At 46.6% G+C, this 72,089-nt stretch overlaps 2 protein-coding genes across 3 annotated transcripts; one reads left to right on the plus strand and one right to left on the minus strand.

Annotated features, from left to right (window-relative positions):
- The first annotated feature begins 13,504 nt into the window (after positions 1-13,504).
- On the plus strand, positions 13,505-19,091 carry CDKN2AIPNL (CDKN2A interacting protein N-terminal like). Its single transcript, XM_077266050.1, has 3 exons — positions 13,505-13,754; positions 18,643-18,742; positions 18,826-19,091. Exons 1-3 carry the CDS (start codon positions 13,582-13,584, stop codon positions 18,832-18,834), a joined length of 282 nt encoding a protein of 93 aa, XP_077122165.1. The 5' UTR covers positions 13,505-13,581; the 3' UTR covers positions 18,835-19,091.
- Positions 19,092-28,022: 8,931 nt separating this feature from the next.
- Positions 28,023-60,010, minus strand: UBE2B (ubiquitin conjugating enzyme E2 B). Of its 2 annotated transcripts, XM_077266052.1 has the most exons (7): positions 53,518-53,543; positions 53,344-53,376; positions 44,738-44,818; positions 42,491-42,516; positions 30,386-30,475; positions 29,565-29,653; positions 28,023-28,606 (listed from the first exon to the last, which is right to left on the minus strand). In XM_077266052.1, the coding sequence occupies exons 1-7, from the start codon at positions 53,526-53,528 to the stop codon at positions 28,478-28,480; spliced, it is 459 nt and encodes a 152-aa protein (XP_077122167.1). In that variant the 5' UTR covers positions 53,529-53,543; the 3' UTR covers positions 28,023-28,477. The 2 variants fall into 2 exon arrangements, with proteins under 2 accessions (XP_077122167.1, XP_077122166.1); XM_077266051.1 differs by lacking the exons at positions 53,344-53,376; positions 53,518-53,543 and adding an exon at positions 59,844-60,010.
- Positions 60,011-72,089: the final 12,079 nt, after the last annotated feature.

Raw genomic sequence — 72,089 nt, forward strand, 5'->3', positions numbered from 1 at the left:
AGAAGTTCCGATTGCTCTGTGATGAGACCATGTGCGTTCTTTTCTCGAAAATTTTCGCCCGCTGAGCGAAATTATGATGTTGGTAATCGGGAGCTCTTGGCTATGAAATGGGCCTTTGAGGAGTGGCGTCATTGGCTTGAGGGTGCTAGGCATCAGGTGGTGGTCTTGACTGATCACAAGAATCTGATTTACCTTGAGTCTGCCAGGCGTCTGAATCCTAGACAGGCGCGCTGGTCGTTGTTTTTCTCCCGGTTTAATTTCGTGGTCTCATATCTACCAGGTTCAAAAAATGTGAAGGCGGATGCCCTTTCTAGGAGTTTTGAGCCTGACTCCCCTGGTGATTCTGAGCCTACGGGTATCCTTAAGGATGGGGTGATATTGTCTGCTGTCTCTCCAGACTTGCGACGTGCTTTGCAGGAGTTTCAAGCGGATAGGCCTGATCGTTGTCCGCCTGGGAAACTGTTTGTTCCAGATGAGTGGACCACTAGAGTCATCTTGGAAGTTCATTCTTCTGTGTTGGCAGGTCACCCTGGAATCTTTGGTACCAGAGATTTGGTGGCCAGGTCCTTCTGGTGGCCTTCCCTGTCTCGGGATGTGCGTACTTTTGTACAGTCTTGTGATGTTTGTGCTCGGGCCAAGCCTTGTTGTTCTCGGGCTAGTGGATTGTTGTTGCCCTTGCCTATTCCGAAGAGGCCTTGGACGCACATCTCTATGGACTTTATTTCGGATCTTCCGGTTTCTCAGAAAATGACCGTCATCTGGGTGGTGTGTGACCGTTTTTCTAAGATGGTTCATTTGGTACCCTTGCCCAAGTTGCCTTCTTCATCTGAGTTGGTTCCTCTATTTTTTCAGAATGTGGTTCGTTTACATGGTATCCCGGAAAACATCGTTTCTGACAGAGGATCCCAATTTGTGTCTAGATTTTGGCGGGCGTTCTGTGCCAGGATGGGCATTGATTTGTCTTTTTCGTCTGCATTCCACCCTCAGACGAATGGCCAGACAGAGCGAACTAATCAGACCTTGGAGACTTATTTGAGGTGTTTTGTGTCTGCTGATCAGGATGATTGGGTCGCCTTTTTGCCGTTGGCAGAATTTGCCCTTAATAATCGGGCTAGTTCTGCCACTCTGGTTTCTCCTTTCTTTTGCAATTCGGGGTTTCACCCTCGTTTTTCATCTGGCCAGGTGGAATCTTCGGATTGCCCTGGAGTGGACACGATGGTGGATAGACTGCACCGGATTTGGAGTCATGTGGTGGACAACTTGAAGTTGTCCCAGGAGAAGACTCAGCGGTTTGCTAATCGTCATCGTCGTGCTGGTAATTGTCTTCGCGTTGGGGACTTGGTGTGGTTGTCTTCTCGTTTTGTCCCTATGAAGGTCTCTTCTCCTAAGTTTAAACCTCGGTTCATAGGTCCTTATAAGATTTTGGAGATTCTTAATCCTGTATCGTTTCGTTTGGACCTACCAGCATCTTTCACTATTCATAATGTCTTCCATCGGTCTTTGTTGCGGAGGTACGAGGTACCGGTTGTTCCTTCTGTTGAGCCTCCTGCTCCTGTGCTGGTGCAGGGTGAATTGGAGTATGTTGTGGAGAAGATTTTGGACTCTCGCGTTTCCAGACGGAGACTTCAATATTTGGTTAAATGGAAGGGATACGGTCAGGAGGATAATTCTTGGGTGACTGCCTCTGATGTTCATGCCTCTGATTTGGTTCGCGCCTTTCATCGGGCTCATCCAGATCACCCTGGTGGTTCTCATGTGGGTTCGGTGCCCCCTCCTCAAGGGGGGGGTACTGTTGTGAATTCTGTTTGTGGGCTCCCTCTGGTGGCTACTGGTGGTACTGGTTGACTTCTGTCTTTTATCTCCAGTGCACCTGTTCCCATCAGGAAATGGGAGTCTCCTATATAGTCTGGCTTCTCAGTCATTTACTTGCCGGCTATCAATGTTACCAGAGCTCTTCTGATACTTGCTACCTGCTCCAAAGTCTGCTGATTCAGAAAAGTTGGATCATTTGTACCTTTTGTGAATTTCTGTCCAGCGTTCATTTGGATCATTTGTATTTTTGTCCAGCATGCTTTTGTTTGAATCTTGCTGCTGGAAGCTCTAGTGAACTGAAATGACCACTCCGGTGTCATGAGTTGGCACCGGAGTTTAAAGTTATTTCAGGATGGTATTTTGTAGGGTTTTGAGTTGACCGCGTAGTCCACTTTGGTATTTTCTGCTATCTAGTCAGTGGGCCTCTCTTTGCTGAACCTGTATTCATACTACGTATGTGTTTTCTTCTTAACTAACCGTCATTATATGTTGGGGGCTACTATCACTTTGGGGTTTTCTCTGGAGGCAAGCCAGGTCTGTGTTTCCTCTATTAGGGGTAGCTAGATCTCCGGCTGGTGCGAGACGTCTAGGGATAAAACGCAGGCACGTTCCCCGGCTACTGGTAGTTGTGCGTGAGGTTCAGCATCGCGGTCAGCTTAGATTCCATCTTCCTAGAGCTAGTCCTGTTTTTGCCTATGTCCCTGCCATTGGGAACTATCACACAAAGCAAAAGTCACACCATACCACCAGTGACCACAAGAGGGAGCCTGAAAACAGAGTTCACAACAGAGAGGGTGCAACTGAGCAGACCGGCCACCTCCTTATAGATCACTGAACCAATTAGCCTCAGCTAAACATATCTCCCTTCCAGCACCTTGCCAGTGACTTTGTCACACAGTAGTGACTTATAGAGCAAAATCATTGCGCCATTTTTAAAGGAAAGTGAACTGCAGAAAAACAACAACAACAACAAAATCATTGCTTTTTCTTTTTTTACACCACATTGAATTTCTTTTCATGTTTTCCAGTTCAATTGGGGGTGATTTATCAAACCAAATGTGACAAAATTTTGCTTTGTACAGTTTTGTGCTAATTCCTCAAAAAAATGTTGCAACTTGCCAGAGATGTCAAAAAACTGTCACAAAAAAATTGTACAGATTGTAGTTGCACAAAAATTGTGCAACTTTTGGAGATTTTACGTCAGACCCAAGCAGCTCTGCCCATGTTTTGTGAAGTGGGCAGCGCTCAATCAAGATGGTGAGTGACATAGCATGTCTTACAAATTCATCATAATTTATGCAAAATAGTGCAGTAAATTTTGATAATAATCCAAGTGTTTTACTCCAGCAGTCTTCACCAAGAGTGGCATATGTGTCTCCCACCAGGGCAATGGGGATACTCGGTACCGGGTCTGGTCGCTCTTAAAGGGGATGTCACGGTGGCTGCGACCCGGTCCGTGGCCCTGGGTGTGCACTTAAAATGGGGAAAGGTCTTTAAAGAGAATTTAAAGTCTATTCATGACGCCACCTGTGGTTTTCGGTCAGTGGGGACCGACGCTGCTTAACCCCTTTCTGACATTAGACATACTATCCCATCGAGGTGGGGTGGGCCCGTATGACCACCGACGGGATAGTACGTCATATGCGATCGGCCACGCTCACGGACCGCCCCCGGCACATTAACCCCTGGCACACTGCAATCAAACACGATCGCAGTGTTCCGGCGGTATAGGGAAGCATCGCGCAGGGAGGGGGCTCTCTGCGTGCTTCCCTGAGACCCCTGGAGCAACGAGATGTGATCGCGTTGCTCCGAGGGTCTCTTACCTCCTCCTCGCTGCAGCAGGCCCGGATCCAAAATGGCCGTGGCATCCGGGTCCTGCAGGGAGGTGGCTTCACAGCGCCTGCTCAGAGCAGGCGCCGGGAAACCTCCAGGAGCTGTGCACGTCAGATCGCCCATCTGACACAGTGCACAGCAAAGTGTCAGATCGGAGATCTTTCACTATAACATCATGCCCCCCCCCCCCCCGGGGCAATGTTACAGTGTAAAAAAAAAAATTCACATGTGTAAAAAAAAATTTTTTAAAATCCCCCCAAAAATAAAAAAAATATATATATATTGTTCCTATAAATAAATTTCTTTATCTAAATAATAAAAAAACAGTAAAAGTACACATATTTAGTATTGCCGTAATGACCCGACCTATAAAACTGTCCCACTAGTTAACCCCTTCAGTGAACACCGTAAAAGAAAATTAAAAAAAACTAGGCAAAAAACGCTTTATTATCATACTGCCAAACAAAAAGTGGAATAACACGCGATCAAAAAGATGGATATAAATAACCATTGTACCGCTGAAAACGTCATCTTGTCCCACAAAAAACGAGCCACCATACAGCGTAATCAAAGAAAAAATAAAAAAGTTATAGTCCTCAGAATAAAGCGATGCAAAAATAATTATTTTTTTTATAAAATAGTTTTTATCGTATAAAAGCGCCAAAACATAAAAAAAATATAAATGAGGTATCGCTGTAATCGTACTGACCTGAAGAATAAAACTGCTTTATCCATTTTACCAAACGTGGAACAGCATAAACGCCTCCCCCCCAAAAAAAAGAAACTCTTGAATAGCTGGTTTTTGGTCATTCTGCCTCACAAAAATCTGAATAAAAAGCGATCAAAAAATGTCACGTGCCTGAAAATGTCACCAATAAAAATGTCAACTCGTCCCGCAAAAAACAAGACCTCACATGACTCTGTGGACCAAAATATGGAAAAATTATAGCTCTCAAAATGTGGTAACGCAAAAAATTTTTGCAAAAAAAAGCGTCTTTCAGTGTGTGACGGCTGCCAATCATAAAAATCCGCTAAAAAACCCGCTATAAAAGTAAATCAAACCCCCTTCATCACCCCCTTAGTTAGCGAAAAATTAAAAAATTAAAAAAATGTATTTATTTCCATTTTCCCATTAGGGTTAGGGTTAGGGCTAGGGTTAGGGCTACGATTAGGGTTAGGGCAAGGGTTAGGGCTGGGTTAGGGTTAGGGCAAGGGTTAGGGCTAGGGTTAGGGTTGGGGCGTCCAATCTCAATTCCAGCCAATTCTGCGTTGAAAAAGTAAAACAGTGCTCCTTCCCTTCCGAGCTCTCCCGTGCGCCCAAACAGGGGTTTACCCCAACATATGGGGTATCAGCGTACTCAGGACACACTGGACAACAACTTTTGGGGTCCAATTTCTTCTCTCACCCTTGGGAAAATACAAAACTGGGGGCTAAAAAATAATTTTTGTGGAAAAAAAAAGGATTTTTTTATTTTCACGGCTCTGCGTTATAAACTGTAGTGAAACACTTGGGGGTTCAAATTTCTCATAACACATCTAGATAAGTTCCTTGGGGGGTCTAGTTTCCAATATGGGGTCACTTGTGGGGGGTTTCTACTGATTAGGGGCTCTACAAATGCAATGTGACGCCTGCAGACCAATCCATCTAAGTCTGCATTCCAAATGACGCTCCTTCCCTTCCGAGCTCTGCCATGTGCTCAAACAGTGGTTCCCCCCCACATATGGGGTATCAGCATACTCAGGACAAACTGGACAACAACTTTTGGGGTATAATTTCAACTGTTACCCTTGAAAAAATACAAAACTGGGGGCTAAAAAATAATTTGTGTGGAAAAAAAAAGTTTTTATATTTTCACGGCTCTGCGTTATAAACTGTAGTTAAACACTTGGGGGTTCAAAGCTCTCACAACACATCTAGATGAGTTCCTTAGGGGGTCTACTTTCCAAAATGGTGTCACTTGTGGGGGATTTCAATGTTTAGGCACATCAGTGGCTCTCCAAACGCAACATGGCGTCCCATCTCAATTCCTGTCAATTTTGCATTGAAAAGTCAAACGGCGCTCCTTCCCTTCCGAGCTCTACCATGCTCCCAAACAGTGGTTTACCCCCACATATGGGGTATCAGCGTACTCAGGACAAATTGAACAACAACTTTTGGGGTCCAATTTCTTCTCTTACCCTTAGGAAAATAAAAAATTGGGGGTGAAAAGATCATTTTTGTGAAAAAATATGATTTTTTCTTTTTACGGCTCTGCATTATAAACTTCTGTGAATCACTTAATGGGTCAAAGTGCTCAGCACACATCTAGATAAGTTCCTTAGGGGGTCTACTTTCCAAAATGGTGTCACTTGTGGGGGGGTTTCAATGTTTAGGCACATCAGGGGCTCTCCAAACCCAACATGGCGTCCCATCTCAATTCCAGTCAATTTTTCATTGAAAAGTCAAATGGCGCTCCTTCGCTTCCGAGCTCTGCCATGCGCCCAAACAGTGGTTTACCCCCACATATGGGGTTTCGGCGTACTCGGGACAAATTGTACAACAACTTTTGGGGTCCATTTTCTCCTTTTACCCTTGGTAAAATAAAACAAATTGGAGCTGAAGTAAATTTTTTGTGAAAAAAGTTAAATGTTCATTTTTATTTAAACATTCCAAAAATTCCTGTGAAACACCTGAAGGGTTAATAAACTTCTTGAATGTGGTTTTGAGCACCTTGAGGGGTGCAGTTTTTAGAATGCTGTCACACTTGGTTATTTTCTATCATATAGACCCCTCAAAATGACTTCAAATGAGATGTGGTCCCTAAAAAAAAAATGGTGTTGTAAAAATGAGAAATTGCTGGTCAAATTTTAACCCTTATAACTCCTTAACAAAAAAAAAATTTGGTTCCAAAATTGTGGTGATGTAAATTAGACATGTGGGAAATGTTACTTATTAAGTATTTTGTGTGACATATCTCTGTGATTTAATTGCATAAAAATTCAAAGTTGGAAAATTGCGAAATTTTCTAAATTTTCGCCAAATTTCCATTTTTTTTCACAAATAAACGCAGGTAATATCAAAGAAATTTTACCACTATCATGAAGTACAATATATCACGAGAAAACATTGTCAGAATCACCGGGATCCGTTGAAGCGTTCCAGAGTTATAACCTCATAAAGGGACAGTGGTCAGAATTGTAAAAATTGGCCTGGTCATTAACGTGCAAACCACCCTTGGGGGTAAAGGGGTTAAAGGGGTCCTCTGGGGTGATGTTGTTGCAGCAGAATGGTGACGCTTCCCACAGGTGAAGCGGGGTCCTCAGGGCTCCCAAGGTGTGTGGGCAAGGATGTGTATACCAACAAATAAGTAGATGACACAGAGTTGTAAAATCTTTACCTGGTTTACTGGTGGTAGCAGTCCACAGTCCAGGGTAGCAGGCACAGGTAGTGACGTGGTCCGGCCAGCCAGGAGGCAATAGTGGATCCCTCTCATAGGTGAGGTCCATAAGCCTTCCTACTCGTGCTAGTATGTGAGGTCCCTGCTGCCTGTAGCTTGCTGGCAAAGTCCTCTCCCTCCTGTCCTGAGACAGGTATCTGTATGGTGGGCAGCTTGAGCCATTTTATAGGGTCTCTATCATGACCCGGGCTCTTCAGGTGCTGCTTCGCCTACAGGCGTGGTGTGGGCAAATAACATACAGTCCTATGCCCTCCGGTTCTGCTATGTGTCCTAGAGTACAACACAGCCTCGGGCTCCCGGTGCCCCGTTCCTGTGCTTCGGCTCTGAGGGTACCCGGTCACAGTTCCCCTCTGAGCCCCTTGCTTTCTGCACTGTGCTCCTTTCCTCAATGCTTCACTACATCCAGCCCCTTGGGTCCACTTCCTTTCCTGGAGCTGCAGCTCAGTCCTGGCTGCACGGCTCTGTTGTCTGCTCTGTTACAGACCCTTCTCTCTCCTCTCCCTCCAACAGACTGTTTAACTCCTCCTCCAGACCAGTATATATTCATCTGAGGGAAGCTCCCCTGAATCCGGGTCCTGAGCTCCCCATTCTGGCCTGGATTCAGAATGTGTTGTCTGTAGGTGCGTTACCTGGTAAAGGGAATCCTCATTGCCTCCAAGCATGATATCACCCTCCCCGAAAGGAAGGCAACATCACTGTAACAACCGGTTACCTGGGGTGTTACACATATATAACACCTGTCTTTATGAATTGGGGCCTTTCTGTGCATTGTGCAACAAGGGTGCATGGCCTTGCTGAAAGAGGATGTGACTTATTGGAAAAAAGGTTCTTTGGGAGAATCATGCTGTTTGGACAGGCTGTGGGGGCATCAACTTGAGTTTGTGTGTGTGACACTGGGGGTATCATACTGTGTGGGTGTGATGTTGTGGTCCTCATAATATGTGTGGGGGTACATTCCCGCACATAGTATGATGTCCCACAGTAGCTTGATTACAGTATAATGGCTCTGTACATGGACCCTGTATGGCAGCACTTAAATTCCCTAAGGGTGAACAGTAAAGACATGTAGGTAGTCTATATGCAATAATGAACAAGATTGTATGGGGCATTATACTGTAGGGCATTGTACTTTCTGGGGGGGGGGCTTTATATTGTTTGTGGTGGATACTGTGAGGGGGATTTGTGTGGCGCTTTATACTGTGTGCTGAGGGTACTGTAGTTGGGGTTACTATGGGGCAACATACGGTATGGGGAATGTACTGAAGGGGCATCATACTGTGTGTGGGGATGGGAGAATGGCCATGCTGCTGCATAGGTTGGCGGGCTGAAGCGCTTCCTGTTGTGTGTGGCGGTCAGGTGGCATCATACACTGTGGGGCACCACTGTGGTCAACATACTGTATGTGGGGGGCTCTGTGGGGTAATTATACTGTGCGTGGGGATACTGAGAGCATCATACCTTACTTGAGAGGTATTATGGGGCAATATTTTTTTTGTAAATGTCTTACTGTAGCATCATGAAGTGTGGAGGAATGTACTGCAGGGGCATCAAACTTTGGAGGGGCTGAGGGGGCATCATACTATGTGTGGGGGAAGGACTGAGGGAGCATCATACTGTGTGTGTGGGGAAAGACTGAGGGGGCATCATACTGTCAACTTCCCACTTCTGATTGCTGTCTGATCTGCTGCAATAGACTCTAATGGTACAAATTGCCTCTGCTTGCTGTCTCCTGCAATATATTCAAATGGTACAACTTCCCACCTCTGATTGCTGTCTGATCTGCTGCAATACACTGTAATGGTACAAATTCCCTTGCTGTCTGCTGTCTGTAATCTACCGCTTTACCATCTACAAACATATTTTAATTTGCCTGCTAATTCATTAGTATAATTCATTTGGTGCATTGTACTTAATACTCACTGTTGCATATCCATAACTGGGATCGGTGTAGATCTTATCTGGTGGAAGGTGTTAAAATAGATGTAGCCAGGCTGAATGTCTTTGATCATCTAAAAAAAAACTTGGTGTGCTGGCCCCAGCTTCCAAATTATCCCCAACCAGTTCCCACAATCCATCTCTTCTGACCCAGCATTCTGGACTATAAATTTAGAAACATCCTTAGGGGTGTAAGCATGTGGGGGTGTACACGAGCATCCCAGAAGCAAAGCATACCGAAGATAAGCATCGAGATACAGCAGTTATTCCATGGCAGATAGTCAGGGCAGGAGTCAGGTAACCCACACTCTTCTCTCCCTTCTATCCATGTGCTTTATTCCTATGCTCCTATGTTCCCTAGCCATCCACATTTACGGTCCCATCCCTCCTCCATCATGACTCATATGCATCAGTTCCTCTCTCCTTCCCTCTCCCATGTACAGCTCCCATGCACTTCTCACGTTCCTGAAAAACCTCAGCCCATCTTGCCCAAACACACTGCACAAAAAAACTTCATACAATTCCAAAAACTACTTGCTCTTTATCTTCCTACTCCTACTGATTTCAGGGGACATCTCCCCCAACCCTGGTCCACCATCCACCAACCTCAACCCCTACCCTACCTCACATCTAAACCTTAATAATCTTACTAATATTAGTTGCACTCCTTCATCTCCTTCTTTTAATTGTGCCCTTTGGAATCCATGGTCTGTGTGTAACAAGCTTCCTTTCCTACACAATTACTTTCTGAAAAACTCTCTTAATCTGTTGGCCCTCATTGAAACCTGGATTCAGGATTCTGATACTGTCTCTCCTGCTGCCATTTTTCATGGTGGCTTACAATTCACACATTCCCCGAGACCTACAAACAGACGTGGTGGAGTCGGCATACTCCTGTCCCCACAATGCACCTTCCAGCTCCATTGCTCTCATTTTCTTCTTTTGAGGTCCACACCATCAGGCTCTTTTGTCCTCTCTCCCTCAGAGTAGCAGTCATATACCGGACCCAAGGCTCATCCACCCACTTCCTGGACCATTTCTCTGCCTGGCTGCCACACTTCATGTCCTCAGAACTACCAACCCTTATCCTGGGAGACTTCAATATCCCCATTAAAAGCCTCATTTCCACATCTGCATCCCAGCTCCTATCACTATCCACTTCTCTAGGCCTCTTACAGCTCTCAACCTCTGAAACACACAAAGACGGTAACACCCTTGACCTGGTCTTTGTCCGGCTCTGTTCAATCTCCTACCTAGATAACTCACTGCTTCCCCTCTCTGACCACAACATTCTATCCTTCACACTCACCCACCCCAGCACCCCCCTACCTACCACACATTCAGAACTCTACATGCTATCAACACTCACACACTTTCAGACTCCCTACACTCATCATTGTCCCCAATCTCCTCTTTTTCCTGTCCTGATCTGGCTGTACATCACTTCAATGACACTCTTAGAAGTACCCTGGACGAAGTAGCTCCCCTCACCCTCAGAACTTCCAAACACAGAGTAAAACAGCCCTGGCTCACATCGCAAACCCGATTTCTCCATCGATGCTCTCGGTGTGCTGAACGCTTATGGAGGAAAACACGCACATCAGAAGACTCCATACACTTCAAATTTATGTTAAGGACCTATAACTCTGCCCTTCACCTCGCCAAACAGACCTACTTCACCACTCTGATCTCCTCACTATCCAACAACCCCAAGAAACTTTTTGACACCTTTCACTCCCTCCTCAGGCCAAAAGCACAGGCCCCTATCACAGACATTTGTGCTGATGACCTGGCCTCCAACTTTATAGAGAAAATAGATAATATCCGTCAGGAAATCCGCTCCCAGACACCAAGTGCAGTTACTCCCATCCCTCCCTGCATCTCCACATTCGATCCCATCATAGAAGAAGAAGTCTCCAAGCTCCTCTCTTCTTCTCGTCTGACTACATGCACCACCGATCCCATTCCCTCAAATTTTCTCCAGTCTCTCTCTCCAGTCGTCACAACTCACTTAACTACAATCTTTAATCTCTCCCTCTCCTCTGGCATTTTCCCCTCCTCCTTCAAACACTCTATCATTACTCTATTACTAAAGAAACCCACCCTCGACCCATCATGCGCAAACAACTACAGACCAGTTTCCAATCTCCCCTTCATCTCTAAACTCTTGGAGCGCCTGATATACTCCCGCCTTACCGTTACCTCTCCACTCACTCCCTCCTAGACCCTTCACAGTCCGGTTTCCACCCCCTACATTTGACAGAAACTGCACTCATTAAGGTGACCAATTACCTTCTGACAGCAAAATGTAACGGTGACCACGCTCTGCTCATTCTTATTGATCCTTTCTGCAGCTTTCGACACTGTTGACCACCCTCTCCTACTCTCTAGGCTCCAGTCACGAGGCATTAAGGACACTGCTCTCTCCTGGTTCTCTTCCTATCTTTCTGACCGCTCCTTCAGTGTTCTGTTCGCTGGCTCCACTTCATCTCCTCTTCCTCTCACTGTCGGGGTACCTAAGGGCTCAGTCTTTGGCCCCCTTCTCTTCTCCCTCTACACAGCCCCAACTGGACAGACAATCAGCAGATTTGGCTTTCAGTACCATCTTTATGCCGATGACACACAACTATATACGTCATCCCCTGACCTTACCCCCGCTGTACTACAGAGCGCCAGTGACTGTCTGTCTGCAGTCTCCAACATCATGTCCGCTCTCTATCTGAAACTCAACCTCTCCAAAACTGAACTTCTTCTGCTCCCGCCATCTAGTAACCTCTGTAAATCTGACATTTCCCTCTCCGTGGGTGGCACCATAATAACTAGTGATGAGGGAATATACTCGTTACTCGAGATTTCTCGCGCATGCTCGGGTGACCTCCGAGTATTTTTTAGTGCTCGGAGATTTAGTTTTCCTCACCTCAGCTGAATGATTTACATCTGTTAGCCATCTTGATTACATGTGGGGATTCCCTAGCAACCAGGCAACCCACACATGTACTTATGCTGGCTAACAGATGTAAATCATTCAGCTGCAGTGCTGAAAACTAAATCTCCGATGTGCCAGTACTCTGGAATGCTCTACCCCAAGTATTAGGACCATCCACAATTTGCATAGTTTTAGGCGCTCGCTCAAAACACATTTGTTCAGAGCGGCCTATCACGTTCAGTAATCAAAGTCATTTTATGTTTGTGTGTGTGTGTAGCCCATTCACTATCTCCATCTACCCCCCACTCCCTGAAGATGGCTGGACCATCATTGTAAATACATCATTGTAAATACACACCTATACTTTGTATCTCCCCCACCTCATTGTAGATTGTAATCTCTCACGAGCAGGGTCGTCTTATTTTATTTTAATAATTGTATTGTTAACGTTGTTACTTATGACTGTTGTGTTTCAAACTGTTAAACCGTAAAGCGCTGCGGAATATGTTGGCGCTATATAAATAAAGATTATTATTATTATTATAGTGTGTGGGGGAAGGACTGTGGGGGCATCATACTGTGTGTGAGGGAAGGACTCAGGGAGTATCATACAGTGTGTGATGGACTGGAGGCACCATATTGTGTAGAGAGACAACTATGGCCATCATACTCTGTGTGGGGGGGGGGGAGGACTGAGAGGGCATTATATTTTGTAGAGGGACAACTTTGGCCATCACACTGTGTGTGAGGGAAGACTGAGGGGTTGTCACATTGTGTGTGATGGACTGGGGGCACTATATTGTGTGGAGAGACAACTTTGGCCATCATACTGTGTGTGTGGGGAGGACTGAGGGGGTATCATATTTTGTGGAGGAACAACTATGGCCATCATACTGTGTGTCAGTGGCTCAGTGATGGCCATAATTGGTGTATTGCACTGTGTGGGAACACTATTGGGCTTCGCTTGGAGCAATACTTGGGGGCACATACAAAAGAGTTTAGGGAAGAGGTAAATTGCAGCAGAATGTGTCCCTCTTCCTTATCTTTAAATGTTGATGGGTAAAGTAATGCAATGAATAGGTGGTGTGAACTTAGACTAGACAGTTCCATCACATTTATCAAACAGCATAAAACCTCTGTGATAATTGTGCCCCATTATTTGGTCAAATGAACGGTGTAGTTCTCAATTACAGCTCGACTGGCAAAGAATAAGCCCTCAGACCACTATGTGTACAGCGAAGGAAGAAAGTTGTGGGAGCGAAAGTGCAAAAATGAAAAATTGCCAGATCCTTCAGGTGACAAAGTAAGAACAGCCTTCTACAAGCTGCATGCAAATACTGTGTGACTATGTATTTGTGGGGAGATATGAGACCACTAGATGGATATTACACGGCAGCCTGGGATCACAGGCGCCTTTGCCGTGAAGGCTTCTTAACTGCAGGTCACAGCAAGTGGACGTTCTTAACTCTGACCACGAGATGGCGCCAACACAGCAAACGCGTCTCCCAGCTGTTCCCTTGACGAGGATATACGTCATCGTACCATAGAGATGTGGCCGAGCACTGATCAGACTGTCGCCACCAGAGAAGAAACCGGAATTGGATTCAGAGTGTTGTTTCCGTGGTCACACCACAGAAGATGGCGGCGGAGTTCGTGAGGGGGTTCCAGAGCTTCAGCGAGAGTGACAAGCAATGGCGAGCTAGGAAGGAGTTCTTGTTACAGAACCTCGGACGTTTCCAGGGAGAAAATGAGATGGACAAGCTGCTCGCCCTGTCTATGGTGTGGGCCAATCATGTCTTCATGGGCTGCAGGTAGACGCGACCTCTATGGGGCAGCTGCGGTGGTACCAGAGGCGGCTCCTCTTAAAGGGCCAGTCACTCGTGTGCGGGAGAATGTCGTTTGCTCTCTGTTATCAGCCATTTCTGATCGGGGAGAGGCTGAATGTGATGTTGGTGAGAAGCGCCCGGTCTGTGTGATGGATGGCTCACTTGTGGGAAAACTTTATTTTTTTCGCTTTTGTTTTTCCTCCCATTATTCCAAGAGACATCACTGAATTTTTCCTATTGATATAAACATGAGGGCTTGTTCACACGTAGCGTTGTGGTAGTGATTCCACCATCAGTATTTGTAAGGGACATCTGGGAATGGGTGACAAATGCCGGCGTGGCGCTGGTGGGCGTCACACGTGGCGCTGGTGGGCGTGACACGCGTGGCGCTGGTAACTCCCCTTCATGTAAAATGATCTCTGGGGGCAGAGTTATCTCCAGGCAGCGTCCTCCCCGGAGCCTGGAAGAGGTCACTTGTACAGTGATAAATGATTTCTCGGCACAGCTGATATCACACACGGGTGTCGCTCTCCTCCGCAGTCTATAACCTGTGTGCCCATATTCATAGTTTACGTAGATAAAATGTTGTGGCAGATTTGTTTCTAAGGGCGCTTTCACATTGCATTGTGTGTCCCCACCAGGGTATACGTCCCCCGCAAAACGGGGTCTGGACGCATGCACCGACGGGGCCAATAGACTGCAGTGGTGACAGCAGAGTGAACGTGCGCTCCACAGTGCATCCTTACCGGGAGGGTACGGCTGCAGGGGGTGGACACTGACACAGTCTACTATATCTGTCTGCTTCCTGCAGGCGTACCCTCCCCGAAAATGATGCACTGCAGAGCGCACATTCACTCTGCCGTCACCATAGCAGTCTATTGGTCCCCCGCATGTGTCCGGACCCCTTTTTGTGGGGGATTTCAAATGTATGCACTGACGGGGACACAGAACGGATGTGAAAGCGCCCTAAGTTGGTGTAACAACCATAAAAAAAAAATTCATTTAAGGTTTTTTTTTTTATTTATTTTTTTTAATCTGTTTACAGTGTTTATCATGAGGGTTTAATATTTTCATAGAATAGCACTGTTATTGTTGCAGCATTGCCAAATACTGTACCTTTTTTTATTAATAATAATATTAATAATATTATTTTCAAAACTTCATTTTTAATCCCCCCAAAAATGGGAGTGGGAAATGCAGCAACTACTGGTAAATTTCAAAAATATAAAAATAGGTACCAATAAAAGGTAAATTGATTGAGACATCAGTAGGTTAAGTGTTAAAATGTGCCACATATAATGCCCCATAAGATGCTCCATATAACAATGTGCCACATGTAATGCTGCTGCAATAAAGAAAAAATGACACTCGCCTCTGGTAACTGCCCGCTGTTCTCAGCGTCCCGTCTCTCCGCACTGACTGTTCAGGCAGAGGGTGACGCGCACACTAATACGTCATCGCGCCCTCTGACCTGAACAGTCACTGCAGAGGATGCGGAAGACGGAGCGGCGGTGGAACACGGAAAGGTGAGTCCCTGGCAGCTTCTTCCTCTGTCAGTGGTCACGTGATACCACTCATTACAGTAATGAATATGCGGCCCCACCCCTATGGGAGTGGAGTCCATATTAATTACTTTAATGAGCAGTACTACGTGACCGCTGAACAGAGGAAGAGCTGCGGGCGCCGAAGACCATGGGACATGCAGGGACCGCGTCAGGAGCAGGTAAGTATGTGACAGTCATTGCTACCCCTCACCCGCTGACCCCCCCCCCCCCCCGCCGACCATAACTCGAGTATAAGCCGAGAGGGGCATGTTCAGCCCCAAAAAATGGGCTGGAAATCTCGGCTTATACTCGAGTATATACGGTATATTGAAGATGACAGTTATATAAAGCCAGTGGCTTTATCACAGGGGGATTAAGATGGCAGCCATGGGGCTTTCAACAAGCCCCCGCCTTCTATGATAAGCTGCAGTATATCGGTGTATTAGATTTAGATGCAGCCTAGTGATGCGTGAACGTGTTCAGATAAAGTCTTTTCCGAGGTCGCTCGGGTTTTATCCGAGCATCTGAGCGTGCTTGTGTATTATGTTGATTCTCTGCGGCTGCATTATTCCCGGATGTTAGCCAGCCACAACACGTGGGCATTGCTTGTTTGTTAAGGAATCCTCATGTGTTGTGGCTGTCCAACAGCCGGGAATAATGCAGCCGCAGAGACTCTAACATAATACAGGAGCACGCCCAAGATATCTATGCTTGTCACTAATGCAGTCCATGTTTTGTTTTGTTTTTTTCCTTTTCTACAGTTGTAGCAACTGTAATGACACCCCATTATAACCCCTTGATTTAGGGGGTGGGGGGTGCTGATGGGCACAGCGAGGGAACCTGTCAGCAGGATTCTGCACAGTAACCTACAGACAGTGTCAGGTCGGCGCTGTTATACTGATTACAGTGATGAAATCTGTCTTGTTGTTGTTTAATCTTTATTTTCAGTTTTTAGTTAATGATAATGTGGCTCAGAGCAACTGGTATTGACTACATTGACAGAGCCCGCTCAGCACAGTTATTGTATGCAGTGCTGTCAGCGTGATATTAATGCTGCACATAGACATCAGGAGCAGTAACATAGACTCACGGCTGGATCTGGGGAAGATGAGTAAAGCAGTTAGGGGTTTGGTTGTTTTTTTTTTTTATAAAAAAAAAGAAAAGCAAACTCAGCTTAGTGGGGAAAAAAACAAGCCTTTTTTTAATATATTTGGTTATGGCTGGCTCTGTAACACAGCTGGCATCTGCTGTTTATGGCGCGGGCTCGACTCCTGAGCATGCTTTCACACACCCCCGACATCCACTGTACATATGTGGCAAATGTTTGCAAGGGGTTAATAGTGAGTACATCAGATATGTTAAACACTAATTTAGGAATCTACAAATATTGGTGACTGCTCAGGAGGGCATATTGTGTGTACATACAGTACAAGTAGATTACACGTACGTACAGGTTATGGGGAAAAAATGGCAAGTGACCAAGTCTGACTTTCCATCTGGCCTCTACGATCAGTCCAGCCTTAGGCCACGGTCACTATTTGACCTCAATATTTGTAAGCCAAAGCCAGGAGTGCTAAATCCAGAAGCGGTGACGTATTTCTACTATAGTTTTCCTCTTAGGGTATGTGCACACGTCCGGATTTCTTGCAGAAATTTCCTGAAGAAAACCGGAAATTTTCTGCAAGAAATCCGCATTTATTTTATTTTGCGTTTTTTTTCCCGTTTTTTTCGCGGTTTTTTTTTAGCATTCTGCAAGCGTAATTAGCTTGCAGAATGCTAAAGTTTTCCTAGCGATCTGTAGCATCGCTTGGAAAACTGACTGACAAGTTGGTCACACTTGTCAAACATACTGTTTGACAAGTGTGACCAACTTGTTACTATAGATGCTGCTTATGCAGCATCTATAGTAAGATAGAATGTTTAAAAATAATAAAAAAAAAAAAAAAAAAAAAAGTTACACTCACCCAGACGATCTCCTCAGCAGCGTCCGTTCCTATAGATGCCGGTGTGGTTCAGGACCTGTGATGACGTCACGGCTTGTGATTGGTCGCGTGAGTCACATGAGCGGTCACGCGACCAATCACAAACAGTGACGTCATCACAGGTCCTGAACCACACCATCTATAGGAACCGGAGAGGCTGGAACACTTCGGGGTCCATCAAAGGGTGAGTATAGGACTATTTTTTATTTTAATTCTTTTTTTTTTTTGACCAATTATATGGTGCCCAGTCCGTGGAGGAGAGTCTTCTCTCCTCCACCCTGGGTACCAACCGCACATGATCCGCTTACTTCCCGCATGGTGTGCACAGCCCTGTGCGGGAAGTAAGCAGATCAATGGACTCCTAGGTGTGCGGAATACCCGCAATTCCGCATTTTTAATGAACATGTTGCTTTTTTTTCCGCGATGCGAATACCCTGTAAATAATAGGAGGCATATGTAAGCGTTTTTTTCACGTTTTTATAGCGAAAAAACACGAAAAAAACGCGAAAAATCCTGAACGTGTGCACATGGCCTTACAGTCCCACTCCTGGTTTTGGCTTGCAGATACTGAGGTAAAATACTGAATGTGGCCTTAGAGTATGTTGAAGTGCAGCATATTTGTTGCCGAGGCTTAGATCTCATTCAGACAGGAGGGATTTTTCTCATACCGTCTGGGTTTCATCAGTGTTTTTGATCAGTGTCATCAGGTTTTTATTGTCAGAAAAATATACTGATGGAGGTTTCTCCAGCTCCTCATATCAAACAGTCCATGAACAATGGACCGCAGAGATGGCATCCCTCTGTCAGAATTTTGGACATCTCTCTGCAATTTTGTGTGTGTAAGCAAAGAATTGTCTGTTCAAACCAAGTCTGGCCACTCTGCTTCATGGTGGGGCCACTATTCATATACACCTTACCACCTGCTTGTTTTCCCTCAATCTTTCCTCAATAGGTGGGAAGGTGTTGTAAAATGATTGGTCCCGCCATGCTGTACCAAGCGGCCGGACTTTGTGTGAGCTGCCATGCTGTGCGGACAGTCGCTTTAATAGGTATGAGTTCTAGCTGTGGAAAACATAGAACTCCTATGAGAAAACCGGACATCTGAACGAGCCCTTCATGGTCCGGCGTATATGCATCCTCGGGCTGCAGAGACAATGTTATCCAGATGACACAGCTGATCCTGCAGTTGCAGTGTGTGACTTCACCATCAGGCTTGGTGGCTTCTTACTTTATTCCCCCAATTTTCAATGGTGTTTGTTCAGAAATCCTGACCAGATGTAAAATGCTGAAACTTTTACAATACTCTTTGCCACAAAATGAATACCTATATCCCTTTTCTTCTCCAAGATACAGTGATGAACTTCTGGAAAGGGTGCAGAGTATGGCGGAAGGGATTGAAGTAGAAGATGCGCCACACTTTACCACTAGAGATGACATTATGAAGCGGGTATGTTACCTGATTAACTTGATGCTAATACATTCTTGCTTGGTGGTTGTGGTTTGTGATTGATGTTTTCTCCTTTACTTCAGAATCAATGACGTCTGGATCCCTAGAACTGATCTTTTTTTAACTAGGACTCTGCTGCGATCACAGTATTTATTTGTGGGGACCCCAATGAGAAGCCGATCAGTGGTTTGTAATTTCTTTGGAAACTGTGAATACTGTTGTGGAACTCTGGAGCCAGATATTGTCTTTTTTTAAATGATTTTTTAACACTTTTACACTTCTCACCATGTATGAAGACTGAAATTGTGTGTTGGTTGGGCAAAGACAAATTAAATTGCTTTTACATATACTTTTATCAAGTTTTGATTTGGACAGTCACACACTTGCTGAAGTTACCAATATAGTAGGCAAAGCCTTAGAAAAGTAGAGGATTTCTTCAAAAATACACATTTTTATGGTGGATTATGCCAGTAGGTATGGACTAAAACCACATTCCTTCCAGAGGCTGGTGTAGAAGTTTGTGACCTTCCCCAATATACCTGGTAAGGCCAGTCTCACAAGTCCAGATAATTCCGGTACCGGAATTATCCGTGTCTGTGTGCCCGTGCGTTTCTGTGGCACATCAGTGTGGCACACGTGCGGCACACGTGTGCCGACTGGGTACCACACGCACCGTGCAGGAGACAGCGCTAGAGATAAGCGCTGTCCCCCCCCCCCCCCCACGTGGTGCTGAAGCCGCCATTCATATCTTCTCTGCAGCAGCGTTTGCTGTAGAGAAAATATGAATCCTGTTTTTTTTTTTGTTTTGTTTCTCGTGTTTAACATAAAGATCCATGTCCCCACCCCCTGTGCGCCCGCCCGCTGTTATTAAAATACTCACCCGCCTCCCTCGCAGTGTCCTGTCCTGGCCGCACCTTCTACTGTATGAGCGGTCACGTGGGGACGCCGATTAGTCATGAATATGCGGCTCCACCTCCCATAGTGGTGGAGCCGCATATTCATTTCTGTAATGGGCAGCCCCACGTAACCGCATACAGGAGAAGCTGCGGCCAGGACAGGACACTGCGAGGGAGGCGGGTGAGTATTTTAATAACAGCGGGCGCACAGGGGGTGGGGACATGGATCTTAATGTTAAACACGAGAAACAAAAAAAAAAAAAAAGGATTATTCATATCTTCTCTACAGCAAACGCTGCTGCAAAGATATGAATGGCGGCTTCAGCACCATGTGGGGGGGACAGCGCTAACTGTAGCGCTGTCTCCTGCACGGCACACGGACTGCACACGGACAACGTCCGTGTGCGGTACGTGTTTTACACGGACCCATTGACTTTAATGGGTCCGTGTAATCCGTGCGCTCCCACGAACACTGACATGTCTCCGTGTTTGGCACACGGAGACCAGGGTGGATTGATTTAAATCACGCCGATTTAAATCATGATTTAAATCACGATTTAAATCAAAAGATTTTTTTCTATTTAAATCGGATCGATTTAAATCATGATTTTAATCATGATTTAAATCACTGATTTAAATCAAAAGGTTTTTTTTAATATAAATCACGATTAAAATGAGAAGTGAGAGCAGTGCGCATGTGCGCCCATAGTTACACGGACGAAACTAGGGGCAACGATCTAACGCCAGGGTGAGGGGGGGACCCCAAAGTAAGTAAAAATCTTTTTTGTTTTACTATATGGCAATAGGTAGGTGTTTAAAAGCAGCATGTCTTAATTGTATAAACTATTAATAGCCTCCACATTTTGTTCATACTGCCCCTTTAATTCCACACTTCTAGCTTGGTTTCACTTTCTTTTGGTTTAGTTTTTTTCCATTCAGTTGACATGCCCAAACTTGTTGGATAGTCAGCATCCTACAGAAACCTCTGGAAGAGCATGGCATTGTGAATGTTACACATATACAGCCTTTATTCTACTGAGTTAAACAACTCCGCTTTATCTCATGATGGAAGAACCTTTGGATGGTAAAATATTTTCCTCAAAAAGCAGTTTATTGAAAAAAATCCGATTTAAATCAAAAAAATCCGATTTAAATCAAAAAAATCCGATTTTTTTTGATTTTTTTAAAAAAAACATTGATTTTTATCCACCCTGACGGAGACACGGTCCGCAAAAAATCAATGACATCTGCACAGATGCATTGATTTCAATGTGTCTACGTGTGTCAGTGGCTCCGGTACGTGAGGAAACTGTCACCTCACGTACCGGAGCCACTGACGTGTGAAACCGGCCTAAGAGAGATCCAAGCACGTGAGTATCAACTGCAGAAAATCAATTAGGGTATGTTTCCCCTGGGCGTATTCCTTCAGTATTTGCTGTGGATCGGACGCTGCATCCAGATGTTACAGCATAATGGAGGGGATTTTATGAAATCCCATCTCCACTATGCGTACACACAGGTGGCAAACCTGCGTAATCGGACATGCGGCACGTCTTTCTAGACCGCAAGCATGTCTATTTATGTTGCAGAGACGCTCAGTCTCCGCAAGATAAATAACAGTCTATGTTTAGGATGCAGTGATTCTGCATTTGTTCAATGAACACATGCCGGAATTACCGTGCATACAAAAGGGGGCAGCGCTTTGGGCGGAGCGGAATATCCGTTGCATTCAAAGCGCTGGGATTCCGGACCGTGGACACATCGCCTTAGGTAAAAACTTGACTGTTCTGGCCATACTCCATATTAAAATAATCTTTTAGGGAAATGCCAATATCTGGAAACTTGATGTTATATACTGTAGTGTATCCTTACAGTTTGGGCTATGCATTGACACATGGACATGTTCTGCAGCTGCCTCATCCAGAGAAACATCTCTTGCCCACCTACGTGTCTGCTACCAAATAATTCTGTATCAAAGTAGTAACTATACTATAAGACTCGCTCCACCAACTGGAAGACAGTTCTGATGCTTATGTGCACACACTATCATTCTATTCCAATCATACCGGTAGTCCTTTTTGTGAAACAGCTTTGTCGTTGACTTGCACCAGCTCCCCAGTCAATGTCTTTCTCTGTACTTCTCACTATAGTGGCAAGCAGAAGCCACCCAACGTATCTGCATGCTGCTTAAGGGTATGTGTCCACGTTCAGGTTTGTTTCAGGCTTTGGTCAGGATTTTATGCAAGTAAAATCCTGACCAAAACTGCACCTGAGGTCACTGGCAGGTCACCTGCGGTGTGCCTGCGTGTTTTGCTCATTGTAGCAACATGCTGCGTTTTGAAAAAACGCACCGCATGTGCGTTTTCGCGGCAAAAACGCATGCGTTTTTTAACGCATAGTGGAGTCGGGATTTCATGAAATCCCCTCCATTATGCTGTAACATCTGGACGCTGCGTTTTTGAGGCTGCGGAAAAACGCAGCGTCAAAAACGCAGCGTTTCCTGAACGTGGACACATACCCTAACTGTTTCCAAACCCTGAAGTGACCAAAAGGAGTGTCTCATTCCTGGTAGATCCAGGATGGAATGTGCCTGAAAGATACTCTTAGGAGGGAACAGGTTCCCAAAACGTTTGGGGTGTTATAGATATTCTGGATCTTCAGAAAAGTGCAGATCTACCTTAATCTGAGGTGTTGGGAGTACTACAGTGTCTACTATATTCCATGTAGACAAAAATCTAGACCATATCAAGCAGAGACGGGATAATGCAATATTATAGTGCTGTAGAACCCATGGTGAGAAGTCGGGGGGGGGGGGGGATAGATACACATTCTGATCTTTAACCCCTTAATCCCATATGACGTACTATCCCGTCAAGGTGACCTGGGACTTAATTCCCAGTGACGGGATAGTACGTCATATGCGATCGGCCGCACTCGGCCGGGGGGAGCGCAGCCGGGTGTCAGCTGACTATCACAGCTGACATCCGACACTATGTGCCAGGAGCGGTCACAGACCGCTCCCGGCACATTAACCCCCAGCACACTGCTATCAAACATGATCGCAGTGTTCCGGCGGTACAGGGAAGCATCGCGCAGGGAGGGGGCTCCCTGCGGGCTTCCCTGAGACAATAGGTACAAGGCCCACCTTGTACCGAGCGTCTCCTCCCTGCAGGCCCCGGATCCGCTGGTAAGCCAGGAGCAGGGAACATCAGATCGCTGATCTGACACAGTGCTCTGCAAAGTGTCAGATTAGCGATCTGTCACTATACAGTCATGTCCCCCCTGGGACAAAGTAAAAAAGAAAAAAAAAAACTAAAGAAAAAAAAATTGTTCCCATAAATACATTTATCTAAAAAAAGCAAAAACAATAAAAGTACACATATTTAGTATCGTCGCGTCCGTAACGACCCTACCTATAAAACTGTCCCACTAGTTAACCCTTTCAGTGAACACCGTAAAAAAAAGGCAAAAAACAACGCTTTATTATCATACCGCCGAACAAAAAGTGGAATAACACGCAACCAAAAAGACGGATATAAATAACCATGGTACCGCTGAAAACGTCATCTTGTCCCGCAAAAATCAAGCCGCCATACAGCATCATCAGCAAAAAAATAAAAAAGTTATAGTCCTCAGAATAAAGCGACGCAAAAATATTTTCTATAAAAGTTATGGTATAAAAGCGCCAAAACAGTGTAAATGAGGTATCGCTGTAATCGCACTGACCCGAAGAATAAAACTGCTTTATCCATTTTACCAAACGATACTGATAAAAACGTCAACTCGTCCCGCAAAAAACAAGACCTCGCATGACTCTGTGGACCAAAATATGGAAAAATTATAGGTCTCAAAATGTGGTAACGCCAAAAATATTTTTTGCAATAAAAAGCGTCTTTTAGTGTGTGACGGCTGTCAATCATAAAAATCCGCTAACAAACCTGCTATAAAAGTAAATCAACCCCCCCCCCTTCATCACCCCCCTAGTTAGGGAAAATTAAAAAAATGTATTTATTTCCATTTTCCCATTAGGGTTAGGGCTCCAGTTAGGGTTGGGGCTAAAGTTAGGGTTTGGATTACATTTACGGTTGGGATCAGGGTTAGGGGTGTGATTGGAATAGGGTTTCAGTTAGAATTGGGGAGTTTCCACTGTTTAGGCTCATCAGGGGCTCTCCAAACGCGACATGGTGTCCGATCTCAATTCCAGCCAATTCTGCGTTGAAAAAGTAAAACAGTGCTCCTTCCCTTCCGAGCTCTTCCGTTTGCCAAAACAGAGGTTTACCCCCAACATACGGGGTATCAGCATAGTCAGGACAAATTGGACAACAACTATTGGGGTCCAATTTCTCTTGTTACCCTTGGGGAAAATAAAAATTTGGGGGGCTAAAAAAAACTTTTGTGGGAAAAAAATTAATTTTTATTTTCACGACTCTGCGTTATAAACTGTAGTAAAACACTTGGGGGGTTCAAAGCTGTCAAAACACATCTAGATAAATTCCTTAGGGGGTCTACTTTCCAAAATGGTGTCACTTGTGGGGGTTTCAATGTTTAGGCACATCAGGGGCTCTCCAAACGTGACATGGTGTCCCATCTCAATTCCAGTCAATTTTGCATTGAAAAGTCAAATGGCGCTCCTTCCCTTCTGAGCTCTGCTATGCGCCCAAACAGTGGGGCGGAAAGATCATATTTGTGAAAAAAATATGATTTTTTATTTTGACGGCTCTGCATTATAAACTTCTGTGAAGCACTTGGTGGGTCAAAGTGCTCACCACACATCTAAATAAGTTCCTTAGGGGGTCTACTTTCCAAAATGGTATCACTTGTGGGGGGTTTCAATGTTTAGGCACATCAGGGGCTCTCCAAACGCAACATGGCGTCCCATCTCAATTCCAGTCAATTTTGCATTGAAAAGTCAAATGGCGCTCCTTCCCTTCCGAGCTCTGCCATACACCCAAACAGTGGTTTACCCCCACATATGGGGGATCAGCGTACTCAGGACAAATTGTACAACAACCTTTGGGGTCCATTTTCTCCTGTTACCCTTGGTAAAATAAAACAAATTAGAGCTGAAGTAAATTTTTTTGTGAAAAAAAGTTATGTTCATTTTTTTTAAACATTCCAAAAATTCCTGTGAAACACCTGAAGGGTTAATAAACTTCTTGAATGTGGTTTTGAGCACCTTGAGGGGTGCAGTTTTTAGAATGGGTATTTTCTATCATATAGACTTCTCAAAATGACTTCAAATGTGATATGGTCCCTAAAAAATATTGGTGTTGTAAAAATGAGAAATTGCTGGTCAACTTTTAACCCTTAACTCCCTAACAAAAAAATTTTTGGTTCCAAAATTGTGCTGATGTAAAGTAGACATGTGGGAATTGTTACTTTAATTATTTTGTGTGACATAGCTCTGTGATTTAAGGGCATAAAAATTCAAAGTTGGAAAATTGCAAAAGTTTCGTCTAATTTCCCTTTTTTTTTTTTTTTACAAATAAACGCAAGTTATATCGAAGAAATTTTACCACTATCATGAAGTATATGTGTAGCTAAAACAATATCAGAATCACCGGGATCTGTTGAAGCGTTCCAGAGTTATAACCTCATAAAGGGACAGTGGTCAGAATTGTAAAAATTGGCCCGGTCATTAACGTGCAAACCACCCTTGGGGTTAATGGGCTAGTTCAGGATTAGACAAGGTTTCCCACCCCAGGAACAAGTACATCTTCATAAGCTGTGTCTAGTACTCCGTACTAGCAATTAATGTTTTTGTGGATTGGAATTAATGATGCTTGTTTAGCAAAGATCATCAATATTAGAGCAGTGAGAACCCCCACTGATCAATGGCTGCTGGCAATACAGATTCTGCCGCTCAACTGCAGTAGCTGTGAATGGTCACTACACCGTGTAATGGGCCAACCATCTAATGTGAAGGACCAGGCATTTTAGATGCCAACCCCTGAACTTTTTCCACTTGTCTGGTGGCAGCTGAAGAGTAACCGTGGTTTTAATTCTTACTTCATAAATCCGTTCAAATAAACTTTGTAATTGATGCAATCAGAGACATTTGCTTCTTTCTCCTTCACGATTGGTCACTTATTTTCAAAATTCTTCACTCACAAGATTAGGCTGGTTTCACATTTGCGGTTGTGTCCACAGCATTTCTGATGCATACATCCGCATGCGTCTTGATTTCCTATCTTTAACATTGTAGACACAGGTGCATGCGTTCGCCCACGTTTGCTCATGCATGCATTTTTTCACGGTGTGTGGAAAGGCACAGAGAACGCACCATGTTGGAATTTGAGGCAGCAAATTTCCTTCAAATATGCGCATTAAAAAATGGATTTCTGTCTATAGGAACGCATGCGTAATTTGGACTGTCCAGGAACTGATTGAGACACGCCCTCCTGGAAATATCAGACGCGTGCACATAAACAAAGCGTAAACACATACAAATGCTGCGGGTTTTTTTGCCGTCATGTGTAATGATGCGGATAAAAAACATTGCTCTATAATGCGTTTTTGCAAGCGTTTGTGGACGATACACTGCGGATACAACCGCAAATGTGAAACCAGCCTTAGGGTATGTGCACACGTAGATGGAACCTCTGTGGATTTTTCTGCACCTGTTTTGAGAAATCCGCAGGCAAAAAGCACTGCATTTTTGTGCAGCTTCCACCTGCGGATTCCTATTATGGAGCAGGTGTAAACCGCTGCGGAATCCGCACAAAGAATTGACATGCTGCGGAATAAACAACGCAGAGTTTCCACATGTTTCTTTCCGCAGCATGTGCACTGCGGATTTTGTTTTCCATAGGTTTACATGGTACTGTAAACTCATGGAAAACAGCTGCGAATTTGCAGCAAAATCCGCAACGTGTGCACATACCCTTACTATGTATTCAGTGAAGACAGATTGTTACATACAAGAGATGGTAGTCGCTACAGATAGGATTCTCTGCAGAAAGGAGGAGTTAGAGCTTCTCCCCTCTTCATAGGACAATTGGCACTGATGAGATTCTGTCTACACTGAATACAGATTTTACCCAAGAACTGAGTGAGTGATCAGAGATTTTTTTTCTGACTTTTTTCTTCTTCCATGTACTACAGATTTCTTAAGTGTACGTTTACATTAAGTAACAGCTGCTAAACTGGTGCTGATTGGTTACACGTAAGGGTACTGTCACACTATACGATTTACCAACGATCACGACCAGCGATACGACCTGGCCGTGATCGTTGGTAAGTGGTTGTGTGGTCGCTGGGGAGCTGTCACACAGTCAGCTCTCCAGCGACCAACGATGCCGAAGGCCCCGGGTAACCAGGGTAAACATCGGGTTACTAAGCGCAGGGCCGCGCTTAGTAACCCGATGTTTACCGTGGTTACCAGCGTAAAGGTAAAAAAAAAAAACGTACATACTTACATTCCGGTGTCTGTCCCCCGGCGTTCTGCTTCTCTCCACTGTGTCTGCGCCAGCCGGAAAGCACAGCGGTGACGTCACCGCTGTGCTCGCTTTCCGGCTGGCCGGCGCTCACAGTGCAGAGAAGCAGAACGCCGGGGGACAGACACCGGAATGTAAGTATGTACGGTTTGTTTTTTTTTACTTTTACGCTGGTAACCACGGTAAACATCAGGTTACTAAGCGCGGCCCTGCGCTTAGTAACCCGATGTTTACTCTGGTTACAAGCGAACGCATCGCTGTCACACAACGATCCAGCGATGACAGCGGGAGATCCAGCGACGAAAGAAAGTTCCAAACGATCTGCTACGACGTACGATTCTCAGCAGGGTCCCTGATCGCTGGAACGTCACGGATCGTACAGTCGTAGCGACAAAAGTGCCACTGTGTGACAGTACCCCAAGATCGGTAACCTGTTTAAATCAGGATGAATGCACTTTCATGCTCACAGAAGGATTGATAAGATACTGCTGTGCACAGAGAATACAATTGTTCTTTGCAGGATAATGTACTGCCGCAAACTATTATTTGTAAGTGCAAATATCACTGCACTCATGAACATTTTGTTTGATGGGCGTTTGGTAGCCTGTGTACATTAACAAATTTATCAGAAACAAGCGTTACCTGGAACACCACCTTCCATTCAGTTTCCACACCCAGGGTAATGGCCTCTGCACACAGAGGATCCGCATGACCGGTATCTGGTGTGAAGCGTGCCAGTCATGTTGGACAGCTGTATCCCATGACCCTGGTCTCCAGCTGCCACTTTCCCTGAGCTGTAGTTTTGCCACTGCTGGTAGTCAGATCAGCCTAATGTTTCATACGTGTCAGTAGTGAAACTCAAGCCTTCCCATGTATGTCAAGTATTGTTCAATGATTGGTAAGAATTGATCTTCTGATAAAACAAGTGAAGAAACAAGAACACCCAGAAACAGTTTAGTCAACTCTATTGTGAGAAGATTACAGCTTACCTTAAAATATTTAAAAAAGGGGGGGAAAAAAAACTGCAACTGCTCTCCTATAGAAAAAAAGTCACAGAACTGAAGCATTCAAGTTTCATCAAGAAAAGAAAGTGTACGGATTTACAAAATGTGTATTTGCATGAAAACTCCATGCCAACCTTTACATTAAAGTAGGGGTAATAAACAGGATATATTACAAATGTAGCAATAACTTATTCTCAAACCATGCACAACATGCAATAAAAAATACACTAAGATACACAAGCTTTTACACTTTCCAAACATGAGTATAATGGGGCAGGAGAACCAAAAAGATATTCTGAAAATCTCTAAAACTTGAGGCATTGGTAGTAGTTCTCAATTCTGTCTCTTCCAATGTTAAGACGTTCACAAAGGAGAAGAACAATGCTGGTAAGTGAGTGCTCAGGAATCGTTCCAGCTTTGCTCTACAATTGCCGATACCCTCTTTTCATATTCTCGTTTGTTTTCCTGATAAAGTTGTGCTGCTTGACTGTTCGCGGGGCTGTTTGGGTTTGGTTCATCAAGTAGAGACTGAAGGAAAAAACAAAAAACTGAAAGTTTGATATATTGGAATAAGTAGAACAATGTAATTCTCACCCTGTTGTATTCTTTCATTGCTGCCTTTAGCCAAATGAACATTTTTTGTTACATTTTGGTTTATAAGGGAATAGCCATGTACCTTTTATACATCGCTCACATTTTGTGACAGAGCCACTTCAAAGCATCTATGTCAAACTTAAAACTCAAAATATGTTGTCATCTCTGGAGCTGCTCATTATGTATGGACATAGTCCTGGAGGAAACTTCATGACTCCACAAAGGAAGCCATCTCATCCAGCTCTGCATCACAACTGTGTGCAGAAAGGAGAGGTACAGTAAGTGACACAATGGACACTGTAGTGGCTGCAATGCTCCATGGTAAGATTTCCAACCTAAGGTGTCATCCCACCATGTATGCATGCTGCCAGAATGGCTAAAATCAGTCTTCTGTCAAAAAAAGAAAAAAAAAAACTGGACTAGTAGGCTATAAAGTTTGGGCCTGATTCATGAAAGTGTTCTCTCCAGTTCAGGAATCCAACAACATCAAATATTGCAAAGCATTTACACACCAAGATGAGCAAAATTGAGATTTCACATCAGTTTTGGCCAGCTCTGCCAAAGTGGGCACGATGCAGAGATGGGACGTCGTGAAGCCCACCCCATGGATTAATCTGAACTTGTGATGTAACTTGCATCAGGAATGTTAATGCTTCTAACAAGGTGCACGCCAGTATCCACATAATTCATTAGGTGGCGTGCGATTATGAAATAGGTGCATCTTACTCCTGCATGTCCATCACGCAGATTGGTGTACGAAATGGTAGTCTTGATCATGGAGATTGACCTTCATGGTAAAGCCACAGAGGCAATGTGGCCTCCTGCGTGCGCATATGAGCAACATAATTACGGAAACTAGGCCCCCCATAAGTGGAACCCTGCAGGGTCTCACCTGAATGGATGTTAATATGGAAGAGACATCATAAGTTGGGCTCCAGCGGTTCTGAAGGATGTCTAAACATATGCTGCCATCAGCATAAACTGCAAGAGAAAAAAATACTGTATTTATCAATGTTGATGTGAAAAGGTGGAGAAGTGCAGATACCAGATAGCTACTATTAAAACCACCCCCGCTTCACCCTCGGTCTGTTTGCCTGCCTGATATTAGAATGCACTCAGCTGGCAGTGAAGGGGGCATAGTCTGGGCCCTCTGAGAATAGGATGCTTGTGGAGCATTCGTTAGGGTGCGGGGAGGCTCTGTGTATTGGCACCTATTACAGGCACTGGGGACAAGTAGATTGTGCTGATGTAGCCTGCTGCTCTAGGTGACAGGAGCTTGTTCTGATAAGCTCAGAGGAGGGGACAGAGGCGAGCCTTTCACTGCCGGCATCTGTACCCCACATGAGCACAGCCCGATAGCAATGCAGCTGATGGCTGGAAGAACTGGTTTGGAACCCACTTGTGTGCAGTTTTTTGCAAATCCCTTATTAAAGTGATTTGCAGAGTTTCATATTTTTTTTTTTATTTTGTTTGTCGTGAAAAGTTCAGTTAACACTTTAAATGTCCAATACAACCTACATATAACCCTTTAGGTTACTGCACATACCAGGCAGATTTTACCCTGTGCTTTGCAAATTATGCAAGACCACTTCTGAGCAAAAAATGCCCGTAAATATGAAATTCTCATTCTGCTCTATACAATAGGGCAGTGATCTTCCGTGAATACATTACTGCTGTAACGCAAGGAAAGTACATTTTACTACAGCCACTTACCATTAGGATGAAACATTTTTGAGGCAAATCTAACAGTTGGAGGTTTATTTGGATATTCTTCGGAAAATTCTATCAAGAGTTTAAATGTACCTTAAGAAACAGAAGAACAAGCCATTCAGTAAAATGTAGTCTCCGATACAAATCTAAATATGGCACATCACCAATAGCATTACTGGAGATGGGAGAAACCTGGGCTGCAACAGACCAAGATGTGCGAAGAAAGAAGTATTCACAAAATCCCATATATTTACGTTTTTTTTTTTCCTTTTTGTCATTACATATTTCTTTTAACCCCAATTACATTTTTGCATTAGCACAGGCTGTGTTGCTACACGAGTGAATTTGGATGCAGGATCCGTTGCAGAGAGGTCACACATTGCTTTGGAGGCCGCTCACGCCATGGCTATACAATGTTACGGCAAGCAGGCTATATAAAAGAATTTTTCTGCAGGTCTTTGGCAGATTTTGCTTATTTTAGTGCATGTAATTTTACTATGGAGATGGATTAAAGGCTAGTTATACTTCGTGTACAGCGTTAAACGTCCACCAGTATGTTTACCGGCTGGCTGTATTTAATATCTCGTTTCCGCAGGCACAACTCAGCGATCTGTAATAATTCATTCAGTGTGCATACGCTCGCATTTTTCTCGGTAGCACAAGCGCTTACACAGAACAATGTGCTACTGAGAAGGATCATATGTGCAAAACCAAAATATCAGCACAACTTCTCACAGATGCAGAAAACCAACATACACAGCTGGCTCCACTTAAATCTTTAGGCCATGTTCACACTTTGCGGGTTTTACCGCGGATCCGCAGCGTTTCTGCAGCTGCGGGTCCGCAGCAGTTTCCATTGCGTTTACATTTACATGTAAACCCTATGGAAACCGCAATCTGCTGTGCACATGCTGCGGGAAAAACCACGCAGAAATGCAGTGGTTTACATTCCGCAGCATGTCACTTCTTTGTGCAGAATCACTGTGATTCTGCACACATAGGAATGCATTGATCCGCTAACTTCCCACATGGGGCTGTGCCCATGATGCAGGAAGTAAGCGGATCATGTGCAGATGATACCCGGGGTGGAGGAGAGGAGACTCTCCTCCAGGGCCCTGGGAACCATATTTGTGTAAAAAAAAAAAAAATAAAAAAAAATAATAATGATATACTCACCTCTCAGCGCTGCACGCGGCCGTCCGCGTGCAGCGCTGAGGAGATCGGGACGGCAGAGGGTAAGTATAAACCATTTTTTAAACATTATTTTTAACATTACTATTGATGCTGCATATTGCTGCATATGCAGCATCAATAGTATAGGAGTAAACCAGCAGCGGAAACCACAAAACAAACCACGATACATCTGCAGGCATAACCGCAGCAGTTTTGCCCTGCAGATTTATCAAATCCGCTGCGGGAGAACCCGCAGGGACCCGAACCTACGTGTGCACATAGCCTTAATGCTTATGGGCATCTTTATGTTTGTGACCATCACAGGCCTGTTGTCTGGGAAATTTTCCTCCCCTTCCAAGGCTTCCAGACTCCTAAGATGTGTTGTGCAACATCTTCACAGTAAATGCAGAGAACGCTGAGGACACTACTGGGAAATCCAATTTTGTTGCATACTTCCTCTGCCTCCCCTGGTGGTTCAGTGATAAGGATTGCATGGTCCCCTGCTGGTCTCTGTAGCCTGGCCATAAGCCATACTATGTTGCGTCAGCTATCAAAAATAAGAAATATTAGGACATCACCATACTAATGAAATGTATTCAGGCAGATAATACAAAAAAACTTAGTGTTATGTCCCAACTTGTGCAGAAGCTGTCACCAGACTTTATAAAAGTTTCTGTGTAAGGGTACTTTCACACTGGCGTTTTTTGCAATACGTCGTTTTGGTGAAAAAACGCATCCTGCAAAAGTGCTTGCAGGATGCGTTTTTTCACCATTGACTAACATTAGCGACGCATTGCCACACGTCGCAACCGCTGTGCGACGGTTGCGCCATGTTGTGGCGGACCGTCAGCTGCAAAAAACGTTCCATGTAACGTTTTTTGCCGCCGACTGACCGCCATTTCCGACCGCGCATGCGCGGCTGGAACTACGCCCCCACCACCCCGCACCTCCCAATGGGGCAGCAGATGCGTGGAAAAACAGCATCCGCTGCACCCGTTGTGCGGCGCGAACAACGCTAGCGTCGGTACGTCGGCCCGACGCTCTGCGACGGGCAGAGTACGATGCTAGTGTGAAAGAAGCCTAAGTGGAGACCCTGCCGTTTTGAAGTTCTTGCCTGAATAAGGCCAATTACACAGACGTCCTGCTACTTCTCGATTTCCATTTGACTGTCCTATGACCAGTGGACTGATCTCTGATGGAATTTTGTATTACTATTAGGACTGCCTTTATTTTAGGATTTCTGTGCTGCTTCTATTTGTTTCCATTGGCAGCACACTATATCAATACATAACGACTGCAACAATCACATGAAGGTCGGGATAAAGAGACCGCCAGGGACCAGGGAAACTTTGGCACAGATGCACAACAGCTGGTTATTTTAAACCTCACTGAACTACGTTTACTTAGGAAAATCAAGACTAAAAAATAGTCTTAAAGTTTAATTTCTGTCAAAATTGCACAGTCCTACTACAAGATTATACCAACACATCACCCTAATAGAATTGCTTAAAGGGAAGGTGCCATCAAAAAAAATTTTTTTACAGCAATTGTAAAAATGTAAAGAATTAATGTTTAAATTTTCTTAAAATATTTTCATTTGTTTATAATTTAGTAAAATATGAAAAATAATTTGAAAAGTTTTGGAATTTCCACTTTTAAACACTAGGGGGAGCAGCTGCTGAAATTTCAGAAAAACCTAGTGTACAACTAGCTCACATTACAGCACTGCAGTAATTATGGGTGGAGTCTGCTGACGTGTGTGATGTCTCCTCTCCTTCCCTTCTGGGTGTTTGCTAAGGGATAAGAGGATGATATTCAGGAACCCAGTGAGCAGCCATTTTGTTGGTGACTGCAGAGTAAGGCTGCCGTCACACTAGCAGGATTTGGTCAGTATTTTACCTCAGTATCTGTAAGCCAAAACCAGGAGTCGAACAAATAGAGGAAAAGTATAATAGAAACATATGCACCACTTCTGTATTTATCACCCAGTCCTGGTTTTGGCTTACAAATACTGAGGTAAAATACTGACCAAATACTGCTAGTGTGACCGCAGCCTTATACTGACAAGTAGACAGTCACCGAGGATGGCAGGCAGCAAGGATTCTGGGAGATATGTGGTGGAGGGAGCAGGGTGACAGCAGCACAGAGTATTTCAGGAGAGCAGTGTGCTGGTCTATGGGGGGCACCCTGTTCAGTGCGCGGAGCAGCCAGGGATTGTACATAGAACGCTGTCTTTTATACACATGGATGGACCGTCTGCTCCACAGAAATCCAGGAAACATTTCTGTGGATTGATGGCCTGTTCTGATCCAGACTCTGCATGCAAAGACCCCAATCCCCTCCTCAGATCCTGTCTTCTCCATCCTGTCCTGGCGATGTGTGAAAGTGAGACAACAGACGCAGTCCGGGGTGACGCTGGGAAGGAAATGTAGCCATATAGTAACGATAAAAATGAGACCCCTCTCTTCAGCTGCCTCACCAGCCCTGACTGCACCTAACTGGAGGTCATGCTGCCCCTCTATTACCCCAGACCCGCGTGCAGGTGCTCAGCCAGAACCACCATAGAATGGGCCCGCTTTCTGAAGATAATACGGTCATAGTGTTCTCACATAATACCGCCATATAGATCTCACATAATACCGCCATATAGATCACACACAATACTATCAAATAGATCACACAATACTGTCATACAGTTCTCACATACCACCATATAGATCACACATAATACCGCCATATAATTCTCACCTAATACTGCCACATAGATCACACATAATCCCACAATATAGTTCTCATATACCACCGTCATTTAGTTTTTACATCATTCCACAACACTGATCAAACATAATATTGCCATATAGATCACATATAATACCGTCACATAGATCACACAATACTTGGCGGCATAATGTGTGATATTATAATATCCCGGCATAATGTGTGGTCTTTATGGGAGTAATATGTGATAAATATATATATAGCGGCATTATACGTGATCCATATGGTATTGTGCTGCTCTAGGGAGGTCACAGAGACGTATGGTGGAAGGAGCAGGGTGACAGGAGCACAGTATTTCAGGAGAGCAGTGTACTGGTCTATGGGTGGGAGGGTGTGCTCACACTCACACGCTCCCAACTGTATACTTATAGCCTTTACTGGCTATTAAAATGGGGGACACCCCCCAAGAAAAAAGACGTGGGGCCCCCTATCTATATATATAATTGTCTAAGGGTTTTTCCGTCTGTCTGTCTGTCTGTCTGTCTGTCTGTCTGTCTGTCTGTCTGTCTGTCTGTCTGTCTGTCCTGGAAATCCCGCGTCTCTGATTGGTCGAGGCCGCCAGGCCTCGACCAATCAGCAACGGGCACAGCATGGCGACGATGATGTCATAATGGAAATCCCGCGTCTCTGATTGGTGGAGGCCGCCAGGCCTCGACCAATCAGCGATGGGCACAGTATCGACGTAGATGTCATAATGGTTGCCATGGCGACGATGTCATAAAGGTTGCCTCGACCAATCAGCGACGGGCACAGTCTGCCGCGAATTCTGGAATCATCATTGTCCATATACTACGGGGACATGCATATTCTAGAATTGTCTAAGGGTTTTTCCGTCTGTCTGTCTGTCTGTCTGTCTGTCTGTCTGTCCTGGAAATCACTCCATATAAGGTATGGTCTACAAACAGGATACCTTATATGGAGTGGTCGGCGGTTTGTAGACCATACCTTATATGGAGTGGTCGGCGGTTTGTAGACCATACCTTATATGGAGTGGTCGGCGGTTTGTAGACCATACCTTATATGGAGTGGTTGGCGGTTTGTAGACCATACCTTATATGGAGTGGTCGACGGTTTGTTGGGCGGCCTCGACCAATCAGAGATGGGCACAGCATGGCGACGATGATGTCATAATGGTTGCCATGGCGACGATGATGTCATAAAGGTTGCCTCGACCAATCAGCGACGGGCACAGTCTGCCGCGAATCACATACTACGGGGACATGCATATTCTAGAATACCCGATGCATTAGAATCGGGCCACAGTCTAGTCTATATATATAATTGTCTAAGGGTTTTTCCGTCTGTCTGTCTGTCTGTCTGTCTGTCTGTCTTGGAAATCCCGCGTCTCTGATTGGTCGAGGCCGCCAGGCCTCGACCAATCAGCAACGGGCACAGCATGGCGACGATGATGTCATAATGGAAATCCCGCGTCTCTGATTGGTGGAGGCCGCCAGGCCTCGACCAATCAGCGATGGGCACAGTATCGACGTAGATGTCATAATGGTTGCCATGGCGACGATGTCATAAAGGTTGCCTCGACCAATCAGCGACGGGCACAGTCTGCCGCGAATTCTGGAATCATCATTGTCCATATACTACGGGGACATGCATATTCTAGAATTGTCTAAGGGTTTTTCCGTCTGTCTGTCTGTCTGTCTGTCTGTCTGTCTGTCTGTCTGTCTGTCTGTCTGTCTGTCTGTCTGTCTGTCTGTCTGTCTGTCTGTCTGTCTGTCTGTCTGTCCTGGAAATCACTCCATATAAGGTATGGTCTACAAACAGGATACCTTATATGGAGTGGTCGGCGGTTTGTAGACCATACCTTATATGGAGTGGTCGGCGGTTTGTAGACCATACCTTATATGGAGTGGTCGGCGGTTTGTAGACCATACCTTATATGGAGTGGTTGGCGGTTTGTAGACCATACCTTATATGGAGTGGTCGACGGTTTGTTGGGCGGCCTCGACCAATCAGAGATGGGCACAGCATGGCGACGATGATGTCATAAAGGTTGCCTCGACCAATCAGCGACGGGCACAGTCTGCCGCGAATCACATACTACGGGGACATGCATATTCTAGAATACCCGATGCATTAGAATCGGGCCACAGTCTAGTAATTAATAACCATCAAATATTATGCAGACAGCTGCGGGCTTACATTAATAGCCTAGGAAGGGGCCATGGATACTGTCCCCCCCCAGGCTAAAAACATCAGCTCTCAGCCGCCTTTTACATGTGACTTTTCTGGCGCTTTGCCTGGCAATTTCCACTTGCCCTGTAGCGGTAGCAAGTGGGGTTCATATTTGTGGGGTTAATGTCACATTCATATTGTCCGGTGACATCAAGCCCACGGCTTAGTAATGGAGAGGCGTCTATAAGGCACCCATCCATTACTAATCCTATAGTTGTATTGTAAATAAAGACTCGGCCAGAATAAAGTCCTTTATTATTCTTTTTTAAACCATACCGAATGCGTAATCCTCGACTCCCTCATCTCCCACAGCAAAAATAATAAACCACAATGGGGAAAGACACGCAGGGGGGAGAGGAGTGCATAGGAGAGGATTAGATACTGACTGCTGAGCCTTGTATCTAATCCTGTCCTGTGTGATACCGACTGCTGAGCCGTGTATCTAATCCTGTCCTGTGTGATACCGACTGCTGAGCCGTGTATCTAATCCTGTCCTGTGTGATACCGACTGCTGAGCCGTGTATCTAATCCTGTCCTGTGTGATACCGACTGCTGAGCCGTGTATCTAATCCTGTCCTGTGTGATACTGACTGCTGAGCTGTGTATCTAATCCTGTCCTGTGTGATACTGACTGCTGAGCCGTGTATCTAATCCTATCCTGTGTGATACAGACTGCTGAGCCGTGTATCTAATCCTATCCTGTGTGATACCGACTGCTGAGCCGTATCTAATCCTGTCCTGTGTGATACTGACTGCTGAGCCATGTATCTAATCCTGTCCTGTGTGATACTGACTGCTGAGGACACAGTACACGGGACAGGATTAGCTACCCAGGACAAGATTAGCTACACAGGACAGAGGTAGCAGTGGTAGGTGTATATAGAGGCAGGTAGCAGTGGTATATAGAGGCAGATAGTGGTATACAGAGGCAGGCAGCAGTGGTATACAGAGGCAGGCAGCAGTGGTATACAGAGGCAGGCAGGCAGTGGTATACAGAGGCAGGCAGGCAGTGGTATACAGAGGCAGGCAGGGTGACTTTTCTGGCGCTTTGCCTGGCAATTTCCACTTGCCCTGTAGCGGTAGCAAGTGGGGTTCATATTTGTGGGGTTAATGTCACATTCATATTGTCCGGTGACATCAAGCCCACGGCTTAGTAATGGAGAGGCGTCTATAAGGCACCCATCCATTACTAATCCTATAGTTGTATTGTAAATAAAGACTCGGCCAGAATAAAGTCCTTTATTATTCTTTTTTAAACCATACCGAATGCGTAATCCTCGACTCCCTCATCTCCCACAGCAAAAATAATAAACCACAATGGGGAAAGACACGCAGGGGGGAGAGGAGTGCATAGGAGAGGATTAGATACTGACTGCTGAGCCTTGTATCTAATCCTGTCCTGTGTGATACCGACTGCTGAGCCGTGTATCTAATCCTGTCCTGTGTGATACCGACTGCTGAGCCGTGTATCTAATCCTGTCCTGTGTGATACCGACTGCTGAGCCGTGTATCTAATCCTGTCCTGTGTGATACTGACTGCTGAGCCGTGTATCTAATCCTGTCCTGTGTGATACTGACTGCTGAGCTGTGTATCTAATCCTGTCCTGTGTGATACTGACTGCTGAGCCGTGTATCTAATCCTATCCTGTGTGATACAGACTGCTGAGCCGTGTATCTAATCCTATCCTGTGTGATACCGACTGCTGAGCCGTATCTAATCCTGTCCTGTGTGATACTGACTGCTGAGCCATGTATCTAATCCTGTCCTGTGTGATACTGACTGCTGAGGACACAGTACACGGGACAGGATTAGCTACCCAGGACAAGATTAGCTACACAGGACAGAGGTAGCAGTGGTAGGTGTATATAGAGGCAGGTAGCAGTGGTATATAGAGGCAGATAGTGGTATACAGAGGCAGGCAGCAGTGGTATACAGAGGCAGGCAGCAGTGGTATACAGAGGCAGGCAGGCAGTGGTATACAGAGGCAGGCAGGCAGTGGTATACAGAGGCAGGCAGGCAGTGGTATACAGAGGCAGGCAGGCAGTGGTATACAGAGGCAGGCAGGCAGTGGTATACAGAGGCAGGCAGGCAGTGGTATACAGAGGCAGGCAGGCAGTGGTATATAGAGGCAGGCAGGGGTATACAGAGGCAGGCAGGCAGTGGTATACAGAGGCAGGCAGGCAGTGGTATACAGAGGCAGGCAGGCAGTGGTATACAGAGGCAGGCAGGCAGTGGTATACAGAGGCAGGCAGACAGTGGTATACAGAGGCAGGCAGACAGTGGTATACAGAGGCAGGCAGGGGTATAGAGGCAGGCAGTGGTATACAGAGGCAGGCAGGGGTATACAGAGGCAGGCAGGGGTATACAGAGGAAGGCAGACAGTGGTATACAGAGGCAGGCAGACAGTGGTATACAGAGGCAGGCAGACAGTGGTATACAGAGGCAGGCAGACAGTGGTATACAGAGGCAGGCAGACAGTGGTATACAGAGGCAGGCAGACAGTGGTATACAGAGGCAGGCAGACAGTGGTATACAGAGGCAGGCAGACAGTGGTACACAGAGGCAGGCAGACAGTGGTACACAGAGACAGGCAGGCAGTGGTACACAGAGGCAGGCAGGCAGTGGTACACAGAGGCAGGCAGGCAGTGGTACACAGAGGCAGGCAGGCAGTGGTATACAGAGGCAGGCAGGCAGTGGTATACAGAGGCAGGCAGGCAGTGGTATACAGAGGCAGGCAGGCAGTGGTATACAGAGGCAGGCAGGGGTATAGAGGCAGGCAGGGGTATACAGAGGAAGGCAGACAGTGGCATACAGAGGCAGGCAGACAGTGGTATACAGAGGCAGGCAGGCAGTGGTATACAGAGGCAGGCAGGCAGTGGTATACAGAGGCAGGCAGGCAGTGGTATACAGAGGCAGGCAGACAGTGGTATACAGAGGCAGGCAGTGGTATACAGAGGCAGGCAGTGGTATACAGAGGCAGGCAGGCAGTGGTATACAGAGGCAGGCAGGCAGTGGTATACAGAGGCAGGCAGTGGTATACAGAGGCAGGCAGTGGTATACAGAGGCAGGCAGGCAGGGGTATACAGAGGCAGGCAGGCAGGGGTATACAGAGGCAGGCAGGGGTATACAGAGGCAGGCAGGGGTATACAGAGGCAGGTAGTGGTATACAGAGGCAGGCAGGTAGTGGTATACAGAGGCAGGCAGGCAGTGGTATACAGAGGCAGGCAGTGGTATACAGAGGCAGGCAGGCAGGCAGTGGTATACAGAGGCAGGCAGGGGTATACAGAGGCAGGCAGGGGTATACAGAGGCAGGCAGGGGTATACAGAGGCAGGTAGTGGTATACAGAGGCAGGCAGGTAGTGGTATACAGAGGCAGGCAGGCAGTGGTATACAGAGGCAGGTAGTGGTATACAGAGGCAGGCAGGCAGTGGTATACAGAGGCAGGCAGTGGTATACAGAGGCAGGCAGGGGTATACAGAGGCAGGCAGGGGTATACAGAGGCAGGCAGGCAGGCAGGCAGTGGTATACAGAGGCAGGCAGGGGTATACAGAGGCAGGCAGGCAGTGCTAGGTGGTATATAGGGGCTGGCAGCAGTGGTAGATGCATAAGAAAATAAAAACGCTGTACTTACCTTCTTTCCTCTACCAGGAAGTGCTGAGTCATGTTCAGGGCAGAGCAGTGTGACGATCTCCCTGCTGTGCTCTGAACAGGTCGGCAGTGATTGCAGCCTGAACTGTAATACTAAGTACAGGCTGCAATCACAGCTCCTCGCTGCAGATACTTACCGTGGACCCTCGGCAGCAGCTTCTCCCAGCAGCAGCTTCTGCCATCGCACGCACTGAGCTGTGTGTGCGATGGCAGAGGGAAATAAACAAAATGGCCGCGATCTCCTCTCACAGCTGTGACGTGGCAGCTCAGTGGGCGTGGCCAAGTCACAGCTGAGAGGCAGGAGATGCGGTCGGAGCCCGACCGTTGGCTCCTATGTACATGGCTGCCGTAAGTGAGGTGTGCAAGTGTCGTGCCCAGACACTTACACCCACACTAATGAAAATGGCGGCCTCCAGTGGTGAATGTAAAAGTGAATAAATAAAAAAAGTATGAAAGGGGTACATTTACTTTTGTATTAAAAATAATTGATTATATAATCAATAATTATTAATACAAAAACTAAAATCACGGCACCCTCCCTTTAAGGAAATTAGACTGCATTACACAAGATTATGAGGAGAGGCACAAGTTGATAAATGTAGAGTAATGCACCTAGGATGGAGCAATCCTACTGCTGCATATACATTAAAATGGGAGCATACTCAGGACTACAGAACAGGAGAAGGACTTGGGTATTCAGGATACAAGTAAGCTGAGCAGTAGTACTCAATGCCAAGCAGCAGCTGCAAAAGCAAACAAGATTTTAAGATGTATAAAGAGATAAAACGCTGCGATCCCAATGTATTGTTACCACTTTATATATCACTGGTAAGACCACATCTAGAATATGGGATCCAGTTTTGGGCTCCACATTTTAAAAACAGTATTCAGAAGTTAGAGTCAGTTAAAAGGTGGGCAACTAGATTATTTCAAGGGATGGATGGCATCTCCTATGATGATGGGTTGGAAAAGTTGGGCTTCTTTAGCTTAGAAAAAAAAGACGCCTCAGAGGAGATCTCATTTACATGTATAAATATGTGTGGCCAGTACAAAGGACTTGAACGTGACTTATTCGTTCCAATGACCATATTAAGGACCAGGGGGCACTCATTACGGGTGGAAGAAAGGTGATTCTGGCAGCTAAATAGGAAAGGGTTCTTTACAGTTAGAGCAGTCATGACTGTGGAATGCCGACCACAAGAGATAGTAATGGCAGACATCATAACAGCTTTTCAAAAAGGGCTGGATGATTTCCTCAGTACAAATAATATTGCGAGTTATAGTTAATTTAGTGACTAATGTACAATTGGTGGAGGAAGGTTGAACTTTATGGACTTAGGTCTTTTTTCAACCTATATAACTAACACATCACCCAGGCCCAAAACCAAATTATTTCCTAGATTGGCCAACTTCGAGAAGTCTAGAATAAATGTATTCAGGTTTATCCAGACATGTAACTTGAAAAGTTTGTGGCTAGCAGTAAACCACATTTGAAGTCTTAGAATATGATTAACCTCAGCAGGCAGTACTTTCATGTGTTTTCAATGGGGAAAGGAGAAAAAAGCCAGCTAGACACTCAGTGATATGCACACAGTGCCTTTAGACGCTGGTGCACCTGCTGAGTTTTCCCAAGCAAAGCCGCTCAAGGAAAATACCAGCAGTCGTTCTCCAGAAGTGGCTTCACCAGTGGTTTTTGCTGTCATTCTTACAACAGTGAAGCCACCAGAGTCTTTTACTTTGTTCTGTGAAGTATAGCGGGCGGAAGCTGCCTGGAGTATGAGCAAGTCACTTTTTAGATCGCCTCAGTGATTCCTTGTCATTTTGACATTGCGGTGCATTATGTTCATTTTATAGGGCACTTTTTCAGGCAGATTCCCAGTGGAATCCACTTGAAAAAGACATTGTATGCACAGAGCCATATGGATGCAGACATCAAACATGCCCGATTCTTCTATATCTAGCTGAGACCACCATATAATTCAATAGCTGGCATGCATAAATAGTCATGTTCAGCCAACATTTACCAAATATCTATAGGCACCATATTTAAATGGGTTTTGCAGAAATCATTCAGATCCTCCAGAAAAAAATCCATCCAATAGTGTCAGAGATGAGATCAGAAAAATGCCTGCAAGAAATCTGGCCAATGTGAATAAGGTCCAATAATGTCAACGTAACCAATAATTGACCAGAATTACATAATTCCGGAGACAATGAACTGTGGTTCTACATGTATTTATCACTTTTTTAGCAGGACATTTCATAACATGCATGCCAGGAATACACAAGTCTCAAGGTTGTGCAAGAAATAAACTCACCATCCTCAAATGGTGTTCCTTCAGGCCTAAAAAAGAAAACATGGCAGCAGCTCAGTCACGTCCAAAATATTACTGCTTTAAGTACAAACAAAATAGTATAATACAATAAAAGTATAAAAACACAGCAGAAGTAATATCTGAGATCAGTAAGGGTAAGTTCACACAGGGCATTTTTGCTGCGTTTTTTTGCGGCTTTTTTATGCTAATTTTCACCTGCTTTTTACAGTACCAGCAAAGCCTAGATTTGTTTTTTTGTTTGATCAGTATTTTTTGCTTTGCTGCGTTTTTTGGACATAGAGCATATCACTTTTCAGCGTTTTTGCTGCGTTTTTTCACTCATTGACTTGAATGGGTGTTGAAAAAAAAACACACAAAAAAAACGCAGGTATTATTTGCTGTATTTTTGATACTGAAAATCCAAGGACATTAGCATGGACAAAAAAAAAAAGCAGCAAAACACGCACCTAAACCTGTGTTTTTGACGCAGCTTCTTTCCTGACAAGATCAGGTTTTGCTGCAGAAAAAAAAAAAAGCAAAAATTCCCTGTGTGAACTTACCCTAAAAGTGAACATTTACAATCCTGCAGCAGGTATCATTAGCCATTAATACTTGTATCTGCTCCTATCTATGCCATTGGTTACATGGTTTTAGGAAAAAATCCCTGTGGTCTGATCAAACCATGACACTCCTTTTCTTGTCCCTATTTCTTGCTAATATTGCATGTATGGTGGCAGAATATAACTAGTTACTGTACTGTAAAGAAGGTATGTGCACTAATCCACAGAGATGAAAAGTCATGGAAGTATGAAAATCACACAATCATGTTACTGATATGTAAATATCATACATGCACTTACACACTTTGGCATGTAATTAATGAGGACATTAAAGGGAACCTGCCACCTCAAATTGGCAGGTTATGTAAATGCCTTTTTACCAGTCTGATGGGCAGCGTTTCGTCCTCATTTCTCCACCCCATCCGTCCCTGTTGTCCACAATATGTTGGCGAATTAGGCCTCTTTAACACTTCCGTCTGCTGGCGGGCGTCGTAATGCGTTGTTGTGACGTAACGACGGACGTTGTGCAAATAGAGAGAGAATATTTTTTTCCCTGACTTCAAATCCTTCCGGGCATGCTCAGAGTGGAAAAACGAGATACGTCACTGGAGTCCTGTGTGACGGTCAGCGACGGATCCTGCGTCCATAGGCTTCCATTATAGCCGATGACGGGCATCGCAGGATGCGTCACTGTGCGATTTTTCGACGTGCACAAAAAACGTTCCTCTGAACGTTTTCTCTGCACCACGGACCGCTAATTTCCGACGGATCCAGTGCACGACGGATGAAACGGATGGCCATCCGTCACAATCCGTCGCGAATACAAGTCTATGGGAAAAAACAGGATCCTGCAGAAAAATTTGCAGGATCCTGTTTTTTCAAAACTCGACGTGAGACAAAAGACGGAAGTGTGAAAGAGGCCTTACAGTACTTGTCCTCCATAGTTCGCGCGTGTGCAATGCAATCTTTGCTCGCGCACGCGCAGTATGCTTTGCCTGACTGCGGGCAAAGCTGAAAAGCATTACTGCACATGCGCCCGCGCACTATGTCCGGGAAGTATTTCGCTGTGTTCTGGGACAGTAATGCTTTTCGGCTTTGCCCACAGTCGGGCAAAGCATACTGCGCGTGTGCGAGCAAAGATTGCATTGCACACACGTGAACTATGGAGAACAAGTACTCTAATTCTCGAACATATTGCGGACAACAGGGATGGATGGGGTGGAGAAATGAAGACAAAATGCCACCCATCGGACCAGAAAAAAGGCATTCACCTATCCGGCCAATTTAAGGTGACAGGTTCCCTTTAATGGTTATCTGAGGACTGTTCTGCCATGGTGAGTCTGCCATGCAATCATCAAGATCCACTGCTGGCAGCTCCCTCTGCAACCAATGACGTCCCAGATGTGCTTCAAGAGAGACAAGTCCATAGATGCTGCAGGCCATGGTAGCACATTTAGGCCCTGCAGGCTGCTCACAATAGCACGAGCAACATGCACATCATTTGCATGTCAATAACAATCGATCCTGTGATTTCGTTAATACCACAACTTTTCTTTCCTGGTGTTGCAAAATGTACATTTAAAAGGGACTTAATGTTCACAATATACATCCACAGTCTAAGATCCAAATCATTCATAGGTTTTTTTTGCAAGTATTTTACAATTAATTCATACCATATTTCTAAACTTACCCAAATATAACTGCATTCCAGACCATAATATTGTTCTCAGACGGTGCACCACTGACTCCAACAGGGGGATCTTCCTGTAACCTAAGATTTGGATAGCAAACACTGAGAATAAAATATCTGGATCCGCATACAAGCCCTTAAATAAATATAGGATGCATATCAACAGTATTCCTACCAGAGAGTCACACAGGTCATTGGCGAATGGAACCAAGATCCCCAACTTAATAGCGAACCCTGAGCAAGTTGTGGGACTCATGATGATTTACAGAAACTGATCCATGTGTACATTTTAGAGGAGGAAACCATAATCCAGCAGGTAATGGAGAATGTAAAATCAGATGCCATATAGGCCCCCATTCTTCTGCAGGGGCTGTCCACGTGAAGACACCAAGCTCTACTCAATGAGCTGAACCCACTACTTATGTCAGCATGATCTCAATAGTTTACAATTCCTACTTGCGCAGAGCTGCAGCACATCAGTTTAGCTGTCTTTTAAAAATTACAATATTAAAAAGGTCTTCTATATCAGTATCAGAAGGACATGCCATCATCTTCTAAGGGAGGTTCAGCCTCTGGGACCCCCATTATCATGGGCAGATGACTCAGAGCCACATCCCCTTCAAGTTTCTATCTTCATACAGACACTTAAATGGGACCGCGCACTCCTTCGTTGTATGTCACTCTCCACAAGGAGAAACCTTACCCCTTAGACCTCAGTCCAGAGCCTCTCACCTAGCCAAATCAGTTCTCATGCTTCGCTCTGACGAGGGCCAACAGCCTGAAACACCGTGTCTGTGAATTGAGATACTGATTTGGCTTTTATCCTGCCATATTGCAAGACTCGTTAAAAGGGTTGATTGTGACTTGTAGGAGCGCTACTTCCAACAGGTGGCGCTAAAGAGTTCAACTCCTCTTTTTCTCTGAAGAGGCAATTTGCATATTTATTTTCTGGAACAATTTTAAGGGTGCCAAGACTTTCAGCCATAACTGTACAATGTAGACACAGGCCCAAGTTGTATGTTTGTGGCATAGGCTATTTTCTGTTGGGCTACACTTTAGCCACTAATAATTTATATGCACTTTTTAAAATTTCATTGATGCAAAACTGCATGAAGGTAACTAGTTGGATAAAGTGCTGAGAGGCATCTTTACAATGTGCCAAGTGCCTGTTTAAAAAAATACATTGGTGTGAGCTTTTAATATTTTGCTTTGGGTTTAGCTGTACATGTCAAAAGTGCCAAAGTTGTCTTGAATACCAGAGGCACAAAACAAACTGGAGTTGTTCGGTCTAAATTAACAAGTCTGCAGTCACTGCAGACTTCTGAATCCCCTCAGCGCGCGCACTGTGTGACTGCAGACTTCTGAATCCCCTCAGCGCGCGCACTGTGTGACTGCAGACTTCTGAATCCCCTCAGCGCGCGCACTGTGTGACTGCAGACTTCTGAATCCCCTCAGCGCGCGCACTGTGTGACTACAGACTTCTGAATCCCCTCAGCGCGCGCACTGTGTAACTGCGGACTTCTGAATCCCCTCAGCGCGCGCACTGTGTGACTGCAGACTTCTGAATCCCCTCAGCGCGCGCACTGTGTGACTACAGACTTCTGAATCCACTCAGCGCGCGCACTGTGTGACTACAGACTTCTGAATCCCCTCAGCGCGCGCACTGTGTGACTACAGACTTCTGAATCCACTCAGCGCGCGCACTGTGACTGCAGACTTCTGAATCCCCTCTGCGCGCGCACTGTGTGACTGCAGACTTCTGAATCCCCTCTGCGCGCGCACTGTGTGACTACAGACTTCTGAATCCCCTCAGTGCGCGCACTGTGTGACTACAGACTTCTGAATCCACTCAGCGCGCGCACTGTGACTGCAGACTTCTGAATCCCCTCTGCGCGCGCACTGTGTGACTGCAGACTTCTGAATCCCCTCTGCGCGCGCACTGTGTGACTGCAGACTTCTGAATCCCCTCTGCGCGCGCACTGTGTGACTGCAGACTTCTGAGTCCCCTCTGCGCGCACACTGTGTGACTGCAGACTTCTGAGTCCCCTCTGCGCGCACAGTGACTGCAGACTTCTGAGTCCCCTCTGCGCGCACACTGTGTGACTGCAGACTTCTGAGTCCCCTCTGCGCGCACACTGTGTGACTGCAGACTTCTGAATCCCCTCAGTGCACACTGTGTGACTGCAGACTTCTGAATCCCCTGTGCGCGCACACTGTGTGACTGCAGACTTCTGAATCCCCTGTGCGCGCACAGTGTGACTGCAGACTTCTGAATCCCCTCTGCGCGCACACTGTGTGACTGCAGACTTCTGAATCCCCTCTGCGCGCGCACTGTGTGACTGCAGACTTCTGAATCCCCTCAGTGCACACTGTGACTGCAGACTTCTGAATCCCCTGTGCGCGCACACTGTGTGCTGCGGAGATTCGCCAGTTTCTGAGTCAGGACCAACTTGTGGGCGCAGCCTCTCTCCATACACTTGTATTGACCAAGACCTCACAAGGCGTCACTAGACAGGCACAGCCTTGCTGATTACAAGTGTATGGAGCCTGGCTGCGGCAATTAGACAGGTTCAGGTTGGGAGTATAACTCAAACATATTCCCCGGTCCTGGCTCAAAAAACGGTGAATCCCTGCAGCGAACAATGCGTGTGCTAGAGGAATTTATAAGTCTGAAGTCACACAGAGTGACTGCAGACTTATCGATTTAGACCGGACAACCCCTTTAAGAGCGTATTAGTTTATGTCCATATAGTTTTTGTACAGAATCGGCTCCAAAATCTCTACAGAAATGTTAGGGAAATGTAACTTTGCTGTTCCTATGAGGAAGGTAGGGTTTTCAAAGTTTTTTTTTTGTTCATGAGATTTAAAAAAACAAGAAGCAGAAGAAAAAAACAGCATATAACTTTGAGATTCCAACAGAATGGACTTATTCAATATAGGCATGGTCTAATGCTAGCCCCCCCCCGTCAAAAAATAAAATAAAGGGGGGGTCTCATGGCATTACAGATCTTAGGAAGATTGTGGTTATCAGATATGCCCCTTGGGCTTTAACTTAGGGTTCAATCTCAGGTCAGTTTAAATGTACATGGTGAGCTATTTTTAGAAACTCTGGTTTTAACTGGCGCTTTTGGCGCCCATTTCAAATGATTTTTATTGGTGGTTGTGGTTGTTGGGCAGATTTATTCTGCTATATATGTGCCAACTTCTACCAGGGAACCTCATTCCGCTGGAGCAGTGAAGAAAAGAAGAGCCCACCCTCCCTCCCCTTTTTCTTTAAGTCCCCGTCGTGATGTTCTTGTTTGTGGGAAAATCGCCCATTGGTATGGGCGGATTGGATTTGGTGTTTTTATGGAAATATGGAAGTTGTGATTACATTATTTATTCTGTTTGGAACTGGTTTAACCCTAAATAAACATCACGGCCATTTTTCTTCCACTCAATAAATTCTGTGTTGTGTTTTTATTTATTATTTAAGGAATAGATCTTGTAATGCCATGAAAGGGCTGGAAAAACTTCACAGAAAAAAAAAAATGTAATTTCTCTTCTGCTATGTGTACATGATGTTTTTAGAGCAGAAATTCTCCACCAAAACATTGAGTTTCTGCTCCAAAAACTCAGCAATTCTGAAGTAATTTCAGCTTGAAAAAAACAGTAATTACATGCCTAGAAGAGTTCAGTGTGAACCAAGGCCAGGGTCACACTTGCGAGATACCCGGCACTGCCGCAGGCACTCTGGTCCGGAGTGTGCGGCTGCATGCATTTCTATGCAGCTGATCGCTCCGATCTCAAGTGCCAGCAGCAGTGCCAGGTATTGATGTGAGTTTCTCACATCACACTCGCAAGTGTGATCCCGGCCTTAGGCTATGAGCCTTTACAGTTCATTTTTGATGTTGCAGATTTTCAGCACTTACTAGGCAAATTAGGTTACTTTTGCACATAACTCTATAAATTGACAAGTCCCATCCATTTTGCTGGAACTTAAAGATGCTGCATCAGATTTTGATGGAGTGCTGCAATTTGCTGCACATTTCACCCTTCGCAGTACAAGGTCTGAAAGGTGCATTGCCATGTGCATACCTGCAGTGTGTGAATGAGTTTTCACTCCACAATGCTGGCACTGTTATATGGATAGGGATAATCCACTGTGACCACACCATGTGGGAACACATCTAAAAGTTATTGCTTGGGCATGCTGCAACAGACAGCAATCCAAAGCTCATAATAAGTGCTACGGTTTAGCACAAACGCACAACACTTAAAATCCTGCAGACCTGCATATTAAAGCACTACTAAACATACCATGTTTTCACTGGACAACCCCGATATATCAAAGGGGCTGACAGTAAAAGCAGAGCGCAGTGCTCCGCAACCACATGGGAATGGAGCGCTGGTGGAGCATGCGCAATGTTGCTCCATGCTAATTGGAAAAAAAAAAAAAGCGATGATCAGCGTGATCCCCCCCCCCCCGATGAGCAACACATCACCTATCCTGGGAGTAGGAGATACATTCTTTTTCTCCAGAGAACCCCTTTGAACTATGGTGGGGAAAAAATAAAATCCTTATGTTTTGTCCGGTATCACAATTTGAGAAGCAGTGTATTCTTCCCAGAGGCAGCCATGCTTTCTTCCCTAATTTAGAGCCGGAATGCTAAGGTGGAGGGGATGGAGCCAGGCGGCGTACTTTGTGTCTACACAGCAAGTATAGCCAGGACTCTCCTACCAAGTGGTAACAGCACATATACTGGCACCGACGGCTGTACCCGACACACTGGCAGAGGCAAAATCACTGACTGCTCATACAATAAGGCCGGTTTCACAAGTACTCATTTCCAGTACCGGAAAAAACGGTACCAGAGATATCCGTGTCCGTGTGTACTACATGCGGCAACCGTGTACCACTCGTGTGCTGCATCAGTACCACACGGACGGCCGCCGGGGAAGAGGCGCTTCAGTAAGCGCTGTTCCCTGGTGGCTGGTGGTGAAGCTGGCTCTCACCGTTCTCCCCTGCTCTGCCGGCAATCGGCAAAGCAAAGGAGAATGGTGTCCGAATGATGACAGCAGGTGGGGGCTTTTGGGACTCTTACCCCCATCATCTGACACCTGCTGCCACTAATAACAGTGACAGCAGGAGTGGATGATCGGGGTATTCCACAGCCGCCGCCTGTGATCTAACGAAGTAAATGAATGAATGAAAATCCCGACGTGGGTTCTCCCCCTATTTTCTTAAACCAACCAGGCAAAACTCACAGCTGGGGCTGCAACCCTCAGCTGTCTGCTTCTGCAAGGTTGGTTATCATGAATACACTATGTTCCAAATTATTATGCAAATTACATTTTTCTCGGATTTTCCTAAATGACAGTTCAAATGTTCAAATGACAGTCAGTCTAATAAAAGTCATCACTTGTTAGAGTATACATTGAATTTTATTGAAGAAACCTCCCAATGATAACAGTATAATCTCCAAAATGAATACAAACTCAAAATGCACTGTTCCAAATTATTAGGCACAGTAGAATTTCTAAACATTTGATATGTTTTAAAGAACTGAAAATGCTCATTTGTGGAATTTGCAGCATTAGGTCACATTCACTGAACAAAAAAGCTATTTAACTCCAAAAATCCTAACAGGCAAAGTTACATGATAACATAGGAGCCCTTCTTTGATATCACCTTCACAATTCCTGCATCCATTGAACGTGTGAGTTTTTGGAGAGTTTCTGCTTGTATTTCTTTGCATGAAGTCAGAATAGCATCCCAGAGCTGCTGTTTTGACGTGAACTGCCTCCCACCCTCATAGATCTTTTGCTTGATGATACTCCAAAGGTTCTCTATAGGGTTAAGGCCAGTGGAAGACGGTGGCCACACCATGAGTTTATCTCCTTTTATGCCCATAGCAGCCAATGACTCGGAGGTATTCTTTGCAGCATGAGATGGTGCATTGTCATGCATGAAGATGATTTTGCTCCTGAAGGCACGTTTCTGCTTTTTAGACCATGGAATAAAGTTGTCTGTCAGAAACTCTATATACTTTGCAGAGGTCATTTTCACACCTTCAGGAACCTTAAAGGGCCCTACCAGCTGTTTCTCCATGATTCCGGCCCAAAACATGACTCCTACACCTCCTTGCTGACGTCGCAGCCTTGTTGGGACATGGTGGCCATCCACCAACCGTCTACTACTCCATCCATCTCTACCATCCAGGGTTGCTCGACACTCATCAGTAAACAAGACTGTTTGAAAATTAGTTTTCATGTATGTCTGGGCCCACTGCAACCGTTTCTGCTTGTGAACACTGTTTAGGGGTGGCCGAATAGTAGGTTTATGCACCACAGCAAGCCTTTGAAGGATCCTACACCTTGAGGTTCGAGGGACTCCAGAGGCACCAGCAGCTTCAAATAACTGTTTGCTGCTTTGTAATGGTATTTTGGCAGCTGCTCTCAATCCAATGAACTTGTCTGGCAGAAACCTTCCTCATTATGCCTTTATATGCATGAACTCTGTCTGTGCTCTGTTTCAGTCACAAATCTCTTCACAGTATGATGATCACTCTTAAGTTTTTCGTGAACTATCTAATTTTTCAAACCTTGTCCAAGGCATTGCACTATTTAACGCTTTTCAGCAGCAGAGAAATCCTTTTTATTTCCCACATTGCTTGAAACCTGTGGCCTGCTTAATAATGTGGAACATCACTTTTAAGTAGTTTTTCTTTAATTAGAATCACCTGGAAAACTAATTATCACGTGTTTAAGATTGATTTCAGTGATCCATTAAGCCCTGAGACAATACCATCCACGAGTTTATTTGAAAAACAAAACAATTAAATCTTTATGATGCTTAAATCCAATTTGCATAATAATTTGGAACACAGTGTAGAGGGGTCCCCACACTTTTTAAAAATTATTTAAATAAATTTAAAAAAACAGCGTGGGGTCTCCCCCATTTTTGACAACCGGCCTTGCTAAAGCTCACAGCTGGGGGATGCGATTCTCAGGCTGGTAAGTGGCGATGGATATTGGCCCCCCCAGCCTAAAAACAGCAGCCCGCAGCTGCCCAGAAAAGGCGCATCTATTAGATGCGCCAATTCTGGCACTTTGCCTGGCTCTTCCCACTTGCCTTGTAGCGGTGGCAAGTGGGGTTCATATTTGCGGGGTTGATGTCACCTCTGTCATATCAGGTCACATCAATCCCATGGCTTAGTAATGGAGAGGCGTCTATAAGGCACCTCTCCATTACTAATCATATAGTTATATGTTAAATAAAGACACAGCCAGAATAAAATCCTTTATTTGACAGACACCTTTAATATTCTAAATTAAACCATACTTACTGCAACACCTAATTTCCCAAAGCCCTCTATCTCCAGTAATAAAAATAAAATAAAAAACAACAATATACTGAGAGCGCAGCATCATTCACCAGCGGTGACATCGAGGCCGGGCTGAACTGCGGTGACCTCAGGACCGTGGGAAAACGCCGGTGATGTCACCGCTGGTGAATGATGCTGCGCTCTCAGCATTTCATTCACCAATGGTTTTCAGCCGGGTCGGTCGCATCTTGGCAGCGTGCAGGTTGAAACCTATTTAGCCCCCAGACAAGGCTTACATTGTGGGACACAACAACGGACAGGTATGGTATATTGTTTTTTTACTTTATTTTTATTACAGGAGATTGAGGGCTTCAGGAAATTAGGTGTTGCAGCAAGCATGGTTTAATTTAGAATATTAAAGGAGTCTGTAATTTTTTCAAATAAAGGACTTTATTCTGGCTGTGTCTTTATTTAACATATAGCTATTGGATTAATAATGGAGAAGTGTCTTCTCCATTACCAAGTCGTGGGCTTGATGTCACCTCTGTAATGTCAGGTGACAACCACACAAATATTTACCCCCACTTGCCACCGCTTCAGGGCAAGTGCCGGGCAAAAAAAAAAAAAATGGGGGGACTCCACACCGGATTTTTTAAATTTATTTAAATAATTTAAAAAACAGCTTGGGTTCCCCAATATTCTTGATAGGTGTAAGAGTCCCAAAAGCCCCCACCTGCTGTCATCGTTTGGACATCATTCTCCTCTGCTCGCGCCGATCGCCGGCAGAGTAGGGGAGAATGATGAGAACTGGCTTCCGCACCAGCCGCCAGGGAGCAGCGCTTACTGTAGGACTTCTTTCCCGGTGACCGACGCATCACACGGACGGCATCCATGTACGTGTTTACAAGGACACTGACTTGAATGGGTCCGTGTGATCGGTGCAGCTGCACAAAAACAGATATGTCTACATGTGGGTCACTCTGACACGGTCCGTGAAAAAACACAGATATGTGCACAGACCCATTCATTTGAATGGGTCTACGTGTGTGAAGTGTCTCCAGTATGTGTAAAAACTGTCACCACACGTACTGGAGACACACACACATGTGAAAGAGGCCTAAGCCATTGTCCCAATACTAGATTTTATAGACACACACACACACACACACACACACACACACACACCTTATGGCTGCAGCATTGAGGCCAATGTGCAATATTACAAGATGAGCCACCCATCATTAATAATAAATGTTCCACAATTGTGACTTAAGCATTTAGGAACTCTACGTGGCTCACCTGAGTGGTGGCTTAGCGGGAAATGTGAGTGACCTATCAAAAAAGGAAGATGGGGTGATTATAAGTTGTATAGTCTGCACTAGAAGTGTGGTGTAAAATATTGGCGTAAGTCAGTAGTGCTACAAAAAAAAAAAAAAAAGTATGTAACCCTAGCTTTACCAGCATGTCACTCACTTTTCAGCCATATCACGCCTACATGGCAAACCAGCTAAGATTCTATAATGCTGTAGATAAGCCCCCGATCCGACCTGCAAGAAAAGAAAAATAATTTTTATTATACTCACCTGGGGGCACTCCGGTCCGATGGGTGTCGCAGGTCCTGGTCTGGCACCTCCCATCTTCTGCGATGCCATCCTCCTGCTTCTTCATGTGGATGATGCATCTCTGCATCATCCACATGGGAACCCCGGCATCACGCTCCTTGGCATCGCGCTCCTGCGCAGGCGTACTTATCTACCCTGTTGAGGGTAGGGCAAAGTACTGCAGTGCGCAGGCAGCCGGAAAAGTCAGAGAGAGGCCCAGCGCCTGCAGGAATTATGCTCTGCCCTCAACAGGGCAGATAAGTATGCCTGCGCAGGAGCGCAATGCCAAGGAGCCATAAAGAAGCAGGAGGGCGGCGGCGCAAGTAGATGGGAGGTGCCGGACCAGGACCTGTGACACCCATCGAACGAGACTGCCCCCAGGTGAGTATAATAAAAGTAATTTTTCTTCTCTTACAGGTTGGATCAGGGGCTTATATATAGCATTATAGGATGCTGTAGACAAGCCCTGAAAGGGGGTGGCCGTAACTCGTATCAGCCAAACCCAGTGACAGGTTCCCTTTAATAGGTGTCTACAAATATCTGAAGGGATGTTACAGTGTAGAGGGATCATCCTTATTCTCATTTGCACATGGAAACACAAGAAGCAATGGAATGAAACTGAAAAGGAGAAGATACAGATTAGATATTGGAAAAAACTTTTGACAGTGAGGGTGATCAATGAGTGGAACAGGCTTCCACGAGGTGGTGAGTTCTTCAATGGAAGTCTTCAAACAGAGGCTGGACAGATATCTGTCTGAGATGGGTTAGTGAATCCTGCATTGAGCAGGGGGTTGGACACTTTGACCCTGGAGGTCCCTTCCAACCCTAACATTCTATGATCCCTGAGCCATCCATACAATGTCCTCCTGGAACTTTTAATCCTATGACTTTGGGTATGTGCAGTGGATCTTTCCCTGTGTGTCACAAAGTCACAATATTCACACACAGCCGTGGGATTCAATGTTCCAGAGTAGAAGGTGAGGACATCTCAGGGATATCAGTCACACCTCAGTAGGTGTGCGTGGAGCTGCGTGGAGTGCACACTTTAGTGAGTATCACTATATGCCAGGGGTGCACAACCTGCGGCCCCCAACCATCTGGTCATAGTCATGCTGGTCTGTGTCTGGTGGCTTCTGTCACAGAGGTCAGGTGTAGTGAGGCATAAGGATAAACAATGCCTATTGTTCACAATATGTCCCTCTACAGAACCTCCAAATATTAGCAGAATAGGGGTCTCCCGACTTCCATGTGGTATTCCTGAAAGAACTAGATGAAGTTGGCCATACATGAGTGAGGCGCTCTTCAATGTAGTTTTATGGGAGGAGTGAAACATTTTCACAAGTTACAATAAGTACAGTAGAAGGTGCAGCATGCATGCTCTCTGCCTTTCTAGGGTGCAAATAGGCAAAGGTGACGCCGCATTGTCATCCAGGAACTCCAAGTTGCAGCTGACATTAATCTCATTTAATTACACTACTCTATTAACGACCCAGATCATAATACTGCTTTAGGCTTTACTGTGGCCTTTGGAATTGGTTCAATCTGACAATGTGGCCCTTGGCCCAGAAAAGGCTCTGACCCCCGATATGTACTGTAAACCTGTGCCACAATTTTTGAGGACAAATGAAGTCATGAAATTAGGCGCCGATACAGCTGTCAGCTACCCCTTAAGGAACCTGCCCTGGGGGAGGAAATCCATGCTCGGAGCAGCCCTGGTCCTGGGCATTTCTTGAAGCAGAAAAAGAAAAAAAAATGTTCTTCAGCATAGTTGAGTAAAACCTCACATTTATTCCAAACTTTTTAGAATAAGGACATGTTGGCACACCAAAGAGATCCCTGGGGGGGGCTTGACTGATGTGTTCTGACTTAGAAAGTCTTAAGGTACCGTCACATTTAGCGACGCTGCAGCGATCTAGACAACGATGCCAATCGCTGCAACGTTGCTGTTTCGTCGTTGTGTGGTCCCTGGAGAGCTGTCACACAGACAGCTCTCCAGCGACCAACGATGCCGGTCCCCGGGTAACCAGGGTAAACATCAGGTTACTAAGCGCAGGGCCGCGCTTAGTAACCCGATGTTTACCCTGGTTACCAGTGCTAATGTAAAAAAAAACAAACACTACATACTTACATTCCGGTGTCTGTCCCCCGGCGCTGTGCTTTCCTGCACTGACTGTGAGCGCCGGCCGGAAAGCAGAGCGGTGACGTCACCGCTGTAATCTGCTTTACGGCTGGCCGGCGCTGACAGTGCAGCAAAGCACAGCGCCGGGGGACAGACACCGGAATGTAAGTATGTAGTGTTTGGTTTTTTTTACATTTACACTGGTAACCAGGGTAAACATCGGGTTACTAAGCGTGGCCCTGCGCTTAGTAACCCGATGTTTACCCTGGTTACCAGTGAAGACATCGCTGAATCGGCGTCACACACACCGATTCAGCGATGTCTGCGGGAGTCCAGCGACAAAATAAAGTTCTGGACTTTCTGCTCCGACCAACGATGGCACAGCAGGATCCTGATAGCTGCTGCGTGTCAAACTCAACGATATCGCTATCCAGGACGCTGCAACGTCACAGATCGCTAGCGATATCGTTCAGTGTGAAGGTACCTTAAGTCACGGTTTACCTATACACACACGCAAGGACTGACCTGTCACTCAAAGGTAGTGGGATGGGTAAGCTTCTGTATAGGGGGCACACAGGCATGATTATTATGCAAGATCTCTATATGCGGTCCAACAGGAACAGTATATCACAAGGCAGCACAGTGGCTCAGTGGTTAGCACTGCAGCCTTGCAAAGCTGGGGACCTGGGCTCAAATCCCACCAAGAATTACATCTGCAAGGAGTTTGTATGTTCTCACTGTTTTTGCCTGGGTTTACTCCGGGTACTCCAAAGACATAATGATAGGGAATTTAGATTGTGAGCCCCATCGGGGACAGTGATGATAATGCATGTAAGGCGCTTTGGAATATGATAGCGCTATAAAAGCAAAGGATAATAAATTAACTATTACAAGTTACTCCTCCTTGGTTAAAAATACTCCTGAAAATTTCTAGAGGAGTATTTTTACACTGCCGTAAAATATGTAGTGCAACCTGTACCTGTGATGGACATATTAGTCATTCTTCGTTAAGAGGTTAATGGGAGTCAGACGTACGCAACTGTACACTTATATATACACAAAGTGAGCAAGCAGCTTTGAACTAACCTGGTCCGGGTCCTGGACAGCATTTGGTTGCTGCCGAACCAGGGCTTGGCTCACTTGTGCACTGCCATGACTTAAGTCATACCGTAACATCATGAAGACCTAGTAAGTGGAAGATACCCCCAGGAAAAAAAAATAAAAAATTTAGAGAAGTTTACTCTGCCCCTGTCCGGCTGCCACACTGAACCAGGGTAATCTGCCATACACTTGGCAGACCACATCAAATAGTGCCATCAGTACCAGTACGCTCAGCGGCACCATGACAAATACTGGATATCTGCACCTTTGCAATCTTTATCTTCTTGCAGGGAGCAGAAGTGTCCAGGGGGCCAAGCTCCGGGTACCGAGCGCTGTTCTGAGGGGGATTGCACCTCTGCTACACATATACCCGCATGACAAGTGCCCTTTGTATCTGAAGCACAGCTCTGTAATTGCACAATATAGAGCACATAAGTCATCTCTTACTAGTTTTCTAGGAACTGCAGCTCACAGATTTATGTTATGCTGACTCATCAGAGGGGGTCACACCCTAGCCCCAGTTTAGCAGGCTGTTTACATACAAGGCCTTTTTTGGCTCATCAGCATTTTTCCTGCTTTGTGTACATTACTGTACACTCCACTAGACCGGGGCTTAACCCCTGTCCTCAGTCACAGTTTGTTTAAAGGAAAAAAAAAATTATTCACATCCCCAGGACCAAGACTTCATTACTGCTCCCAGTGTGTTATTGTCTAATGACTGACAGCACTGCAGCCAATCAACGATATCAGAGACTGCCTAAGCAGAAGGGATAAACCGCTCTGCCATCATCAGCGCTGCAGCAGCGGAGACTCAGTGGTGGACCCGGGGAGGATGAGTAGGGTGATCAGAGACTGCCCAGGCAGAAGGGATAAGCTGCTCAGAGCCATCATCTGCGCTGCCGCAGTGGAGACTCGAAGGTGGACCCGGGGAGGATGAGTATAGCGATCAGAGACTACCCAAGCAGAACGGATAAGCCGCTCAGAGCCATCATCAGCGCTGCCGCAGTGGAGACTCAGTGGTGGACCCGGGGAGGATGAATAGAGCGATCAGAGACTACCCAAGCAGAAGGGATAAGCCGCTCAGAGCCATCATCAGCGCTGACGCAGTGGAGACTCAGTGGTGGACCTGGGGAGGATGAGTAGAGCGATCAGAGACTGCCCAAGCAGAAGGGATAAGCGCTCAAAGCCATCATCAGCGCTGCTGCAGTGGAGACTCAGTGGTGGACCCAGGGAGAATGAGTAGAGCGTTCAGAGACTGCCCAAGCAGAGGGATAAGCCGCTCAAAGCCATCATCAGCGCTGCTGCAGTGGAGACTCAGTGGTGGACCCAGGGAGAATGAGTAGAGCGTTCAGAGACTGCCCAAGCAGAGGGATAAGCTGCTCAAAGCCATCATCAGCGCTGCTGCAGTGGAGACTCAGTTGTGGACCCGGGGAGGATGAGTAGAGGGCAACTTGTATTTTTAAAACAAACTGCGTTGTTGCTTTGTAGTAAGAAAATGATCATAACTTTCAGTGGAGAGATCAGATTTATTTTGATAGCACTGATACAGGAGACTTTAGTCAAGTCAAATTTTGGCTACGCGCTGATACGGAGATCAGAGGGTCGTGTTGTGACATCACATGTCATGATTTCCTATGATGTCACATTGCATCACAAAAGTTTCCAAATGTGTGACTTTCACCAGAGAGTCTCCGGCCATGGTCTTCAGACAAGTCACATACAACTTGTACTGATCTGTTTATTTATTAAAAGTCAAAGCCCTAAACTAGACTTGTCTGAGAATTGGCGGAATAGGCCACAGTGCAGCCGCAGCCTAAGTGTACGTCCACACAGAAGATACCTTTCACAGCAGAAAATCCACACCAGAGCGTGCAGATAATGCAGTGGATATAACAGATTACAGGGTGGTGAACGTCCACAGCCTAACCGGACAAGCAGCAGCTCCAAATCCACACCACCGGTGAAATCAGCCACCTGTAGATGAAGATTCAGAACGTCTATGCAGTGGATTGTCCCACTCAAAACTATGCTGTGTCCAACCTGGGGGAACCACGTGGAAATCTCTGGTAGCGAGCATGCTGGGAATTGCAGTTCTACAACATCTCTTGTATAGGACACCAGGCCCAGGATACACCACTGGCCCAATGGGCACCGTCACCTCCACAGGTGCACGGTCACACATGGCAGTCCTTTCACCTGACGGTCCGTGAACCAGATTAATATGAATCATTTCCAGGTGGAGAAATTCCTGCAACGAACTCTGCAGTTGGCAATGACCCCGTGAGCGGTGGGGCGTCTGCAGCGCGTACCCCGATGTTCAGAGGCCGAGGGTCTTTCTGCTGCGGGCGATACATCCTGTTACTTGGCTTTGATAAAACTTTATTGACACAGTCACGTGCGCATTACGTGTCTTTACTGTATTTCGGCTGCAGACGCACTGAAGGCGCACATACGGTTTTGTCGGCGGACTTTCCTCATCTCATTCACGTCTGTGTGGAAAATCCAGAAATAAAACAAATCTATACCACAAAAGAAGTGATAAACATGCAGCGGAGAAAGGAAGAAAACACTATTTGGTTGGGAGGTTAAGAGAAGTCCCACCTGCTTTGCTGGAACAATAAGAAGAATTTTTTATAAAGCGCAAAAAAGTAGCAAATACTCCTAGTGTGAACTGAGCCCAAGACGCGGGAATAAGGACGCACAGGTGCGGCAGCTGTCACCTGCTGCCTCACTGAGGGGCCACAAGGCAGAACGTGCGGCCCTCTCCCCATCAGGACGGCTGCTGGGACTGTACGGAAGCCTGGAGGGGAGAACGCGGCTGGACAGAAGACGCACTGTCTGACCAGGGGCTCCACGTATCATGGCCGTGCGAAGGGAGGTCACAGCTTACTCCCCTCAAACCAGCCACTGACTGTGCCCCAACCTGGAGGCCTGGGCACAACACGGGCAAAGTTGGAGGGAGGCTGTGCCCTACTCACCTCTTGAAGTCCCTCATGAGCCTCCTCCTGGCCGGGGTGGACATGGCCTTCGCTGAGGCGGACGGAGGAACAGACGAGGAGAGCGGTGTCGGGAGCCCAGGCCCGGCCGCCGCCGCTGCTCGCTCTCTAGCCCTGGCACAAACAAGCTGCGATGACGTTTACAGCGCCCCAAGAAGGGCAGAACAGAACGTTCCCCGGAGCGCACCACTGGGCAGTAACAGAGGGGTGCTCAAACTTCTCCCACTCCTTCCTAGGGTGAGGAAAATGATGATTACATTGCTGGAGACAGAAACAATATTATTATCTAATTACGACTGTACTAAATGTGGCGTTCTATGACACCCAGGAGACGAATTGGATGTTACCACTACCCCCCTCCTGGTACGGCACATGGAACATTCCAAGAGTGACAACCGAAAAGTTCCTGGAGAAAGGTTGCATCAGATCATGTGACCCGTGATGCTCCGTGTGTACATCGCGTGTCACCGACTGTCACAGCAAAAATGGGGTTACTACTGTCCCGGCCGGACATTGCGCCATAAGTGCGCCTGTTACAGCGCTGCTAGCGTGGGACACCCGCATTCAGCCTCGTGTGACGCCTCTCCATGGGGGCTCTCACCTCACACGTGCTGGGACCCCACTAATAGAGGAGCAAGCTGCAGGGAACTGCGCTTATCAGGGGCGGACATGTCATTAGTGGTGTAACAAGGGCCGAAGAAGTGAGGGGCCACATCTACCGCCAAAGCGGGTGGGAGTGTGCATTATACTGGGCTATTGGGCTGCAAAGGGCCCATCTAGTGTGTCTGCCAGTGGCCCTCATAGGCTGGTCATCCACAGCGGCTGTATAATGCATGTGACACCTCCTGCTGCTTCTGATTGGTCAACACCATGCAGGGGAAAGAGAAGAGGGCCCCAGAGGAGCATGAACAGGCTTTCTCTTGTAAGGCATGTGATGACACAGAGCCCTGCTCTCCTCAGACCTCACAGCCCGCTTTTACTGCTACAGTATGGCAGAGCAATGTGTCATTGCAAACACCGCTTGCTGATCTCTGGCAGTCAGTGTGGGAAAGGAGGAGTACTTCAGAGCTGAGAGCCCTGTGAGATGAGAGTAGAAAGAGGTGTTTGTAATGACATAGCTCTGCTCTACTCCACCCCACACTGACTGCCATGAGGTGAGAACTGTAAGATGCTGGCAGTGAAACAGCTCTGCTCTCCTCCTCCACCACACACTGACTGCCATGAGGTGAGAACTGTAAGACGTGTTGGCAGTGACACGTAGCTCTTCTCTCCTCCACTCACACTGACTGCCATGAGGTGAGAACTGGAAGAGGTGAAGTTGTGGAGCACCCCCAAGGGCAGCGGGGTACTTGGTACCAGTGTAACAGGCCAGATTAACCCCCCTCCCAGAATATACTCGGGGTTAAAGTGGCCTAGGCCAGATTATACCCCGGGTATATTCTGGCCTAGCCCAAATTATACCCTGGGGTACAAATTGGGCTAGTCCAGTTTATACCCCTCCAAGTCAGAATACCCCAGCTACTGTAGATCAGATTTTTCAGGTTTTTGAGAACCATTGAGTGACATTCTTAATAAAGGGGCCCCAGGCAGCACTCAGGGGCCCCAGGAAGCGCACAGGACCCCAGGCAGCGTACAGGGGCCACAGGCAGCACACAGGACCCCAGGCAGCCCACAGGGGCCTCAGGCAGTCCACAGGGCCCCATGCAGCCCACAGGGCTCCAGGCAGCGCACAGGGCCCCAGGCAGCAAACAGGGGCCCCAGGCAGTGCAAAGGGGCCCAAGGCAGCGCACAAGGGCCCCAGGCAACATACAGGGCCCCAGGCAGTGCACAGGGCCCCAGACAGAACACAGGACTCCATGCAGCTCACAGGGCTCCAGGCAGCGCACGGGGCCCCAGGCAGCAAACAGGGGCCCCAGGCAGCGCACAGGACTCCAGGCAGTGCAAAGGGGCCCAAGGCAGCGCACAAGGGCCCAAGGCAATGTACAGGGCCCCAGGCAGTGCACAGGGCCCCAGACAGAACACAGGGCCCCATGCAGCCCACAGGGCTCCAGGCAGCGCACGGGGCCCCAGGCAGCAAACAGGGCCCCCATGCAGCTCCCTGGGCTCCAGGCAGTGCAAAGGGGCCCAAGGCAGCGCACAGGGCCCCAGACAGAACACAGGGCCCCATGCAGCCCACAGGGCTACAGGCAGTGCACGGGGCCCCAGGCAGCAAACGGGCCCCAGGCAGCGCACAGGGGCCCAAGGCAGCGCACAAGGGCCCCAGGCAATGTACAGGTTCCCAGGCAGTGCACAGGGCCCCAGACAGAACACAGAGCCCCATGCAGCGCACAGGGCCCCATGCAGCACACAGGGGCCGCAGGCAGCGTACAGGGCCCCAGGCAGCGCACAGGGCCCCAGGCAGCACACGGGGCAGAGACAGCGAATGGGGCCTCAGGCAGCACACAGGGCACCTGGCAGCACACAGGGGCCCCAGGAAGCGCACAGGAACCCAAGCAGCGTACAGGGGCCACAGGCAGCGCACGGGGCCCCAAGCAGCGTACAGGGACCCCAGGCAGCACACAGGACCCCAGGCAGCCCACAGGGGCCTCAGGCAGTCCACAGGGCCCCATGCAGCCCACAGGGCTCCAGGCAGCGCACAGGGCCCCAGGCAGCAAACAGGGGCCCCAGGCAGCGCACAGGGCTCCAGGCAGTGCAAAGGGGCCCAAGGCAGCGCACAAGGGCCCAAGGCAATGTACAGGGCCCCAGGCAGTGCACAGGGCCCCAGACAGAACACAGGGCCCCATGCAGCCCACAGGGCTCCAGGCAGCGCACGGGGCCCCAGGCAGCAAACAGGGCCCCCATGCAGCTCCCTGGGCTCCAGGCAGTGCAAAGGGGCCCAAGGCAGCGCACAGGGCCCCAGACAGAACACAGGGCCCCATGCAGCCCACAGGGCTACAGGCAGTGCACGGGGCCCCAGGCAGCAAACGGGCCCCAGGCAGCGCACAGGGGCCCAAGGCAGCGCACAAGGGCCCCAGGCAATATACAGGTTCCCAGGCAGTGCACAGGGCCCCAGACAGAACACAGAGCCCCATGCAGCGCACAGGGCCCCATGCAGCACACAGGGGCCACAGGCAGCGTACAGGGCCCCAGGCAGCGCACAGGGCCCCAGGCAGCACACGGGGCAGAGACAGCGAATGGGGCCTCAGGCAGCACACAGGGCACCTGGCAGCACACAGGGGTCCCTGGCAGCACACGAGGCCCCAGGCAGCACACGGAGTGGCAGAGACAATGCACAAGGGAGGGGGAAGAGACAGCGTGCAAGGGGGGAAGAGACAGTGAACGGGGACCCAGGCAGCACACAGGGCCCCAGGCAGCGCACAGGGGGGGCAGAGACAGTGCACAAGGGAGGGGGAAGTGACAGTATGCAAGGGGGGAAGAGACAGCGCGCAGGGCCCCTGTGCACTGTCTCTGCCCCCGTGCGCTGTCTGGGATCCCATGTGCGCTGTTTGGGATTCCCTGTGTGATGTCTTTGGCCCCGTTCTTGAGTATATTAAACATTAAAGCATATTAAAGATCAGATTTTTCACGTTTATGAGCACCATTGAGTGATATACTCAAGAATTACATAATTTTTCAACATTTTAGTGTTTAAAACTCTAAACACACAGACTTTTTTTTAATTCAACCTGAAAACCTTAACTGTTCATAAAAAACTGTTCAGGATATAATAAAAGTTATAACATTCTGAAACTTCAACTTATAAAGGTACTTTTACATGGGGCGATTATTGGTTCCAGAGAGGCTTTCGGCTGATAATCGTACACATGGCTGGTGACAGGACACTACAATATAAACGTTCAAAGGTAATCACTGATAACAACATTAAAATGATTAGTAAACACTGATAACAACATTAAAATTATCATGATTGTTTTCAAGATAAAGTGCATGTTCTGTTGTTGACTGCAGATTGAAGCTTGCTGGATAGGTCAACCAATCCGTTGCCCAGACTCCATCACGAGAGATGCCAGAAGTGTTCACATATTCATTCACATCTTGATCACAGTCGCCCTGTAGTTTTTTGGACAAGTCAGTTTTCATGTGGTGGATGACTTTAGCTCTGAGAAGGGAGTAGTTGTCCTCTGTTCCTGTCAGGAAATAGCTGATGGCCCGAAAATAGCAGTTCCCATCACGTTTGGTTTTATATGTACGCCGTGGTTGTCCAAGATCTCTTGTGCCTCCAAAGTAAACAACCCTATTAAATGTAAGGTCAAGAGTGGTGGTAAGATACTTCCTTCCTGATCTTGGTAGTGGGTTGAAAGTCTTGGTTTGCTGGTGTTTCTGTGTGGCAGAGTCACTGGGACAGTCATCAGGGGACTGGGGTGGTAGAGAAGTCTCTTCATCCTGGTAAATCTTAAGGTTGCTGGCACGGTAGGTGTTGCTTAGTATCTTGCCAGTCTTATTGTTCTTAAGTTTTACTCGTCCCTTGGTTAAGGATTCCACAACTAAGTAGGGTCCAACCCAGCGTGGTGCCATCTTTGAACCCATGCGATGAGTACGACATTGATTCTTGATATAAACAATGGTGCCAGCAGTGATTTCTTTGTTGCTCTTGTGTCGGCGATCAAAGGCACACTTTTGGTGTTCCTGAGCAGAATGGATGTTGGTACTTACAGTTGAGAGGATCCTGTTATGAATGGTTGTGAGTGTATTTAGCACATCAGGGTTTGGCATCATCTGAAAGAGACATGACATCCACAGTGTCATTTGCTGATGGATTGAGGTCAATAGGAAGCTTAGCCTTTCGTCCATACATGACCTCAAATGGAGTGCACTTGGTTGAAGCATGCACAGATGTGTGATAGGCAAACAAAAAACCAGGGATGAACTGGTCCCAGTTGGTTCCTTGGCCATTGACAAGCTTGCAAAGAGATTCTTTCAGTGTTCGATTGTCACGTTCCTGCTGGCCATTTGTTTGTGGGTGGTAGGCAGATGAAATGCGGTGATCTGTTTTAAAATGATCCATCAGGTTGTCGATGGTCGAGTTCACAAACTCTCTTCCCTGGTCGCTAATCAGAGTGTCCATACAGCCTAAGCGACAAATAATGTTGTACAAAATTTTTGCTACTAAAATGGCACTCTTGTCTGGAACAGCTGTTACTTCAGTCCACTACGAGAAATGATCAGTGACAGCAACTATATATTTGTTGCCGTTTGATGTTTCCTGAAGAGGACCGATCATATCAATCCCAACTAAGCTCCATACTTTTCCAGGAACTGGTATACTGTTGAGTGGTGAAGCTTCTTTGCTGATTTTGGGACATGTGACAAAACATTTTTGACAGGCTTTGAAATGTTGGTAAACATCATTCTTCATTCCATTCCAGTAATAACAGTCAGAAATTTTGGCAAATGTTTTATCTCTGCCAAAATAGCCACCAGAAGTTGGGTTGTCATGACAGGCCTTCAGGATATTTGGCAGTCGGCTTTTAGTGAGAACCTCCTTTTTTCCATAGTAAATTATCCCTTTCTCTGCTCGATATGGCTTAGATGTTTGTCTAAACTGGGACTTGGCGTTTTAACATTTCTCTGGAGGTAGATCGTAGATCTACTGGGGGTACTTTTGTTCTGTTGCAGTGTAGAATCGCAAAAGCTGATCATATAGTTGGTCTTCCATTGTTGTCAAAATTGGAAAACTTTTTTTTTTTTGTTGGAGGTGTTCCAAGTTCACTTTATATACCTTATCAGGATAGAATATGAACTCACACTGGAGAACTTAAGGTGCATATCATAGAGAGCAGGGAGAAACATACATAACAAGTTACAACACATAATTTAACTATGCACTGATGGAACTGCACCATCTACTGTCAGTTCAATGTAATGCCTCCAACACATGCTATAAGTCTAGTCCACCCGTTCCCTTGCACTAGATTTGCTGCTGATTTTCAACAGGGAAAAAATCAGCAGTCAATCTGCCTCAAAATCCTCATCTTAATGATGTGGATTTTTTTGTGCAGAAGCACAGCAGATTTCTCCGTGACACGTGGAAGAGAGAAATCTGCTGCACACTGCATGAAAATCTTACAAAAGCCACATGAAATGCTATATTGTTTGTGTATGTGCATCTATATATACTGTAGTACTACAGCAGCAAAAACACACTAATATTCTGCCCTAGAGGTGTATAGACCATGGGTATATTATACCTAGGCCAGATTGTACTCCTCCGGGCCAGAATATACCCCTGCTGCTGTACATCAGATTTTTTTTCACGCTTATGAGAACCATTGAGTGATGTACTCAAGAACGGGGCCCCAGACATCGCACAGGGGCCCCAGACATCGCACATCGCACAGGGGCCCTAGACATCTTAGGCTAGTTTCACATTTGTGCACGGCTGTGTACGCTCTTAGTGAAGCCCCGCCCACTGCCACGCTTGCCAGTTAAGCTCCGCCCAGGTACGCATGCGGCCTGCGTACCCTATCTTTATCATTGGGTACGCAGGTCCTGCGGATGTTTGCGTTTGCATCCTCATGCGTTGTTTTGACGATTCGGTGAACACAAGAAAATCCAGCTTGTTTCCTTTGCCACGGGTTGCAGCACCGTCAAAAGAACGTGGGCAGAGCTTAACCGGCAGGGCGCAGCAGTGGTCAAGGCTTCACTGAGAGCGTACGCATGCGCACGGCTGTACGCAAATGTGAAACTAGCCTTACAGGATTGCGTGATATACTCAAGAGCAGGGCCCCAGACATCGCAAAGGGGGTCCCAGACAGCGTACAGGGGGTCTCAGACAGCGCACAGGGGACATGCGCTCTGTCTATTTCCCCCCCTTGCGCGCTATCTCTTACCGCCTTGCTCACTGTCTCTGCCCCCCTATGCGCTATCTGGGATCCCCTGTGGGCTGCCTGTGGCCCTGTGGGCTGCCTGGGGCTCCTGTGGGCTGCCTGGGGTCCTCTGTGCTGCCAGGGGCCCCTTTGTGCTGCCTGGGGCCTCTCTGTGCTGCCTGGGGCCCTGTGCGCTACCTGGGGCCCCGTGCACTTCCTGTGGCCCCTGTGCTCTTCCTGGCGCCCCTCTGTGCTGCCTGGAGCTGCTCTGTGCTGCCAGGGGCCCCTCTGTGCTGCCTGTTGCCCTGTGCGCTGCCTGGGGCCCCTGTGCTCTTCCTGGGGCCCCTCTGTGCTGCCTGAGGCCCTGTGTGCTGCCTTGGGCCCCTCTGCGCTGCCTGGGGCCCTGTGCGCTGCCTGGGGCCCTGTGTTCTGCCAGGGGCCCCGTGTGCTGCCTGAGGCCTCTGTGTGCTGCCTGAGGCCCCTGTGCGCTGCCTGGAGCCCTGCGGGCTGCCTGGGTCCCCTGTGGGCTGCCTGGGGTCCTGTGCACTGCCTGGGGCACCGTGCGCTGCCTGGGGCCCTGTGGGATGCCTGGGTCCCCGTGCACTGCCTGGGGCCCTATGCGCTATCTGGGGCCCCTGTGTGCTGCCTGGGGCCCTGTACTCTGACTGGGGCCCTGTGCGCTGCCTGGGGCGCCTGTGTGCTGCCTGGGGCCCTGTGCGCTGCCTGGGGCCTTGTGCGCTGCCTTGGGCCCTGTGCGCTGCCTGGGGCCCCGTTTGCTGCCTGGGGCTCCGTTATTGATTATATCACTCAATGGTTCTCACAAGGCTGAAAAATCTGATCTACAGCAGTTGGGGTATATTCTTACCTGGAGGAGTATAATCTGGACTAGTCCAATTTGTACCCCCGGGGTATAGTTTGGGCTAGGCCAGAATATACCCGGGGTATAATCTGGCCCAGAGGGGTATAAACTGGACTAGTCCAATTTATACCCCGGGTATAGTTTGGGCTAGGCCAGAATATACCCGGGGTATAATCTGGCCTAGGCCAGTTTAACCACGGGTATACTCTGGGCGGGGGGGTCATTTAATCTGGCCTGTTACACCGGGTCCTTTGGTTCTCAAAGGGGATGTCACGGTGGCTGACCCAGTCCGTGGCCCTTGGGATGTCCAAGTTAAAAGGAATAGGTCTTTAAAGGGAAAATGTTCATGACACCACCTGTGGTATTCGGTCAGGTTGACCGACGCTGCTAAGGGGTCCGCTGGGGTGATGTTATGGCAGCTAGATGGTATACCTTCACACAGGTGAAGTATGTCCCCAGGGCTTCCCAGTGTGTAGATGGTGGATGGTGAGAGGCGCAGAGAAGAACGAGGACACAAGGTTGCAGTCTCTTACCCTTTAACTGATGGCTTCAGCATCCACAGTCCAGGGTTCCAGACCACAGAACAGGCAGAGTCCAGCCGGTTTGGAGGCAAATCCAGAGTCTCCTTATCCAGGTAGAAATCAGTAGCCTTCCTCTAGCACCGTGGTGTTGTAGTATTTTACTGCTAAGCGTCTCATAAGGTCCTCACAACTGTTGAAGATGTTACAGATGTTAAGTCTCTCTCTGTTCCCCAGATGGATAGGACAAACCCGTATGACCGGTGGCTTGAGGCATTTTACAGGGCCCTGGGGATACACTTCACCTGTGGGAAGGTATACCATATAGCTGCCATAACATCACCCCAGCGGACCCCTAAGCAGCGTCGGTCACCCTGACCGAACACCACAGGTGGCGTCACGAACATTATACAAACTCTTCCCTTTTATTGGACACCCCTCAAAGGGCCATGGACCGGGTCAGGCCACTGTGACATCCCCACTGAGAACCGAAGGACCCGGTGCTGAGTACCCCATTGCCCTTACATGGGGGCGCTCCACAACGATTAGACATTGAACCCTTTTGAGGCAAATCCAGAGTCCCCTTATCCAGGTAGAAATCAGTAGCCTTCCTCTAGCGCCGTGGTGTTGTAGTACCTTACTGCTAAGCATCTCATAAGGTCCTCACAACTGTTGAAGATGTTACAGATGTTATGTCTCTCTCTGTCCCCCAGATGGATAGGACAAACCTGTATGACCGGTGGCTTGAGGCGTTTTACAGGGACTCTATCATGCCCCAGCCTCTAAGCGGTGCCACCTTGCCTCCTGGGTATAGGGCGGGCAGGTAACGTGAAATTAGCTGTCCTGCCGGTCTCTGGAGCAATACATAAAGGACTGTTGCTCCCTCTGTGTTCCGGCTACCGGGATCTTGCTCCTCAGAAGGAGGCAGCCTGTGTAGGGCAGAACTCTTCTGATATCCACTCCTTTGCTACGACTTCTTCACCCTCTCTACAATACAGTTCTCCTTCGGTGTCTCTTTCTGGAAACTGAGGGCAGGCACAGCTCCGTGTCCATCTGTCTCGGCCTCTGACAGGATCCCTCCGCTGTCAGGGACCAACTACCTGAGGGAAGCTCAGCCAGCAACTAACTTCCTCCCGGGGGAACCAGTTTGACCTAAGTGTGAGGAGTGCCCTAATAAATAGGAGCATAGCTCCCCCTGGTGGCCTGGAGTGCGAAATGTGTTGCATGTTTGTGATACCTGGATTCAGTTGTCTTTCTTTGCCTCCAAACGTAACATCACTCCCCCCTAGAGGAGAATTATATTACTGCAACGACCAGGACCCTGGGGCGCTGCACTGGCAATGACAAGTAGCTCTGCTCTACTCCCCCTACTCCCCACACTGACTGCCAAGAGATGAGAACTGGAAGAGGTGTTGTCAGTGACACATAGCTCTGCTCTCCTCCTCCTCCACCCCACACTGACTGCCATGAGGTGAGAACTGGAAGAAGTGTTGGCAATGACACATAGCTCTGCTCTCCTCCTCCTCCACCCCACACTGATTGCCATAAGATCAGAACTGTAAGGTGTTGGCAGTGACACATAGCTCTGCTCTACTCCCCCTCCACCCCACACTGACTGCCATGAGGTGAGAACTCTAAGAGGTGTTGGCAATGACACATAGCTCTGCTCTACTCCCCCTCCTACCCACACTGACTGCCATAAGATCAGAACTGTAAGGTGTTGGCAGTGACACATAGCTCTGCTCTACTCCCCCTCCTCCCCACACTGACTGCCATGAGGTGAGAACTGTAAGAGGTGTTGGCAATGACACATACTTCTGCTCTACTCCCCCTCCACCCCACACTGACTGCCATGAGGTGAGAACTGTAAGAGGTGTTGGCAATGACACATAGCTCTGCTCTACTCCCCCTCCACCCCACACTGACTGCCATAAGATCAGAACTGTAAGAGGTGTTGGCAATGACACATAGCTTTGCTCTACTGCCCCTCCTCCCCACACTGACTGCCATGAGGTGAGAACTGTTAGAGGTGTTGGCAATGACACATAGCTCTGCTCTACGCTACACCATTAATGCTAGCAGAGAGATTGGTTGAAGAGAGTCCCGAGCTGTGTGTTATTAGAAGCAAATAAAGAGGAAGAGCTAACTCACCATGGTAGCCTGTAGTCCTTCGCAGCTCGGAACAGTCACTACCAAAGACGGGAACAACACGAAAAAGAAAGGATGGATCCTGCTCCACAGAGATTAAATCATTTTAAATCATGATAAAAATCCACAAAGTGTCCATACAGCAGACAGCAATGCGTTTCTGGTGCCTATAGCACATTTAGTAGTGTGTCGCTACATATCTCATGGAGAAACTTAGGTCTAGCTTTCTCTGGGGCATATTTTTTTTTTTTCTCCCAGAGAGATGAATTACTGCTAATGCCCCTCTAAACCTTACAAATTAATATCTCTGCACAGGAAATGAGAAAAAATTAAAGTTAGACATTGCTTTTCAACCATGCTTCCACAGAATTAAAAAATAAATAAAACTCATGAAATAGGCCTGGACAGAAATGATGGTACCCTTAACTTAATATTTTGTTGCACAACCTTTTGAAGCAATCACAGCAGAAAAACGATTCCTGTAACTGTCAATGAGACTTCTGCACCTCTCGACAGGTATTTTGGCCCACTCCTCAAGAGCAAACTGCTCCAGTTGTCTTGTGTTTGAAGGTTGCCTTTTCCAAACGGCATGTTTCAGCTCTTTCCAAAGATACTCCATAGGATTTAGGTCAGGGCTCATAGAAGGCCACTTCAGAATAGTCCAGTGTTTTTAGCTGTGTGTTTTGGGTCATTATCCTGTTGCAAGACCCATGACCTTCAACCGAGACGAAGCTTTCTGACACTGGGCAGCACATTTCTCTCTAGAATCTCTTGATAGTCTTGAAATTTCATTGTACCCTGCACAGATTCTAGACACCTTGTGTCAGATGCAGCAAAGCAGCCCCAGAACAAAACAGAGCCTCCTCCATGTTTCACAATAGGGACAGTATTCTTTTCTTGATATGCTTCATTTTCCCGTCTGTGAACACAGAGCTGATGTGCCTTGCCAAAAAGCTCCATTTTTGTCTCATCTGTCCATAGAACATTCTCCCAGAAGCTTTGTGGCTTGTCAACATGTAGTTTGGCAAATTCCAGTCTGGCTTTTTTATGATTTTTTTTTCCAACAATGGTGTCCTCCTTGGTCGTCTCCCATGAAGTACACTTTGGCTCATACAACGACGGATGGTGTAATCTGACACTGATGGTCCTTGAGCTTGAAGGTCACCTTTAATCTGTTTAGAAGTTTTTCTGGGCTCTTTTGTTACCATTCGTATTAGAGAATGCCAAGAGTGTGCAAAGCAGTCATCAAAGCAAAAGGTGGCTACTTTGAAGAACCTAGAATATAAGACATAATTTCAGTTGTTTCACACTTTTTTGTTAAGTATATAATTCCACATGTGTTAAATTCATAGTTTTGATGCCTTGAGTGTGATTTTACAATTTTCATAGTCATGAAAATACAGAAAAATCTTTAAATGAGAAGGTGTGTCCAAACTTTTGGTCTGTACTGTATGTGCAACTGTAGTCACAGGAACGTCAAGCTGCTTGGAGAAGGTCTCACAACTTTTACCTTTAACATGTTTGACTATAAGTTTCAGTCTAATCTCCTGAGATAACTCTTTCCTTCTCTTCCTTTTGTCCTTGTTGAGCACAGTGAGTATCTGTAGCCCTATATTACATAGTTATTGAGGTTGAAGGAAGACTTTAAGTCCATCTAGTTCAACCCATATACAGGCCTACTCACTGATTCCAAGATTGTAGACCCTTGTGATGCTAGTTAGTGGACACACCGTGATTTAACATGTCCCTTTTGTTACATTATTTTCAGGGGTACCATCATTTCTGTCCAGGCCTATTTCATGAGTTTTATTTTTTTTAATTCTGTGGAAGCATGGTTGAAAAGCAATTTCTGACTTTCATTTGTTAATTTTCATTGATCCTTTACTCATTACTTTTG

The sequence above is a fragment of the Ranitomeya variabilis genome, chromosome 5, assembly GCF_051348905.1.
Source record: "Ranitomeya variabilis isolate aRanVar5 chromosome 5, aRanVar5.hap1, whole genome shotgun sequence".
NCBI classification, from domain to species: Eukaryota; Metazoa; Chordata; class Amphibia; order Anura; family Dendrobatidae; genus Ranitomeya; species Ranitomeya variabilis.

Excerpts from the sequence above, each read along its gene's own strand:
- CDKN2AIPNL (XM_077266050.1), top strand. The coding sequence starts at position 13,582 with ATGGCGGCGGAGTTCGTGAGGGGGTTCCAGAGCTTCAGCGAGAGTGAC. Across the intron at positions 13,755-18,642 it reads CATGTCTTCATGGGCTGCAG|ATACAGTGATGAACTTCTGG; the intron begins GTAGACGCGACC and ends TTCTTCTCCAAG.
- UBE2B (XM_077266051.1), bottom strand. The coding sequence starts at position 59,887 with ATGTCCACCCCGGCCAGGAGGAGGCTCATGAGGGACTTCAAGAG. Across the intron at positions 44,819-59,843 it reads CTCATGAGGGACTTCAAGAG|GTTACAGGAAGATCCCCCTG; the intron begins GTGAGTAGGGCA and ends TCCAAATCTTAG. Across the intron at positions 29,654-30,385 it reads AAAAATGTTTCATCCTAATG|TTTATGCTGATGGCAGCATA; the intron begins GTAAGTGGCTGT and ends TTTCTCTTGCAG.